Source organism: Candoia aspera, chromosome 11 (assembly GCF_035149785.1).
Source record: "Candoia aspera isolate rCanAsp1 chromosome 11, rCanAsp1.hap2, whole genome shotgun sequence".
NCBI lineage: Eukaryota > Metazoa > Chordata > Lepidosauria > Squamata > Boidae > Candoia > Candoia aspera.
This window is the reverse complement of record NC_086163.1, coordinates 13,831,655-13,902,328: the sequence shown is the minus strand read 5'-3', so window position 1 is coordinate 13,902,328 and position 70,674 is coordinate 13,831,655. Positions and strand designations below refer to the sequence as shown.

At 42.0% G+C, this 70,674-nt stretch overlaps 4 protein-coding genes across 5 annotated transcripts; 1 reads left to right on the top strand and 3 right to left on the bottom strand.

Annotated features, from left to right (window-relative positions):
* Window positions 1-241: 241 nt before the first annotated feature.
* Window positions 242-9,086, bottom strand: LOC134504157 (C-signal-like). Its single transcript, XM_063313216.1, has 6 exons — window positions 8,885-9,086; window positions 7,430-7,481; window positions 3,682-3,869; window positions 3,004-3,162; window positions 1,393-1,503; window positions 242-570 (listed from the first exon to the last, which is right to left on the bottom strand). The coding sequence occupies exons 1-6, from the start codon at window positions 9,029-9,031 to the stop codon at window positions 451-453; spliced, it is 777 nt and encodes a 258-aa protein (XP_063169286.1). The 5' UTR covers window positions 9,032-9,086; the 3' UTR covers window positions 242-450.
* A 3,809-nt stretch (window positions 9,087-12,895) lies between these two features.
* Window positions 12,896-29,194, bottom strand: LOC134504153 (C-signal-like). 2 transcript variants are annotated; one of them, XR_010068631.1, is made up of 8 exons: window positions 29,030-29,194; window positions 24,596-28,948; window positions 23,601-23,652; window positions 20,951-21,138; window positions 20,127-20,285; window positions 17,084-17,194; window positions 14,654-15,303; window positions 12,896-13,830 (listed from the first exon to the last, which is right to left on the bottom strand). XR_010068631.1 is itself a non-coding variant. In XM_063313211.1 (7 exons), exons 2-7 carry the CDS (start codon window positions 24,740-24,742, stop codon window positions 15,184-15,186), a joined length of 777 nt encoding a protein of 258 aa, XP_063169281.1. In that variant the 5' UTR covers window positions 24,743-28,948; window positions 29,030-29,194; the 3' UTR covers window positions 12,896-15,183. The 2 variants fall into 2 exon arrangements, 1 of the variants encoding a protein (XP_063169281.1); XM_063313211.1 differs by having other exon boundaries at window positions 12,896-15,303.
* Window positions 29,195-29,211: 17 nt separating this feature from the next.
* On the bottom strand, window positions 29,212-36,325 carry LOC134504154 (C-signal-like). Its single transcript, XM_063313213.1, has 6 exons — window positions 36,063-36,325; window positions 34,225-34,276; window positions 33,656-33,846; window positions 33,043-33,201; window positions 30,995-31,105; window positions 29,212-29,695 (listed from the first exon to the last, which is right to left on the bottom strand). The coding sequence occupies exons 1-6, from the start codon at window positions 36,207-36,209 to the stop codon at window positions 29,582-29,584; spliced, it is 774 nt and encodes a 257-aa protein (XP_063169283.1). The 5' UTR covers window positions 36,210-36,325; the 3' UTR covers window positions 29,212-29,581.
* Window positions 36,326-45,661: 9,336 nt separating this feature from the next.
* On the top strand, window positions 45,662-55,353 carry LOC134504155 (C-signal-like). The gene is made up of 6 exons (XM_063313214.1): window positions 45,662-45,823; window positions 49,571-49,622; window positions 50,282-50,469; window positions 52,496-52,654; window positions 53,145-53,255; window positions 54,885-55,353. Exons 1-6 carry the CDS (start codon window positions 45,677-45,679, stop codon window positions 54,996-54,998), a joined length of 771 nt encoding a protein of 256 aa, XP_063169284.1. The 5' UTR covers window positions 45,662-45,676; the 3' UTR covers window positions 54,999-55,353.
* The last annotated feature ends 15,321 nt before the right edge of the window (window positions 55,354-70,674 follow it).

The following is a 70,674-nucleotide window of genomic DNA, read 5'->3' as shown; positions in this document are numbered from 1 at the left end:
TACATTGGAAGTATAAAAAGTTCCAGGTGACCTTTTTGCAACAGAACCTGCAGTCCAAGTCAAGACCCACTTCCCCAGATGTGGAGTTGGAGAAAAGGAGGTCACCTACTTGGGCTAAAGTGTATGGTTTAGATTCTAGAGATCTGGAAAAAAAATTCTCTTCGGCTTGCAAGACAGTATAGAAAGAAACGATTGTGTTGCAGAATGTTGCCAGTGGCACCCAGACGTATCCTGAGTGCCACTGGCACCATTCTGCATCCAAACAGACCTGCAGCCTGAAAGAGCCTGGCTGAGCAAGATTTTATAGGTATCATATAGAGCAGCTGAAGCAAGTGAGAGTTGGAGCACATTGCAGCAGAACAGGATATATGTAGCACTGAAGATAGAAAGCTGCATTGCCTTTGATGAGAACGTTGTCCTGCAGTGCAGAGAAGCAGACCCTTGGTTGTCTTACCAGGGAACGAGATTCCCTTCCCAGTTGACAAACGTGCCATCATTTTTCTCAGAGAGACGGGCAAGTGTGTGCAGGATGGCTTGCAAACTCTGCTCTATTGTCAGTGGGGGTGTTCCCTGGAAAAAGAATAGGCAAGGGATGAAGGAAGTTCATAGTGAAAAAAGTCTAAAAACTAAGGTAACATCAACTAGGTTTTAGAAAGGAGAGTCCTGTTCATTAGCTTTTGAGAATGACCACCAGCATATTAACAGTTATGCTTACATGTCACCCTCATAACCCTAACCTTAACCAATCTTGACCCGATTGACCCAATTTAAGGGAAATGCCCACTGCATCATAAAGAACCACTTGGAGTTTACAGAATCCAAGAGGCTCAGTTTCACATGACTAGTTTTTGGTTCAGTGTGTTCCACAAACACAATCCTTAGGTTTCTACCCACTTCATGAGAGACATCCTATATATTCTTTGTACTTTTTACAATATAAAAAAATCAGTCCAATAGCAGCTAACATAAGAAAATAAATTCACAGATAGAGATGTAGAGAAGTTGTTGATCCAAGAATGTAACATTCTGGTGATCTCAGGAATGTTCAGATTCCTTCAGGTCCATACTGAACCTTCTCTGAGATTGGTCAATCTGGCTGTTTCTGGAAGTAAATCTTCCAAACTGGAAGTGTTTCATGGTATTTGGTACATATTTAGACAAAGCCTGGTTTAGGACCAGACTGTTCCAAGAAAAACTCAAACTACATCTGCTGGAATTGTTCAGAGAAATTACTTCTAGAAACTGCTGGACCATCTTTGGAATGGCATGATGCAGAAGATTCAGCATGGTCTGGAGTTCTTTGGAACATTCCATTCCTAATCTACCAAATTTTGTCTGACCTAATTTTTTGTCTGCTGTATAAAATTTGTTTTTGTTCTCCAATTCACTTACCATTTTACTTCCCATGTCAGTCTGCACCCATCCAGGATGCAATGCAATGCACAGGATCTCATCTTTGGCAAGATGCAAGGACTGGCATCGAGTGAGCATATTCAGAGCAGACTGTGAGGGAGACAGGGAAGGGGAAGATAAATAAAAGGTTCATCTGAGTGCTCTAAGATGCCAGCCCATTCAAAGGTGGCTTCTGTAGCTAAAAGGCTGCCTTGGGCAATATGTTACCCAAGGCCTGCAGAAGACCAGAACATTCATGGGTTGTATTGGTAAAAATGTCCTATCATTTCCTCCTGCTCTGTTCTTCCAGGTATGTCTCACTTCCTCCCCTCCCCTAATCCTATTGGTTGTGATTCAGTGTTGACAGAAAGAAAAAAAAATCTGTTCAAAATCTACTAAGTGCATGTTCTCTGCCCTTATTTGAAGGAGCATGTTCTGGTGGGAAAGCTCATGGCTACCCTAAAGGTCATATTTGATAGCACATCTGGAGGTACTCTCATGCCCAAATGCTTGCCTGTCTCTAATGGAGTCTGAAGAGGTATCGCAAATGACCAGACCATCTGCTCCTTGGCAGATGGAAGGAAGGAAGGAAGGAAGGAAGGAAGGAAGGAAGGAAGGAAGGAAGGAAGGAAGGAAATTAAATGTTCTTATTTTTGATTGAAGGCAGCATCTATTGATAGAAATTTTCAAATATTTTGCTTTTACCTTGACATCTTAGAAAATATTCAAAGTATCTACTAATCTCTGTCACTGGATTTGTTACCCAATTTTCACCGTTCTGAAGGAGGGAAACCATCATAAGCCATAATAATGATTTTTCTCTTTTTTATTTCCTGGTTTGGAGATGTGTTCATTTGGCCTGGGGGATGAATTATGATCCAGTGATATCCTTTAAGAAGCAAGGGACTGGGTATCACTTCTTTCTTGTTGGAAAAATTTCTAGCTGGTTTACATCCAGTCTTCTCTTCCACACATACACCAACTGTATTTTCTCTTTCACATGGACATAACAGGTTAAGTGACTGGGGAGTGGAAAGAAGATGGCATGGAAGTGCCCCATAAAGATGATTTGCTTACAATGTATTTAGTAAATGGCCTCTTAGATCCCTTCCAACTTCATGAATGATTGGCATCACAAAAGGAGTCTTCACTTTGGGTGCAGGTGAGGCCAGCATCTATTTCTGATGGGTTGAGGTTTATTAGCCCTCTCTGGGTGGTTATGATGTTGATGAGCAGAAATCCAGAGGCTAGATTTTGTGGACTTCAACTCCCAGACTGCTGGCTGGGGAATTCTGGGGGTTGAAGTCCAGACATCTGTGGACAAGCTGCCAAGGTTGAGAAACATTGCTGTAGGGTGAAACTCAATAGACACGGTATTGAATTTATAGCAACACTAATAAAAAAGCAAATCCTCCTGGTTTCAATGGCTTGTCCCAATCTTATTCAGCAGTAAGTCATCAACTCATTAATTCTGGGCAAAGAGGTTTCTGATGGAACAACATTGACCAGTTATGGTGGGAAGGTGGATATAAAATTCAGATTTGCTCTTCTCATACTTATGATAACAGCAAAACCAATCCTTCCATTCTTTGATCATGGGTTCATCTGTACCTTACTACAACGATAAGCAATCACGTGGCCCCGCTGCCATTCAAGGACATTTGTGATGGAGCCTGCTTCACTGGAAATGTTGATGATGGCTGCTTTGCTGCAGCTCATGCCTTTCTGGGAACTTTCTTGAGACGCTTTCCTCAGCAAGGGTAGGAACGCCTGGAGGATGAAAGGAAAAAATGAAGGGCGCCCTAACCTACTGAGAGGAGGTCTGGGACATCTCCCAATCAATATAAGTTCCCAGTGAAAAGGCCCCAAAGAGTTCCCAACTGCTTACCAGGAAATGTCAGAATTCTGCTGTAGTCTAGTCAGAAGGAACCCACTTACATCCCTGTTTAAATCAACACAATTTTCCCATCCTTTTTATATGCACAATTTATCATAGTCTGTGCAGCTACCAAGCAACATTTTTATTCATGTCTTGCTATCCCATTTTTAAAGAATTCAAGCTGCTCAGGATTCATTCTTACAACCACAAATCTGCGAGGTAGGTGCTTGGACTAAGAGGGAGGGAATGGACAAAAGTGTCTCAGGGAGTTCTCTGGGGAAAGTTCAGCACCAGCCTGGAGTTCTTTAGACCAAAAAAATCCTAACAAGCCAACATCTGTTCTGTGGAACTCTTGCATTCAAATAGCTATTCTTTCTACACAAAGAAGAAAGACCACAAACTATCCTTACCTGGGTAACAATCATGGGCCCAATCACATTGATTTTGTAGGTCTCGGACATGCTCTCTGGAGTTTCAGTCTCCAAGCTGGTCATATTTACAATCCCTGCATTATTAATCAGCAGGTTCAATCCAGCCCCTTTCAGGTATTCTGTAACTCTGGCTGCAGCAGCCTTAACACTGGATGGATCAGATGTGTCTACAGCAGAAAAAACAAAGGTATATTATTCCATATCTGGCTTTGCATACCACACCATTGTCCAACAAATTTACCAGTATTTTGTTGATATTGCTTCTCCTTCTCCTTCTCCTTCTCCTGGTCTACTGATGGTTTTGAAATATGCAGGGCTTCTTCATGAAGCCAATAAAGACAAGACAGTATCTGAGTTCATACCTTTTATTAAACTATGGATGGGATGAAGCATTGCATGAAGCCATGATTTACTTAAGCCATTTTTTTTTTTTTTGGAGGGGAGCAAACTTAACCTGATGAGATTCCTCTGACACAGAAAACAATAGTAGGGTTGATTGGGTTTCTGTCTGTGTGCCTGAATCTATTAATGTTTGTACAGCTTAGCATATCATGTAAACCCATCAAATTGTGGTTAGCCAATAAATCATTATTTTTTAAATTTTTAATCGTAAATTTTATTAAGTTTCAAGAAAAGAATAAACTACAAAAAATGAAAAACTACAAAGAAAGAAAAAAACTAAAAAAGTGCAGAAACACAAGAAAAAAATCTGTAGGGTTGATTGGGTTTCTGTTTTGTGTGCCTGAATCTATTAATGTCTGTACAGCTTAGCATATCATGCAAACCCATCAAATTGTGGTTAGCTAATAAATCGTTATTAAACAAGCATGCCTTATTGCGGTATGAGAACCAGACCAATTGCTAACCAAAGGCTGTAGAAAGTGACGAAATACCTGTGGAATGGTTTAAAAGTCTGCAGGATGATGCTATTAAAATCCTGTTCCCAGCCTGTAAATAGGCATGGAAAATGCAGCATGAGCAAGAGGACTGGAAAAGATTAATTTTTATTTCAGTGTGAAAAAGCCAGACCTAAAGGACGCTCAGCCTACCAAACCATGCATTTATCTCATGTGCTAGTAAAATAATCCTCAAGCTTCTACAGTCCGGACTTCAACAATATAGGACTGGAATTCCTGGTAGCGCAAGCCGATCAGAGACACCAGAAATCACACTGCTCATGTCCAACGATAACGGAAAAGGCAAGAAAATCCAAAAAGGGTATTTATTTGTGCTTTCTTGATTATCCTGTGACTTTGGACTATGGACCACAATATGCTATGCACAGACTTAAAAACATTACTTGACCAGACCACTGCATTCACCTGCTGAAGGTATCCGATCCCCCCATCACAAGATTCACAGAACCCCTTATCGGAGCATCTTCCATCATTTCCTTATCAATGGTGTAGACTCTCTGTCGCTGGGTGGGAGGGCGTGTGAAGTCGGAGTGTGATTTGTATTATTATGGCTACACATTTATGATGGCAGACATCAAGGCCAATTGGCTGAGATACACCAGAAAGACCACCTGGATGGGGAGGGGGTGACATACTTTTGTGGGAAAGGGAACCAGTTAAGGGAATGTGGTTTTAAATGTAAGTTTGAGCGGGCACTCTCCCTTCGCAGCTTTACCTTTGTGCAGGTCATTTCGCTTCATTAAAACCGTTAATGGATTCTGGCCTCCTGACTGTGATTGTGTGAAAGCTTGAATGAACTGGTGCTGACAAAAGGATTCGTATGCTGAACTGGACTGCTCTGAGGATATGTACTGTCTTAAATGCAAAACATATCATGGGAAATGCTGGACTAGAAGCAAGAGGAATTGGAATTAAAATTGCTGGAAGAGACATCAGCAATCTCAGATATGCTGCTGAGACTACTCTGATGTCTGGAAGTAAGGAAGACTTTGGGAATCCCCTCTCGAAGGTAATTCAAACCTGTTTCCTGCTCAGTATTAAGAAAACCCTAAGATTGTGTCAAGGGGCAATGCTAACTCAGTCCAGATAGGTGAAGAAGTCACTTTATCTTCCTGGGCACAAAAATCCACAGAGATGCTGACTGTAGCTATGACTATAAAGAGATGTCTGCTGCTCTGGGGAAGACTATGACAGACCTTGGCAAAATATTAACGTGGAAAGACATTACACTGACGACAACACTGTCTTTCCAGCAATCACGCAGGTGTGTTGGTGAGAATATTGTTGAGAGCACCTTGCCTGAACTCCAAGAAGTATATGTCTTTTAATACAAGATTAGTTTAAACCATGCTCACTGGATGTACAGGTAGTCCTCACTTAACAACCATTTGTTTAGTGACAATTCAGACATACAATGGAGCTGAAAAAACTGACTTACAACCAGTTCTCACGCTTATGACTGTTGCAGTGTCTCCGTTGTCATGTGATCGTGATTTGGGCGCTTGGCAACCGGTTTACATTTATGACTGTTGCAGCATTCCGTGGTCACATGATCGCCATTTTGACCTTCCTGGCTGGCTTCTGGCAAGCAAAATCAATTGGGAACTGCATGATTTGCTTAATGACTATGTGGTTCACTTAATGCCGGCAGTGAGTTGCTTAACAACTGGCCCAAAAAAGCTTGTAAAATCAGGTTAGATTTGCTTAATGACCGCTTTGCTTAGCAACTGAAATTCCAGTCTTAATTGTGGTCATTAAGCGAGGACTACCTATACTAATCAAGAAGCTAAAGCTTAAGCATGTAGGACACATAATGCAAAGGGAAGAGTCTTTGAGGAAAATCCCAAAGCTTGGAATAATCAAAAGGCAATGGAAAAGAGAGATCAACAGAAGACAAGGAAGCTAGATGCTATCACTGATGTCACAAGGAGGACCTGACATGAAATAGGTGATACCCTGTCCATTGGACAATAGAAATAATGAAAGCTGTGCTGTAAACTCAGAGTCAGAGTTTAATGTAAATGTATACATATATCTGTTGCAAAGAAAGTAAGGAGTCATTCTTTTTCTGTATTTCTTTTTCTTTCTTTTTCTGCATTTTTGACTTTGTTCCGTTTTTTCCCACACTGTTCTTTTTTACATTCTGCCTTAATTATTACTTCTTGTTAGCTTTTACCTTTTTATCTTGAAAATAGAATAAAGTTGAATAATAATAATAGTAATAGTAATAGTAATAGTAATAAAAAGAAATAGGTGATACGCCAATGATGTTCAGCCAGTTAGGTGAGTCAATGTGACTGAATGACTGAAAAACAAGAGTTCTGAGCACATTGCATTAGTAACCAAGAGCTGCATACAATATCCTCTCTAAGCCAAACGCTGATTGGTACAGCCAGACAGATCCTCATTCTCATTAGTTATGCAAACTACCAAACTCACATGGAAACTTTGGGTAGGGATGGCTCCCAATAACACTCCAAGCTTTGCTGCCAACTTGTAACTTTGAGACAGGCAGTGAGAGAGAAGTCACAAGAAATCATCAGACTTACTGCTTGGATATTAACCTTCCAATGCATCTGCCTAGCAGAATGTTCCTTTGTTTGGTAGCAGATCCAACTGTTTCTGGAATCCATTTTTGCAATTCTGTCAAAACTGCCTTAATTGTCAATTATAGTGCAAGGCAATGTTTGCCTGCTCCAACATGCATGCATGGAATTAACGCCTCGCTGGCACAATCTACTATGGTGCTGAATTTCAGCTCTTTTCCCTCCCAGCAAAAGAAGAACCAAAGGGCTTTTCAGGACACATACCCAGTGAGAGGATCACAATTTGTGGGTGTTCAGCAGCCAAATTCTTCAGGTCCTGAAAGAAAGGAAATCCACAAACTTAGTGCCTTCCCCCTTACAGCTAACCATGGCAAAATATGTTTCCACTACATCTTTTTTCGTGTCTTACTACATCTTTTCCATGTGCAAAATCTGGAGGAAGTCACTGGGCACAGAGGAAATTACTGGAAGCAGCGGCATTAGAGTCAGGAAAGGAGTGGGCAATTAGAGAGCAAATTTCATACCAGAACAGTTTTCTATCCCCTTTAGGGATTTTATCTTGTAATACTGAAGATGCTTATGCAACCCAATGATACCATGAGCTATACCGTTTGAGGATACACTCCAAAAAGAGGACTGTGCTAAAGAATACTGAGACTAGCAAACAATTTAGCTGAAGAAAATATCATGAGGAATGCTAGACCAGGCTAGAAGAAATAGAAAATACTGGGAGAAACATCAGTAATTTCATGCTTTGCCTGCTGGAAGCAAGGAAGACTTAAGGAATAAAGCTGGTCTAATGCTCAGAACATTTAAAGGCTTTTTTTTTTTACTTTTATTCTTGTGACTGATTTTTCTCTCCACGGGGAGTCCTAGCACAGTTGTGAAAAACTTTGATTAATCAAATCTGGAATATTTCTCCATTGGACACAGACCTGTCTTAAAACACCTCTTACCCAGATGTATGGAAAGTATTATTCTAAAGTCAATAAACATTGATGATGCCTTGGATAAGGATCAACAGTGTTTCTCCTCTACCTTTTTAAATATATATTTCAACCAGAGTAGCCTTTCTAATCCTGTGACAAAGTGATTACTTAACTTGGATTCTTCATATCTCGGGGTTTTAAAATAGGTAACCTTTGTATGGTTGTGTGGCGCAGAGTGGTAGGAGGCAGTATTGCAACGGAAAACTCTCCCAATGACCCAAGTTCGATCCCAGTGGAAGCTGGATTCTCGGGTGGCCGGCTCAGCTCAACTCAGCCTTCCATCCTTCTGAGGTTGGTGAAATGAGCGCCCAGCTTGCTGGGCAAGTGGACGACTGGGGAAGGCAATGGCAAACCACCCCACTCTATAGTCTGCCAAGAAAACGTCATGAGAGCGACGTCCCCCCAGAGGGTCAGACATGACTCGGTGCTTGCACAGGGGACCTTTCACCTTTCACCTTTCAACCTTTGTAATGATCTTCCAGTTAACTGATTGGAGAAATTAGCCTCAACACTATTCATCTCTCCCTAATTCTGCAAAGAAAAGCATCATGAAAATATTTCAAATATAACTAATTTTCATTTAATAATCTTTTCTTTTCTTTTGTTTCAATCTCCATCATGCCTCACCCAGTCATGCCTCCATCATGACCACCTAGGACACACGCTAACTGCCATTCGGGAAAACGTCCTTGTTCTCCCCACAGAGGGCTGAAGGAACCCCAGGCCTTACCTGGGCACGGGGTCCAGCTGGGTCCCGGCAAGTGGCAAAGATCCATTGTGGGGGGTTGCTCTTCCCCACCAGCTGCCTGACCAGCTCCAAGCCAAGTCCCCGGTTGGACCCGGTCACCAGAATGCTGCGTGGATTCAGTCGTTCCATCTCTCTTGACAGCCAAGACTAACTAACACACTGCTTTGTGCACTTTCTTAAATCTTGTTACAACTCAGTCCTTCCACCCACGTTATGTAAGTTGGTTGGCTCCTGCACCAGAAAGCAAATAATACTCTGAAGAGAGTAAGAAAGGAGGGATTTGGCAAAGACCCAAAAGATTTTGTCAGATCTTGCTGCAGGGATTTTTTTTCCCCTAAGCAGCTGTTTCTCTTTTTCTATTTTCAGGCTAAATCCTTTTTTATTTAAAGAATGTCTCCCCTGTTTTTTGCCATGAAGAAAAGCTTTCAAACCAATTAACAAGTCCATCAAACCAGTTCTACCCTGAAAATCTGAAATTTCAATGCTTTATGGATTAAAGTAATACTTACCCTCAGATACAGATGGGTAGGTTGGAAGGTATGTATGAAAAGCCTCTTTTTTTGCCATGAAAGGCTTGTGAAATGGACTTCTACTTCAGTGAAGGAAGACATATCCTGCCTTCCTACCAAAAAGAGGGGGTGCCTGGTCAAGTGAGAAAAGATCCAATAGAGCTATTTCCTAATATTACCCTTCCCCTCAAATCTTGTATCGATCAGTTGCAGTAGAAAGGAGCTCAGGAATTGAGACCAAACAACTAACTCCCAGCTCAGCTAACTCCATGGAGTGTCCCAATTTCTCATCTCTCTTCTCTTTCTCCAGGACTCTGACGGAATAGCTGGAACCAGATGAGGATTGATAAAGGGTAGGACTTCTATGGACCATTGACACTCAAATTTGATTTGACCCTTAGCAGAAGAATTGGTACCAAAGCTTGGCAGCAGAAAACCAAGCGTATCTGGCTTGCTTGTGATTTCAGCAGCAAATAAGTCTCAGCCAATAAACTAATCAACAAATCTGAATTTAAACCCTTGTGCAAAGTTTGAAAATTGTATTTCATATTCTGTACTCTTCATGTATTAAATTTCCATTGTTGTTCCATTGGAGAAGGATGATTAAGATACAAAAAGGACATAGTAGAAAGAAAGCACTGAAAAAAAAGTTCTCATTACCCAACATTAAATTTAGTTATTGGTTTATATGAAATATTTATGTGCCACTTGTCATTTCTAAGCAGGATATAAAATTTAAATGTATTGGATTACAATAAAATACAAGATAATAAAACAGACTATACAACAGGAATCAAAATTAATTTGGCTGCTCTATCTGGGGCTCTTAAATGTAACCTTTATTATGAGTGAATTTAGCAGGTGGCCAAATTAGTTCCAAGGAGCAATAACGCTGTAACTTGTATCAAAATCCTAACTTGTTTTTTTACTAGAATGTCAACTTTGATACACCCTCACTGAATTGAACAAAATTCCCTTATTTGCTAACCACACCCTTTGGCAGAGAAAGTTATCCAGGAATGCCACTATTATTTACTTGTATGATATTTCTTTCTATGGTATTTCTATGGTATTATTTTCTTTCTATGGTATTTCAGACAAGCTTTTTCTCATCCCTTAGGGTGGAATTCTACTGCTGGAGCCAACCCCCAAGAACTTGCCAGAGTCATGGCAACATCATGTCTTCAGTCCTATTCTAGAAGATGGCCCTGGGAGAGACCACAAAGTTCTCAAACAGTACTCTCAATCCTGTCTATGCATTAAGAGCAGGTATAGACACGTAGCCCTAAAACCAATTATGTCTTCATATTTGCCAGGGCACACCTGCTATTGTTAGTATTGTGTAAGCTGTTAGCAACAAAACTCGAAACAAATTAGACTCCAACAGTCTTTGAGTTTAGAAATAGAAAAAGACTTTATTTCGCTCTCTCTCTGAGCTTCTACGGTTTGCAAAGCGTGGTGGACTTTCCAGGAGCACGATGCAATGTGTCCAAAAGAAACGCCACACCATACAATATTTCAAGTTTATTTTTATACATTTTCCTGTCCCGTCGCTCCTCTTTATCCGTTTCCCCGTTTGCTGGGTACTCTCAGACTTACAATCTTCCGGCCGCCTTTGTTTTAAACCATTATCATATTAGGTGATGTGTTTAGCCGTTGCCCTGATAAGTTTAGCCATTACCAGATGATGAGTTTAGCCATTGCCATGATAAGTGATGAGTTTAGCCCTTGTCATTTGATGAGTTTTCCCCACTATCTCCTCCTGACTTCATGTCGGTTTAAGTATTTAACATGGCGTTGCTTTTGCTCATTAGCTTGAACTTATTTACACATGTTGTGCCTTGTGAATGGGTACTCCAAGCTATTTGAAAGTTCTACTGGCATCTTGTAAGCTTCTGTGCTTGTTCCTACTAGCAGATTAGAGTTGATAGCTTCTCCTGGGTACCAGAATAGCCATGCCATGGTTGAGAGGTTTCTCCACTTGGCTCTGATTCTTTGGAATCAGTCCCCACCTGAATTATGTTTCTAGTCCAATCTCTAAAAAACACTAAAAATCTCCTTTGGGGAGGTTCCTGTGAAGATGTTAACCTTAAAAAAACTTTTTAATATGCAGCTGTTATTATTGTGTAGCCTTCCTTGGAATTCTCTCAAGCATATAGAGAAAGAGCTAGAAAAGCTGTCAAAACAGGCACAGCGCTTTATCTTTAGAAAACTACAATATCTGGATTCTTTTAGGTTAGAATAAAGGATGGTGAAGGAAGGCTCGCTGAAGTGTACAATGTTACAAATGTTATATGGATAATGGAAAATGAATTATTGTTCTGATGCAAAACTAGTGTTTAGATTATTCAACAAAGCTGAGTGGCTAGAGATTTAGGATGGACTAAAAAGTATTTTACAGCCCTATAACAATAAACATCAGTTGCCTTTGGATGAGCTACTGCTGACGGCTTTAAAGAGGGACTCACAAATTAAACTGGTGACTTGTGTTTTATAGTAGGATTTGCTAGTGCCTTTTCAGTTTGGCAGGATTTTGTCTTGTGCAGCAGAACAATAAACAGGAGAGCTTGATCTTCCAGTCTCTGCGTGGTTCTTCGCTCTAAATCCTGACACGTTGGTCCTCGAGAACATCAAGAAGGGGAAACATATCTTCTCATGAAGAGACTAAAGATGCAGTTGAGGCACGAACTTGATCAGCGTGAGTGTAGCCCTGAACGAGGGAGTGATGCAATGTAGCTACGTCATCTGATGAAACTCCGTGATGCATGAACTTCAGACTCAGCAGTTTGGCCAATGCATCTGGGAAAGGACAGTTGATTGAAGCTGGTTCACTTAGAGAAGAAAGGACAGTGTACAATTCTTCACTTCCAACAGTGTAGCTCATGTAATCATTGGAATGTGTAAGCCCTTCCACTACCTGAAGGTAATGATCTGTGAAGGGTAGAAGAACCCATACTTGATCCGTAAGACAATTTTCACACTGAATGTAGGTATGTATGAATATACATGTGCAGTAAGAAGTAATATAAACCCAATCACTCCAAAGGGCTTAAATACAAAAGAACAGTTATTTGATGGATAAAACAACAGCTCTGTTCATTGAAAGATTTAAACAGTGGTGGAGCTGGTTTAATTCATTAGCAAAAATGAATAACAAAAGCATTGAAAGGAGTTGCAAAACTGTATCGGAACCCTTTGAGGGAGACATTGATCCTGCCAGGGAAATGACTGAAGTCAAGAATTTCTTTCAATTATGTAATAAAAATGCATTGGCATACATTCAATTGAAGTGTAACATTCAAGATTTATATCCAATCTTGTAGGAATGTAGTGTATACTTCACAATCTTCTCACTGACTCTGGTGGGAGACCAGGCATCATTTTGAAAATGGAAAATTATAAAGAAGTCATCTATGCTTTTCCATATCACAAGAATGCTTACTTGATTAGCTTTGATCTCAGATAAAAATATAATTGAAAAGAGTTAGATTATGCTGACTTTTATCAAAAAAGTATCAAAACATTTCATTTCAGTAAACTGAATTACTGTTTTGGCTTCTCTAATGACCTCAGAGAAAGATATAAGAAGACAGTATAAAGTCTTCATCATAAAGATACATGATCAAGAAGAGAACTTTTTATTGTTTCCTTTTATTTATGTGATGAATTGAGAAAAGTTAAAAAAAGAATCAGATTCATCAGAACTCATAAGCTGCTCATAGTATATAAATCTCTTTTCATGGGGAACGCCAATGATTCCTCTGCCCAGCATTTCAAAACTTTAAAGCCACTACTGGTTTTTTCCTTCCTTGGCCAATGATTCTTAATTAATTGACAGTTTATCATTAACAAAAGAGAGATCTTTAATCATTTTTATTTTAATTAATGCAGTATAATCTTAACAAAATAGAACAATATACTGGAAGTATGAAACATTCCAGATGACAACCATCTATAGTCTGTTGCTGCCCATTATTTTTTCACTAACAAAGTTGTTCATCTTACGGTATTGTTAAGTGAGGAATTCTAGAAAACTCAACACCTCATCCAGGTTTGGTTGTCATTTTGTCTGGAACTATTCAAGAAATCATCCAAACAAGGGTTTGGATTTTTTTTCTTTTCTTTTTCATGGGATAACACCACTCTCTTTGAGTTTTCAAAAGAAAAATTATTATATTTTAAGAAAGGTAAATGCAAAAAGATTTGTGTTAGGTTATAGCTGCTCTAAGATAAAGTGTTTTTTGCAGAAAGAAAAAGAATTGATTAAATACAATTGCCAATAGAGTATTAGATGGCATTTCTGTACCAAAAGAAAAAGCCTTTAAGGAACTAATTGTTTATGTTACATTAAAGGTATATTATATTGCATTCAAAACTGATACAAAAATGGCTGTGTTTTTAAGGGTTTCTTGAACAAAGCTTTTGCTTTTTTTGCTTGGTGTAACCAATGGTCTGGTTGCTGTGTACTATACTTGATACTCTTCTTTATGAAAGAGCAAAAAGAAGCAACTTCATAGAATCTGCATTAATGTAAATGAATAACAAAGACACGTGTATGTGTAATTAGAGTGGGACGCGGTGGCGCTGCGGGTTAAACTGCTGAGCTGCTGAGCTTGCCGAGCGGAAGGTCGGCGGTTCGAATCCGCGTGACGGGGTGAGCTCCCGTTGCTAGTCCCAGCTCCTGCCAACCTAGCAGTTCGAAAACATGCAAATGTGAGTAGATTAATAGGTACCGCTTCGGCGGGCAGGTAACGGTGTTCCGTGTAGTCATGCTGGCCACATGACCATGGAAGTGTCTACGGACAAACGCCGGCTCTTCGGCTTTGAAACGGAGATGAGCACCGCCCCCTAGAGCCGGACATGACTGGACTTAATGTCAAGGGAAACCTTTACCTTTACCTATGTGTAATTAACGTCATAGAAATGTATAAAGTAAGTAAAAGGGTAAGTATTTGTTGTTTAGATGTTCTCCTTTTGTACATACTAAGTAGAAATTAGTACATTTCAAGAAAGTCAGATAGAAAAAGATTTGTGTTGGATCTTAGTTGCCCTAAGAGTATTTTGCAGAAAGAAAAAGAATTGGTTAGATAAAATTGCCTATTAAAAAGAGTATTTGATGGCTATTGTATACAAAAATAAGCATTTTTACAGCCAATTTTTTAGGTTACATTAAAGATCTATGAAATTTGTGACAGATGCAGAACTGAAGCAAAAATGGCTGTATAGGATTTTTTGAACAAACTTTTTTGCTTTTTCATTTGACCGAGCAGACCAGTGTGACAGCAAAGATGGCATTTGCATGGACCAGAGGTGAACCCATGCCAGCCTGTATCCCTGGCAGCTCACACCAACCATTTCCCTTTTTCTGATTAGTCTCTCTGCTCTAGGGCTTCACTCTGCCATGGGTACCCTTTCCAAAACATCCCTCCCATTTGAAATTGAGTCACAGGAGTCTCCCATCTCTATAGTTTAAATTCTAGAGATCTGGGGGAAAAAATTCTCTTCAGTTTGCAAGACAGCGTGGGAAGCAATGGATGCTTTGCCATATGCTGCCAGTGACACCTAGAAGTATCCGAAGGGATCACTGAGACCTGCAGCCTGAAACAGCCTGGCTGAGCAAGGTGTTATAGGCCTCAGACAGAGCAGCTGAAGCAAGCCAGAGTTGGAGCACATGCAGCAGAGCAGGGTATATTTAGCACTGAAAATAGGAAGCTGCGCTGTCATTGATGAGAACATCGTCCTGCAGTGCAGAGAAGCAAACCCTTGGTTGCCTCACCAGGGAAGGTGATTCCCTTCCCAGTTAACAAATGTGCCTTGATCTTTCTCAGAGAGGCGGGCAAGTGTGTGCAGGATGGCTCGCAAACTCTGCTCCATTGTCAGTGGGGGTGTTCCCTGGAAAAAGAATAGGCAAGGGATGAAGGAAGTTCATAGTGAAAAAAGTCTAAAAGCCTAGGTAACATCAACTAAGTCCGTAACAGCCGAGGACACCAGAATCAGAGAATCATTCTTGATTGAGATTCTACCCAGATTCTGTTTTCCAGCAGGTGATGGGAAGCCAACTTTTAGAAGGAAATCCAGGAAGGTTCCACGAAAATTCAAACCACCTAGTTTAATACAGTATATATCAAACTTATATTTGTAAGAAAAACATCATAAAAAATGAAATTATATCAAAGGGCAAGTCTTGCTGAAGAAGAAACAGGAGAGGTTTTGGAAAGGAAAATTCTGTTAACTTTTGAGAATGACCACCAGCACTTTAACAGTCTTGCCTGCATGTCATGTCCTTAGTTAACAGAACCACTCTTGATTCTGTTGACTTAATTTGGGACATTTACAGATTATATCACAAAGACTCACTGTGGGTGAATTTGCCCAAGCCAGAGGCTAAATTGCACTTGATTATGTTGTACCAACCACAGTCATTGAGATTTTGTGGTGATTTCCCTCCCAAGTACTAATCAAGTCAAACCCAGTTTAGTGTATTTTGAGATCAGCCAAGACTAGGGGACACGGTGGCGCTGCGGGTTAAACCGCTGAGCTGTTGATCGGAGGGTCGGCAGTTCGAGACCACGCAGCGGGATGAGCTCCCGTTGTTAATCCCAGCTCCTGCTCACCTAGCAGTTCGAAAACATGCAAATGTGAGTAGATCAATAGGTACCGCTTCGGCGGGAAGGTAACGGCGTTCCGTGAGTCATGCTGGCCACATGACCCGGAAGTGTCCCTAGGGACAACGCCGGCTCTAAGGCTTAGAAACGGAGATGAGCACCGCCCCCTAGAGTCGGACACGACTGGACTTTACGTCAAGGGAAACCTTTACCTTTACCTTTACAAGACTAGGGAGATGCTGCCCTGACTATTTCTGACATACCAAAACTTTAATTAATTCCTTTTTCATTTCAGAAGGACTTATAATACATTATAATGCTGGAAAAACACAAGTATTGTGGCAGTTTAAAGCTTGGTGACCATTCAAAACGTTGCAATAACTGTTGCACAGGTTCCATGCAGACAACTTCTAGGACTACAGATTAGAAATAATAATGTGGGAATCAAGTCATTTTATTCTTAAAAGTGCTAAAGAAGTAGTAGAAAAACATAAAGGAGGGTGACAAATGGAAAATGATGCCATCTGGATCTTCTATACGTTCAGTATGGAAACTGCACAATGAAATCTTTGTCTAGAAGCAGATTTAGTCTCCATAATGCAGCAAACCTCTTTATTATTTTTATTGTACTGATCTTTACTCCAATGTTACCTGAAATTTACTGGTAGGGATGTGCAGAATTTGTTGATCTGGGAATGGAACATTCTGGAGAACTCTGGAATGTTCAGTTTCCTTTTGGACCATGACATTACAGGGGTGGTTTGGCTCTTTCAGGAAATAAATTTTCCAAATTTCAAATGGTTCAAGGTGTTCCACACATAGTGTTCAAATGGAACAGGCCTCTTTGGAGTCTGGAGTACCCCCAGAAACCCTGGGAATGCTTCCAGGTCAGGGAATTTATTTCCAGAAACCACCAAACAGCCCGCAGGAGAAGTAGCAGGTATTGCATAGTCTAGAGGGGACAAAAAGTTCTAAAGTTCTTCAGAATGTTCCACTTCTAGTCCAACTAATCTTGCTGTATTTTCTGGATGCTGTATGAAGCTTGTTTTTTTTTCCAGTTTGCTTACCAGTTCATTTCCCATATCAGTCTGTACCCATCCAGGATGCAATGTAATGCACAAGATCTCATCTTTGGCAAAGTGCAGGGACTGGCATCGAGTGAGCATATTCAGAGCAGACTGTGAGGGAGACAGGGAAGGGGAAGATAAATAAAAGGTTCATCTGAGTGCTCTAAGATGCCAGCCTGTTCAAAAGTGGCTCTTGTAGTGGAAAGGCTGGCTTAGGCAATATGTTGAACACCCTGCCGCTCCAGGCCTGCAGAAGACCAGAACATTCATGTGTTGTCTTGGTAAGGATGTGCTGTCATCTCCTCCTACTCTGTTCTTCCAGGTTTGTCTCGCTTACTCCTCTCCTCCATTCCTCTAGGTTGTGATTCAATGTTGATTGACAGAAGGAGGAGAATGTCTGTTCAGAACCTTAATTGAACCTACTAAGTACATGTTCTCTGCCCTTATTTGGTGACGGTTTTCTGGAGGGAAAGCTAATGACTCTCCCCAAGCTCATATTTGATAGCACATCTGGTAGTATCTTCAGCACCCCCAAATGCCTGCCTGTTGGCATCCCAGTTGACCATCCCCTCTTTGGCAGTTGGGAAGGAAGGAAGGAAGGAAGGAAGGAAGGAAGGAAGGAAGGAAGGAAGGAAGGAAGGAAGGTTACATTTTAATACCTTTTGTTGTAAGCTGTGACAATTTATATAAAATTTCAAGGATTTTGTTTTTACCTTGACAGCTTAAGAAAACATTCCCACTATCTACTAATACTATTAATGTGTTTGTTATGGTGCTTTACAGGTAACTAGTGTGCCTTAAATTCCTGCCAAGTTTAAGGCACTCATTGCTATATTTGTTACACTATTTTCACCATTCTTAAGAAGGAAAACCATATAAACCATCATAATGATTTATGCCTTTTTATTTCCTGCTTTGGAATGTAACTTTGTGGGATTTTAGAGAGGTGTGTGTGTGGGCCGGGGCATGAACTCTCTTTCTATGACCTGACTTTAGAAATGACAAATTGGGTATTGCTTGGTTCTTGCTGGAAGCATGTGTAGTTAGATTGCATTCAGTCTTTCCCTCCACACACACACTCAAACCTGTCAAAGGAAAAACTCAAAGTTGCTAATGTGAGTTTTCCTTCCTTATGGTTTTCTATCCCATGGGACTTTAAGGGATCAGAGGGCCACACCTGTACTGCAGAGAGAAGAAAGAGAGGCCGTGAAGGCACAGGGTGTGGGTGTTGATGGAAGAGAGAAAGGGAACTGAGCTGAAGGAGATGCCACCTGCGCATGGAGCAGGCGAAACTGAACCTCAACAGTCTGATGGAGCGAGCAATGAGACTCTGAAGCTGACACAGCTGGCGTGAGAAGTAGCAGAGCCTAACAGGTTCACAAGCCTTCCAAAGACACTGACCAGCTACAGCCAACCGGCAGTGAGTAATTGCTTTCCCCCTCCCTTCCACTGACTGATAAGGGCTGAGAAGCAACTTAGTAAAAGGAAAAATTATCAGGCAACTCCAACCTGCCAAAGAACCTACTAAAATACCAGGGGAGAGGGGAGAGAAAAATGTAGGGCCAAGTGTACGCTAAAAGAACATTAAGCCTTGGATAAAAAGAACGGGATTCTCAGTCCCCAAAAGAAAGGGCCAGGGAAAGAATTGTGCTACTGCTATGTTTGCAGCTAGGAAAGGAAAAGCAAAGTGGCCTTCTGGTCTGTGGTTTCACCCATAGCTTAAGTGTAGCCCTGCCGCATTTGGTGTCAGATGTGGGATGGTACCATATCAGGCTAAAATAACATGAATGAAATGAAGGACAGACTTGATGACTAGGAAGGAGGAGCCTGGACCTAAAAGGACCAGAGCACTCCACAATATTATAAAGTACAGGAGGGTTTCTCAATCTTGGCAACTTTAAGATGCGTGGACTTCAACTCCTGCCAGCTGGGGAATTCTGGGGTTGAAGTCCACACGTCTTAAAGTTGCCAAGGTTGAGAAACACTGCTCTACAGACACCTATAGTGTCTTTCATCTCTCTGCTTCCAAGTGACCCTTTGCAGGTTATTGAGTTTCTGCTACAACTAGTCGCGGGAAACCAGTAATTAGATTTCTTCCAATCTGCTTAGCGGCAGAGCACTGGTTGAAGAGCCCATAGGTGTTTCCATGGGGAGTCTTTGCATCAGAGGAGAATCAGCACTGGACTTGCCTACACTTCATTGAGCTGAGTCAGTTCCCTGCCGATTAGTTATGGTCTACTGGGGAGTGGAAAAGATGTTGACATGGAAGCGCCTGTCACTGCTTGATTGCTTAGAACAAATGGCATCAGGAAATGAGTTCTCGATCAGTAACTTAATCAAATCAAATCTTTATTATGATCATAGACCAGCGTATGGGTATAGGTAGTCCTTGACTTACGACCATTTGTTTAGTGACTGTTTGAAGTTATGACGGTGCTGAAAAAAGTGACTTACAATCAGTCCTCACACTTTTGACCATTGCAGCATCCCTGTGGTCACATGATCAAAATTCAGGCACTTGGCAACCAGCATGTATTTACGACAGTTGCAGCGTCCCAGGGTCATGTGATTGCCATTTGTGACCTTCCCAGCTAGCTTCCGACAAGCAAAATTAATGGGGGAGGCCAGATTCACTTAACAACCACATGATTCACTTAACAACTGTGGTGATTTGCTTAATGACTGTGACAAAAAAGGTCATAAAATTGGGGATGACTCACTTAATGACCACCTTGCTTAGCAACAGGAGTTCCAGTCCCAGTTGTGGTCATAAGTTGAGGACTACCTGTAACTTATTTCTCAGGAGGGGCCCACCATTTCTACACAACAGGAACCATCTCTCGCTCTGAAAAATGGCATGTTGACCAATAACTTGTATATTATAAACTTAGGTGAGTAGGCACCCAGAGGCTTGGTTTTCACAGATTTTACCCATGGATCTGATAGGCATTTAGGATGAAACTAATTGAATGTGAAACTGAAATTCTTATTGTAAGACTAATTGTAACAAACCCCCTTCACCTTTCCATCAGCTTGTCCATACCTTGCTGCAACGATAAGAGATCAGCTCACTAAGATTCCAGGCAAAGACATTCGTGATGGAGCCACACTCGCTAGTTACGTTGATGATGGCAGCTTTGCTGCAGCTCATGCCTTTCTGGGGACTTTCTTGAGACGCTTTCCTCAGCAAGGGTAGGAATGTCTGGAGAAGGGAAGGAAAAAAACGAAGGGCACCCGCCCCCTCTGCAAAGAGGGCCTGGGACCTCTCTTAACCAACACAAAGGTCCAAAAGAATCTGGCAGTTGCTCACCAAGAAATGTCAGGAGTTGCCGTAGCCTGATCAAACAGACCCCACTCACATCCCTGTTTCAACCAACATGATCTTTTTGTCCTCACTGTACCCATAGGTTATCAAATGTCTCTTGCTTGTGCAAAGGGGCAATTTTTTATGTGTTTATATCCCATTTTTAGGGGCTTGTGGTTTAGCCTTATAACCTCTCAAACGTGTGAGGTAGGTTCTTGGGCTGAGAGGGAGGGAGTGGCCCAGTCACTCAGGGAGTTCAGTGGACAAAATCCAGCATCAACATAGAGTTTCTTAGTCCAGAAAAAAATCCAAACTAGCCAACATCTGTTCTGCAGAACCCTTCCATCCAAATACAGCAGACTCTCAGTTAACCAGCACCCATGGGGATTGGCAGATGCCAGATAAATGTACTTTCTGGTTGCTTGAGAGTTACTATTAAACCCTAATGCCCACTAGATGGCAGCAGAGAGATACAGATTTTTTCCCCAGTTGCTTGAGTTCGGGTTAACTGAGTCTACTGTAGGCTAATTTTCCCACATAAAGGGACCATACAGTACCCTTACCTGACTGACTATCATGGGCCCAATGACGTTGGTTTTGTACACCTCAGACATGTTCTCTGGCGTTTCCGTCTCTATGGTACTCAATTTTAGAATCCCGGCATTGTTAATCAGCAGGTTCAACCCAGCCCCTTTTAGATGTTCTGTAACTTTGGCTGCAGCAGCCTGAACGCTGGATGGGTCACAAGTGTCTACAGCAAGGAAAATAAAGGCACATTATTCCGTATCCGACTTTGTACACCACACAATGTTTCAACCCTCTGAATTGAACAGTATTTTGTTGATTTTTTTTTTAAGGTGAGATTGGTCTCAATACTGCAAAGAAATGCGGTCAATTGATAATTTTTGAAATGTTCGTTGATGGGAACCCAGTAAGGAATTTAAGAAGCTGAGAGGAAACATTGCATGAAGTAAACATTAAGTAAACTTAAGTAAATGTAAGCTTAAGTAAACATTACTTAAGCCATGCGTTGTTGAGAAACGGACCCTGAAGTGGTTCACAGATGATCTGGTTTAAGTTAGAGTGCTGTGCAAGTCTGATGTCATGAATACTGATGGCGAGCAGGAGGGGGCCCCTATCCAGGCGGGAAAACGCATGTGTAGTACTGAGGAGTTAAGCAGCCATTCAAAGAGACACAGATCAGACCCGCCTTAACTTTTGGGGTTTATCTGTCTGGGTTTTTCCCACGCTTCTTCAGTTTGTTAGGATTTTCTGTCTAATGTAGCAGTAATAAAACACTAGAGACCTATTCCTTGTCTCAGCATGGTTCCTGGCTGTTAGGACATCTGTGTCCATAAATGTTTATAATCCCTGATTTACAACTTAGCATATCATGCAGACCATCGAGGTCATGTAAAAGGTTACCTACCTTATTCTTATTACCATTACCATTACCATTACCGTTACCATTACCATTACCATCATTATCATTATCATTATCATTATCATTATCATTATCATTACCTACCTTATCATTACCATTACCATTATCATTATCATTACCTACCTTAACATTATCATATCATACCTACCTTATCATATCACTATCAGCACTTACTATTATGTCTGATCTTTTTCTCCTTTCTTCAATTTTAACGTTACATCCCTTTGTTAACACAGGCAGGGCCGCAACTAGAGGGTGGCAACTGGGCCATGTGCCCCAGGCGCCGCACTGGGCGGGCACCAAAACGCGCGCTGGGGGGCACCAAAATGGGCACAGAATCCATATTTGCCCTGTGTGACACAGACCCTAGTTGCGGACCTGAACACAGGCATATGCATACTATGTCTTTTGTTGGTTTGATGTAATGAAATAACTTTAAAAAGGCATTTAAAAGATTAGAAAGATATGGCGCCTATTTGCTCTTTATTTATTTATTTGTTGGTTTGTTAAATTTCTCTGCCACCCATCTTGTGTACAATGACTCTGGGTGGCTTACAAATAATAAAAATTGTGGCAATTCAATATAAATACATAATACTATAAATGCAAGTACAAAATATAAAATATAAAATTCCAGATGGGAAGATCTTAACCTTGGTACCCTCATGGGGCCAACCACCCCCATGAATAGCTGTCCCCTCTCCCATCCCAGGCCAGGTGGCATAGCAATGTTTTTACTCCCTTCTGAAAGGCCAGGAGAGTGGGGGTGTCCTAACAGTCAGAAATCACGCTGAGACAAGGAATAGGTCTCTAGTGTTTTATTACTGCTACATTAGACAGAAAATCCTAACAAACTGAAGAAGCGTGGGAAAAACCCAGACAGATAAACCCCAAAAGTTAAGGCGGGCCTGATCTGTGTCTCTTTGAATGGCTGCTTAATTCCTCAGTACTACACATGCGTTTTCCCCCCTGGATAGAGGCCCCTTCTTGCTCGCCATCTGTACTCATGACAGGGGGCCTGTCTTACCCCCGGGAGTAGCTTGTTTCAAAGGGCAGGTGCTACTGCAGAGAAGGCCCTCTTTCTGGACCCTGCCAATCAGCAATCCCTCATGGACAGGGTCCGTAACATGCACTCTCTGCCTGACCAGGTGGGACGGGTCGATGTAACAGGGGTGAGGCAGTCCCTCAGGTAGCTTGGCTCCATGCCATGTAGGGCTTTAAAGGTGATAACCAACACTTGAATTGGACCTGGAAGCAAACTGGCACCCAATGCAGCTCGTGCAGCAATGGTGTTATATGTGCCCTCCTTGGGGCTCCCAAAACTGCTTGCATGGCTGCATTTTGCACCAGCTGTAGCTTCCAGATACTCTTCAAGGGTAGCCCCATGTAAAGCACATTGCAGTAGTCTATGCAGGAGATGACCAGGGCATGAGTGACCGTTTGAAGGGACACCCGATCCAGGAGAGGGCGTAGCTGGCGTAGCTGGCAAAAAATTATGTTTATCCAATGTTGGAATGTGCTGAGTTCATACTTGGATATTAAACTTCCAATGCATCTGCCTAGCAGAATATTTGTTTCATTGTTTGTTAGCAGATCCAGCTGTTTTTGAAATCCATTTCTGGATTTCTGCCTAAACAGCAAATTATAATGCAATCTTTGTTTGTCTACTCCAATTAGTATATATCAATGGCTAGTTAGCATAATCTAATCTGGGGTTGAATTTCAGCTCTTCACCCTCCCAATTCATGAAGAAAGAATGGGACACATACCCAGTGGAACTATCACAATTTGCTGGTGTTGGTCAGCCAAATTCTTCAGGTCCTGAAAGACAGAAAAATGCTTAGACTTACTATACTGCCTTCCCCACTTAACCATGGTATTAACATACTCTGAAAAAAAAAATTTCAGTGTTGCCTCCATGACATTGCCTTCATCTCATTCCCAGATACTGATGAGACAATTGTTAGGTGTACCTGTACTAAAAACAGTATTTTCTCTCCTACCAGTCCTGTCCTAAAAAAAATCCTCTTATCCAAATTTTCGACTAAGTGCTGTCCTTAAGCTGTCCTCTCCAAGAACAGAGCAGCTACCCTTTTGACAAGTTGCAATGATCTTTCAATTTTGCAATATATTTTAATGATAACAGCACTTATAAACCTGCGACAAAGTGATTCTTGTCACTTTGTCTTTTTTTATTAAAACTTTATCAGATTTTTGAACATATAAATAAAATCTTAAAAGCATGAAACAAAAAAAAATCTACAAAGAAACAAAAAGGAAACTAAAAAGTGAAATGACAAAGGAAACTACTACAGAATGACTTCCGATGTTCGACAACAAAGATATACATAAATCAATATACATTTCTTACTATGTTTAAACTATGATAAACATTACTTCTATAAAGCATTTCGACTCTCAATACAGCATTGTCACTTCGTCTTTGAAGTGATCTCGTTCCTTCTTTATATTCCGAACCTTGAAAATACTTAATGTTTTTAATGGTCTTCCAATCAATTGATTGGGAAAATTTGCTGCACCGCTATTCGTCTCTCCCTAATTCTGCAAAGAAAAGCATCATGAAAATATTTCAAATATAACTAATTTTCATTTAATAAACTTGTTTTCTCTTGTTTTGTTTTAATCTCCATCATGCCTCACCCAGTCATGCCTCCACCATGACCACCTAGGACACACGCTAACTGCCATTTGGGAAAACGTCCTTGTTCTCCCCACAGAGAGCTGAAGGAACCCCAGGCCTTACCTGGGCACGGGGTCCAGCTGGGTCCCGGCAAGTGGCAAAGATCCACTGTGGGGGGTTGCTCTTCCCCACCAGCTGCCTGACCAGCTCCAAGCCAAGTCCCCGGTTGGACCCGGTCACCAGAACACTGCGTGGATTCAGTTGTTCCATCTCTCTTGACAGCTCAGACCTAACTAACACACTGCTTTGTGCTCTTCCCAGTTAAATCCCATCCAGTCCCAGCTGGCCCCCAATCCCTCCACCCAGGGTTGTGTAAGTTACTTGGCTCCACTGTCCAGTTCTTTGGACAAGAGTGGGAAAGAAAGGGATCAGCTTCCACCTAGAGGCTCAGGTCATGTTCTAATGCTTTTTGGGGGGGGGGTCATTTTTGGCATTATCAGATCAGAATGTTCACTCTAAAAAATATTTGCTCTGCTTCCTGCCATGAAAAAAAAGCTTACAAACAACTTAGCAAATCCATTAAAAAAAAAACAATACAGGTCCTGTTTGAAAATCTCAGGGAATGAAACTATTGATTGAAGGACTATTTAACCACCCAGAGTCGTTTGTCAAGATGGGCAGTGAAGAAATGTGATAAATAAATAATAATTACCTTGCTTTCTCCATAAAAGGCTGCATTCAATAGTTCAAGTTTAGTGAAATAAGACACTTCCTGTTTCACAGTAAAAATGTAGAATGCGTGGTTTCTTAACGTTGCATGTCTGTCTATCTGACTGTGTCTGCCTGCCTGCTATTTGAATAAAAAAGAGTTTGGGAGTTCAGACCATGGGTTGTTGACTGCTCGGCTAACTCTGTGGAGTATCCTTCTTTCTGGTGTTTTTTCTCTCTCTGCAGGACTCCCATGGAACAGCCGCAGCCAGATGTGAATTAATTAGGACATCCATGGCCCAATTACACAAACACTTGGTAGCACGATTTCACTCTGAAATTGGTGGTGTGGTTTCACACTGGAATTCAGAAGAGGAATTTAGTACAAAACCTTGGCATCAAACAACCAATTTAGTAGATTTGAACACTTGTATAATATTTTATAAAGTGTAAAATATTGTATTTGATTTATTATTCATTGATTTGATTTTTACTTTGTCTTTCCATCTGGCAAGGATGATCAAGACACAAAAATAATACAAAAAGTAAAACAGGGAAAAAGTAGAGTGGATGTATTGCTTTATGTATTATGAGAAGCCTTCATAATATGTTATACTATCTATCTGGCAAAGATTCGTTTTGGGAATTGCTCTTCCCAGCCAATTGCTGGACTAGCACTGTAGTGATAAGACACTCATGAATCTCCAACTTCTTAAGGATAGCACTCAGAAAAAAAGCATCTTGGATTACCCACTCCTGACTGTGACTACTCATCAATAAATATATTATTCAGTTGTTTATTTACAATATTTATACTTTGTCTCTCAATTCAAAGCAGTGCACAGAATTAAAATACACTTGATTACAGTAAAATACAATATAATAAACACAATACATCAGTGACCATAATTAATTTGGCTGCTCGTCATAAACTTTCAAATCTCAAAATTAATAGAAGCATTTTTAGCATCTGCCTAAATCATAGCAAGTCATGAAAAATAACATCACTATCAAAACCATAATCTGTATCTCTGATGTCAAAAATGGATTCTTCACATAGTCGTATAAACAGTCCAACTATTTAACAATGTTTGCCATACCCTTGGAGAGATAAAGTTGTCCAAGAATGCCATTAGGAATCCATCATGCTTCAGAGGTATTTTGAAACGTGCGGCGACAGGCTATTGGAGCTAGCAAAAATCTGAATGACCATGGATGATGTGATAGCAGGAACGAGGACCTCCAACAAGCCATTCAGGTCAGTGTCTATAAACTAAATAGTCTGTAAACTCAATTTTTCTGGGAGGTGGGGAGTCACATTGAATAAGGAGAAATTATGTCAAGACAGTGTATTGAAAGTACTCTGCACTGGCCATTTTATAGACCTCTAAAGGCTGAAGACAAATCCAAAAAAGTACTGATGTGACATTTGCCAAGAGGCCAAAATGTCCAGGTAGTTTATCTGGAAAACAGATACAGCTCTCCTGTTCATCAAAGGATTGCTACCAAAAGGATGAAAAAAGCCCCAGCCTTGTAAACTCTGAGGTAAATTGGATCCTAATGAGATTTATGTAACCTAATCCTTTGTTCCTTTTAATCTGGTTAGGCTACACTCTATGGGTGTAGTCAGCTGTCAAGAGCTTGACATGTAAGCTTAGATCTGTGGTCTTAACAGTTTTGAACATGAATGTATTTATGGACGCCTTCCATCTCCTTGCCCCACCTGAGTGGCAGTTTTGGACTTGTCTTGTCAATAGTATGAAGCATTTTTTGATCAGGGAAGCTATTCATACCAGTCACTTTGCAAGAGAACTTATATCGGCTGACCATATCTGGGCTGCAAAAGACTACATGACCACTAGGTGGTGGCAGAGAAAATTGTTCAGAATCTCTTTGCTGCCTTCCGGTGGTTGTCTAGATTTTTGCAGCCCAGATATGGTCAGCCTACTTTATAACATGCTCTTAACCTTCCAGATGTGCCCAACAGCCCAAACACAATGAGTATGCCCATCTTAGTGTTTCTGGCAATAGCACCAAAAATATGACAATATATATTCTACTTTGTTCCTATGTAAGCTCAAATTCTAGCAGGCAGTGCAGAAAAGAACATAACTGATTTGTGATTAACATATTGAAGTGTCCAATTAAAGTCAGGAAACAAATCCTGAGGCTATTCCACAAAGTAATTTAGCCCAGCACACTGACATCTGTATCAAACAAGACACTTGGTCATCCCCCTGGGGGATATATTTTCCTGATACTATTTTCCTAAATATTTTATTTATTTGTTTGTTTTTAGCTAAGCTGGCTTTATGACAGTTCTTTTGACTAGTTAAACCTCCATGCACTTTCCACTGATGTGCTTCAATCTTTTCCTTAAAGGTCTGCCTTATTATTTTTTCAAAAAATCTACAGTATCTGACTTTCTCACACAAACAGTGCTGTCAACAGTGTGACATAACATTAAAATATTTAGAAAGGAAATGAAAAAGGGAAGGAGAAAAATGCCTGGAAATTCATATCATGCGCAACTTTGAAAAGGTGTTTTTTCATGATGTAAACATCTTGCTTACGATATAAACATTTTTCCCCCTCAGGAAAAAAAAATGCAGCTCATTCAAGCATTGACAAGTGACATGTTAGAGCTGCCATATATAAGTTGCAAAAATATGGGCTGATCTGTCCATTACTGTACAATAAATGGGATGTATTGTGCTCGGCCTTGTGATGTTAGAGCATTCATTGGTGTAAGGGGAGTGAAAGGCCAGCTGTGTGGATAGACGGAGAGGTAGTGTCCATGAGAGGGGCTGGTTCCCTGGACTTCTTGGAATACTACATAGGAATGCAATGCTCCTGGGATGCAGGGGGATGCATTAAATAGAAAGGCACATGTTCCCCCTCAACCACACAGGTTAAAAGGGTTAAGAGAAAGCCAAGTGCTGTGCTTGAGATGGTTCCGTGCAAGTAAGAGAAGAGAACACAGGTCTGTGAGCTGTAACCAAGGCTTCTGAAGTTGCACAATATGCATTTCATAACCAAAGTGAAAAAGATAAGTTGCCTGAAAGCAGAATAGATATTGCACATTGTCTGGGGGCCATGCCTTGTGTTTATAGAAGTGGCCTGGGCTTTGTCAGTGCTTCACATCAAACTTTGCCGTTTTAAAGGTATATCTAAGATGGTCTCATAGAAAATTTGGAGATGTCAGCCTGTTCACAAGTTGGTATAAAAATGCGAAAGATTCTAGATTATTTTTTTCACATTCCCCTCCTCCATGTATGTCTCACAGTCACATGGTATTATGCTGTCTTCCTTTCTTAGGACAGTTGTCAGTTTTTTACTCAGGATGTATAGCTGATTGTTTAGTTTCTTATTTCACTGAAAGAACTCTTTGACAGGTAAAACCTTTCTTGCCCCAAGCTCAAATTTGTAAAGGCAATCTCCGTGTGAAAGAACACTTTATGCAACTGTAAATAAACCCTGTGATTTTTTTCCCTTCTAAAGATCACTCAGTCCATTGCACCTGAAGCTTCTGAATTCCCTGAAAAGGTAAAAGGTCCCCTGTGCAATCACCTTTGGGGGGATGCCACTTCTGTGACGTTTTCTTGGCAGACTATAGAGTGGGGTGGTTTGCCATTGCCTTCTCCAGTTGTCACCTTCCCCAGCAAGCTGGGTGCTCATTTTACTGACCTCGGGACCCTGCCCAAAAAGATTAACAATAATTGTAAGTACATTTCATGGAAAAGAATGAATTACTTTTGGGGAGGTACCCTGACTTGGTATTGACTGGGTCAATACCCAAATGTCCAAAGGGTCAGACATAACTCGGTGCTTGCACAGGGGACCTTTCACCCTGACTTGGTGTCCTTTGAGTAACAACCCCCATTGTCCTCATCCAGCCTAATTGTGGTGGGTGGACTTGAAAGGAGTTGTAGCCCAACACCAACATCCTGAACATCAACACCAGTGTGTGACAGCATTATCGGAAGTATTCTTAAGATCTTACAATCAATGGGCAATCAGCATACCTGATAGCTTTTTATTGGTTGTTAACAGTTGTATCTGCCACTGAGCATCTACATCTGCTTCAGACATCCTCTCCCCCTCAATATCCTGGAATATTTCACAGATGTGCTTTGTGCCTTTCTGCAATATGGACTGATTCATGAAAGACTTGATTGGTGAATGCCCCAAAGCCTTCCACCATTCCAATTGAAAATATCAAATAAATGAGATGATTCAGGTCTGGTGAATTTAGCAACCAGGGCAACTAGAAAGAAAAGGAACTAGCCAGGACAATTTGGGGGGAAAGGTCAATGCAATTAACAAATAACACAAGGCAGATATTTACATTGCCCCAAGAAAGAGGTTTCTCCAGCACGTCAAACAACAGGACTGAAGTTTTTACCAGGGAAGGATTTTCCCCTCCCAATTCAGAAAACTGCCAGAGTCTTTCTCAGAAAGATGAGCCAGAAGGTTTAGGACTGCTTGTACACTTGAATCCACTGTAATTTCAGCCTAGAGAAATGAGAATATTATTTACACTGAATAAAAACAGAGACTGGTGGCCTCAACATCTATAAAAAAAAAACATAACCCATAAAAAGTTGTGTTTTTATGGTTTTTAATTGTGTTTTTATGGTTTTTAATTCTGTAAACTGCCCAGAGTCACCGTGTTGAGTTGGGCAGCCTTATAAATCTGTTTAATAAATAAAATAATCTTTAGCAACATCATTTATTATCATCATCAACAACAACAACCTAACACTTCCTCAACTCCTAATTTTCAGATTGCTGGACTTACCCTGAAACTGATGGTAATATAACAACCATCAGCTACAGCCAACATGAAATATAAACCAGGACATCTGGGAAACACCAAGTTGGGGAAACATGGTATAATTATAATTTAACATAAGTTAACTACTATAAGAATAAGGCCAATCTTGGGTACTGTGTTGAAGGAAGGCTGAACTGTAGCACAAGGATTCTCACTATTGTTATACATATAAAGGCTCCTCTTTCCATATTTGGACATCTGATGGAGAAGCCAAAATAGGAGCTTTAAGGCTGAAACTACAGAACTTCCAGTTCATGTGTTCAAGTTTGTCCCATCCTGAACACCTGCAGAAGACTAAGGTGTGGCACGAAGCATGGGGGCTACTGGACTTAAAATCAAATCCATGGGCACAAGATCTTCAGCAGCAGTCACCCATAGTGGACAAGAACAGAGTGTCCATGCCCAAAGCAATATTTATTCATTCATTCATTCATTCATTCATTCATTCATTCGATTTCTATGGCCCCCCCATCTCAGCAAGTGACTTTGGGTGGCTTACAATAGAAACCATAAAAGAGTTAAAATAATTACAAATAAAACAATTAATTACTCATAGAAAATACATCATAAAATACAAATATAAAATATAATAAAAGCACTAAAAATGTAAGTATAAAATTAACACCCAAGATGTTAGAATGTTAAAAAATTTCCCGGCCATGTTATGGTGCCAGCCACCCCACGACAAACTATCACCCCTTCCACCGCAAGCAAGGTGGCACAGCCATGTCTTGAGCCCCTTACACAAGGCCAGGCGGGTGGGGGCTTGCCTTATCTCTGGGGGTAGCGTTACTACTTCTAAAGTTTCCAGGCCATCCAGCTATAGTTCCACCCAAGTTAAAATTTATAAATGAGTTAAACTGGCCTAATTCTGTGTTGCATTTGGGCCAGTTTATCTTATCTGCTCTGGGTCTCAGTCAGAAGCTCCAGATATCCCTTCCAATGTTACGAATGAGTTTTAAGGACAAAAGACCTACCGTACTGCCTCCCATCTCTGTCTGCACCCATCCAGGATGCAGCGCGACACACAGAATCTCATCTTCACTAAATCCCAAGGATTGGCACCGTGTCAGCATATTCAGAGCAGCCTAGAAGGGTGACATGCCAGAAGCAGGGAAGGGCATCAAGCAGGCTCCATGAGCAGGGGGGAATGCATTTTATCATCTGAATGCCAGCAAAAACCTTGTATTCCATTCCATGTCAGAATGGGATTTGACTTTGGATGGACGGAGGGAGGGAGGGAAGGAAGGGAAGGGACAGTACACATCTTGTGCTAGTTAAACATTTCACTGCTGTGCCTTAGAAAAGAGTAGGAAGGGTAAGCCTGTTAAGAAAGTGATATTGTGAAAGTTGAATATGAAGAAGGGGCCTATAATTTACCCTCAACCTGATTATCACCAGGTACGGGCTGAAAAGTTGGCAGGAGCCCTTATTCCCTCCTTCTCTGATGGCAGAACCGCCATTATTCAGTCTCTGACCGGCTACTCTTCCAACTGCCCTTGAAATGTCATCCTCAGGGCCGGGTTCCTCAAAGCAACGCCCTGACAGACAGTGATGTGGCTGTCCATGCAAGCAGAAGGCAGATCCAGCCTTCCCTTTTGAATGGCACGTGCTGGTTACATTTGTACACATCTTTCACCAGGTTGAACAGGCAGCAGCTGCATTCTCACAACCCGCTCCATTTGATTTTGGTTAACCTTGATTCTTTGTTGTGCCTTTGTGATTCCCAGGCATCCAAGCCATTTGATTGGTTTATAATTTCTAAAGCCCTAAAAAAGGGACATGTGGTATGATTATTGCCATAGAATGATGCGTCAGAGTAGGGATCTATTCTGGAGAGCTGCAAACCTTTTGTTGGGAGAGCCAAGGATGGGGCTTGGTTCCCATTTGCCATCCATCCCAGTCTGCCATTGGAAATAGCTGCTTTATTTCACTAATGGTAGAACATATGTGCACACCTACATCCACATTGCCCTTCTCCATTTCAGCCTTTGGGAATAAGGAAGGTCAAGTTTCCTTCAGGCCAAGCTCAGCTCCTTTCCATGTAAATTGTCTTGGCAATAATACAGAAATGGCTTGCTCTTGCCTTCTTCCAGGATTTTTTAAAACTTTCCAATCTAGTCCATCTAAGTTCTAACCAGGTTTGATCCTCCTCAGCTTTTGGAGTTCAGCCAAAGTGGCCAGGTGCTAGAGGTAAGAACCTGGAACTGTCTGGCTACTGTTCCCTTGCAGAGAAACGTCAACAGAGTGGAGGTGCATTGCAAACATTCAAAATTCCCTGAAGAGGAAAGGATGCTGTGTTATGGAAGGCACGCACTCCAAGAACTCACTTTGTCTGATGCATTTTACCCCTGTGGCTGTCACCCACCTTTTATCTTCAGATCTTCAGTGTTTCAGACCATGAATGATTGGACTGTGCTGGAAGTACATGGGAAAGGTATACCATTTTCTGAGCAGCTCTTAATTTCCTACTCTTATTTTTGTTCCTTTTTTTTTTTTTTACTAATTTATGTGAACTAAGGAACAGGCAGTAGTGACTCCACAAACAAGATTAAGACATCAAATAGGGAAGCAATAAGTATTACTTTGACGGAATCATCCCTGGATTTTCTTTTTGATTCTTCTTGGCAAAGGAATGTTGGATTCTTCAGGGTTCAAAAATATACCTCTGAATTGCTTCTCGTTTGTCAAGATGTGCTAATGCACCCTTTACACCATGACCATTTTCTAAAAACAGGATCAGCATCCTCAGGGGAATCTAAACTACGGGTAGTCCTTGTTTAGCAACTGCCTCGTTTAGCTACAACAAGTAACTTATGACCATTCCTCGCATTTACGACCCTCACAGATCTGTAAAGCAAAGGAAAGCTGAAGTAAGATCATAGGCACAGTTGGAGTTTCACTTAGTGGCCACTTCGCTTAATGACCAAGCTGCTGGTCCCAGTTCTGATTGGTAAACAAGGACTACCTGTACAGAGTTATTCTAATTATCCCCCACCCTTTGCATCAGTAGTATATCCACTACCTTGCTGCAGCGGTAAGAAAGAACCTGTCCAAGCTCCCACAAATAAAGATCTGTGATGGAGCCTGCATAACTGGATATGTTGACAATGGCGGCTTTGCTGCAACTCATCCCTTTCTTGGAACTTTCCTGAGATGCCTTCCTCAGCAATGGTAGGAATGCCTAGAAAAGACAGGAAGAACTTAGGGCAACCACATATTCATAGGCTAGGAAGCCAGTGACCCTCCAATTGTTGCTAAATGACAATCCCTAGCATCTATCAGCATTAGGAATTGTTGCTGTGCAATATCTGCAGGACCACGGGTTCATCCAAGGTACTCTCTGGCCATCTCTTCCCATTGCAATATCTATGGTCTAAAGTAAACCAGAGTCCAGCAATTACAACAGGTCTGCTGATTTTTTTTTCATTTGACAGTTTCAAGAGGGACAACTCCACAAGCATAGAATCTGTATCTATGGAAATTTTGCCTCTTTGGAAGTTCTTGGGAAAGGCAAGCTGTTATTCTACCACCAGAAAGCACTGTTAACCAATGACTTATCTGCTGAATGTTAAGAACTTGGCAGTAGGAAGAAATGGTTCTAAGAGGAGAGGAGGATCAGAGGATGCTTCCACTACCTGGCTAATCATCATGGGCCCAATCACATTGGTTTTGTAAATCTCAGCCATGTCTTCAGGTACTTCAATTTCTTGTCTTTTATTGTACTTGGCAATTCCTGCATTGTTGATCAGCAGATTCAACCCAGTTCCACTCAGCTGCTCCGTAACTGTTGTTACAGCAGACCTGATACTGGATGGATCAGTAATGTCTGCAGGAACAAAGGGAAGGTATTAATGGTGATGAGTCACTTCTAGCCAGGATTCTGTTTCTCATAGCTTCCCAGTCAAGGATGAAAAACCAATTTAAACTGGAGAAGGATATCCTTTTCACCAATACAGCTCTTATTAACAGTACATACTGGTGATTCCCAAGTATGAGGAAGCACTGAGGCCTGCTCCATGTCCTGCTATATAGTAGGAGAAATATGGGATCAGTTTCCAGGCTGAAATGCTTCATTCCTACCAGTTCAAACAAATGTACAAAATCCATCTGTGGAAACTGAACTCAATGGTAGAAATAAGATTTGCATGGGTATTGATAGGGTAATGACTTCTTTCCCATGATATTGTCAGGATCAGTCACCTACTCAATGGGATGATCACAATTTCCTGGTGTTGAGCAGCCAAGTTCTTCAAATCCTGAAAGATACAAAAACCCAGAGATTTAGGAAGGTCATGTAGCAAATGGGCTTATTCTCACATCCCACTAACCTTGGCATTCAGATATGTCACTAACCATTTTTAAAAGTCTCACTCATCCTCAGCCCACTGCAGAGGCCGTCTCAATCTGTTTTTAGCTGCCCCAGTTTTGAAGTAGCATTCCCCAATACACGTCTTGCCATATTTGCAATCTTCAACAGCTCCTCAACGAGGATGATGACGATGACGATGATGACAACGATGACACAGCCCTGGGAAAGGATTTGCCCAGCATCCTATTGTCCCCTTCATGCTGCAGTGTGTGTCCCAATCTCTACCAGGGCCTTGGCACTATTCCCCGTAGCCGTTTTGTCTTGGATTACAGGAGAGATCAGTCATTTGGCTCTTGAAGAGGAACCTGCCATGCAGTGCCTGACCTGCACTTTTGAAGTGCATGCCAAGTCTCACTCTTTTGAAAGGGCACTGGTTTAGCAGCCTTTGAGGGAGAGTTTAGCCACTTTCCTCTTCTAGCCTGAATAACAGATTACAGATGCAGTGAAAGGGTGTGGGGTGAAGCAAAACAGAGGGACCCCAATGCTCCTTATAATCTCCTCACTGCACAAGCAACCTGTTATGTGAATTACTTCTAAGCGTGGGTATACTGGTCTTCTGGAAGACTGGTAAACTTGTGTCTAGAAATAGTTTGGCTGATGAGTCCGTGGGATGGAAGAGGGGTCCAAGATGAAGCGGGAGGGCAATTTAATGAAGATTAAAAACAAAATAAAATGAAGACACGTTTTGAAAAGTATATATAATTGGGGTGGGGGAGAATCCTAACACTTTTTTAAAAAGGGAAGATTCCGTGTAATATTAATATATTACTAGCTTAATCATTTACTAACTCAATCATTCAGCATATTATGAAATCTACACCAGATAGACACATCCTGTTCTCTCTTCTTATTTCTACAGTCTAAAGACATTTTAAAAATCAACAGAGAACACATCTCTTGAATCTATTCTTTGACATGTGGATATTTTTTTCACTTTGCATAAGTGATCATAACGAAGATTTTATGATGGTAGTTGTTGAAGATGTAAATGTGATGCTGAACTACAGTAAAAAAAAAAGGGGGGGGGGAATTTGTCATTTGATGAAGAGCTCTGGCTCCACTGAAGACCCAGGGATCAGCTAAGAGAATCACTCTGCATGATTCTCTTAGCTGATCCCTGGGTCTTCAGTGCAGCCAGAGTTCTTCATCAAATGACAAATTCCCCCCCCCCTTTTTTTTTACTGTAGTTCAGCATCACATTTACATCTTCAACAACTACCATCATAAAATCTTTGTTACGATCATAGACCAGCGCATGAAGGGTGGGATACAGTCAATATTCAACAACTATGTTTTCCCCCAAAGTTGTATTAACATACGTAATAATTTGAAACTCAAAAAGAACCTTACAGGAACATCATCAAATCATGTGAATCAAAGAGGCTTCACTTTTCTTACAATGCCAATACAAAAAAAACTCTAATGTCTGATACCCATTTCCAATTTTCTTGCACCCCTAGACACATCCAAAGTCAGGCTTAATCTTGGAAAATCAGGCAGATCAGTACTTTCTATTCAAGGCAATAAAACGCATCTGTTAAAATATGAATCCCAAGAGTTATGCCCCTATTTGGGCTTCCCCATGTACTGCTGGCCATTGATTTCAATGATAAACAATCTTCTACGATTGTGAGTGAATTGCTGTCTTGTAACAGAATGTACCTATGGCTTACCTGAGCACGTGGTCCCTCTGGATCCCGGCAGGTTGCAAAGATCCATTCTGGTGGGTTGCTTTTCCCTGCCAGCTGTTTGATGAGCCCCAAGCCAATGCCCCGATTAGACCCAGTCACCAGGACACTACGTGGATTCAGTGCTTCCATATTTACTTGCCAGTCAGCCTGAATCTAGAACAACCCAAGCAAAGTAGTTCTGGTGCTTATCTCCTTTACCTGGACTTTTATAAATTACTTACCTCCCTCTTAGTTCCAACTCCAGGTTTTGCAAACATCTAAAGCCTTATCATGCTCATGATGCAATGACGAGGAAGAGATAACAGGATCTGCTAGCATTTTCTACAGGATTGCTCAATGCTAGATGTGCCAGTCTCCCTAAGTGGGAGGGGAAGTTGGCATGATGAAGAAAATAGGAGTTTAAAGAAACAGAAGGTACGCAATACCTGGATTTAATAGGCTTCTGGGGGACCTTAGGACCATTTCAGGTTTCCTCCTACAGGCTTGCAGAGTTCCTGACTGAGCAACAAAATCCAGGGCCTCTACTTTCAACTTTGATAAATAAAATCGACAAAAAAGGAAAGAAAAAATTGGGGACAAAAAGGAAGAGAAACAAAGCAAATGCAAGCAACTATTCTTCAGCATGACACCTAGCTAAAGAATAAACCATGGTTACAAACCACAACACTGGGCTCACAAAAAAGAACTAAGCAAAAAGTAAACCAACCACATTATGATATAGTGCACTGCATTACACCCAAGGGATATTTTATTTACCAAGGGATAGGCCCCACTAAACTCAGGGTGGGGAGGTCTTAAACAAGAGAGACTGTCATTCAGTGGTGCAATATTTTTTCTGTGTACAGGATATCTCCCAGGTTCAGATGCTGCTGCCATCAATTAGAGCTAGAGGAACTTTCACAGAATGGTAGCTGCCCAGTCATTGAGAGTCTGGTGGCATATAAGTTGAATATATCACCATCACCACCACCATCATCACCACCACCATCACATCATCACCACATCACCATCATCACCACCACCACCATCATCACCACCACCACCATCCCTAGCAACTTTCACTGTTTGTCCACCTCCCCTTCTGTCCATCTCAATCATAGATAGAACTTTTCAATAGTTGCCTTTGGATGTGATTGCTGTGGCCATAGCAGACAAGGTCTGAATGTACACAGTAGGAATGGAGAATTAAACCCAGATTGAGCCGGGTCAGGATAAACTAATTTCTTCATTGCCAAGCAATGAATCCCCTTGGCCCCTGCTTCTTCCACTGTTAGAGGAAAAGTAAAAATCCCATGGGCCATTTTTAAAGTGCAGTCATTACCAGCAAATTTATTAAAACAACAGCATTCCTGCAATTATACCAAACGAATAAGCAACTCAATACAGCTGATATTACAAATGATGATGAATCATTTGCAAATAAATCAATTGATAACTTTTATAAACTGTTCATCTTAGTTCAATTTGGGGGGAGGGTGCCTTTGAGCAGCATAAAGTTACAGCAAAACATGCTGAACATTACTAACCGCTAGAAACACTATTTCATTATACATTATTTATTATACATTTCTTTAAAAATAAGTATAATATTATATAATAGTAACATCACACAAATAAATAAACGGTGCTTTCAATTTGGCTGTCATATTATTCCTGGTATTTTTCTTCCATTTGTTTGTATGTACGGTTCTTTCGCTATGCTTTTAAACATTCTGTAGTTTTGATCTTGTTTTTCTCCTGATTCATTCAGCAATCTTATGAAAGCAATTATGTGCTGGGGAGAATGAGAGACCTTTCTTCAGCTTCCTTAATTGCAATAAAACAAGCTGGAAAGTCCAGACTAAAGGATGTGAAAAGCATTGAGCGTGGCAGGTGGAGCTTGGCTCCGGAAACCTAGAAATAGAAGAGAATCTCTGTGGTTCAGGGTTGAACTGTGATGTCCTTGATGCTCTCTGAGCTTGGTGGTTTGCTTGCAGACATTTCATTACCCAGCTAGGTAACATCATCAGAATATGTAAGCAGAGCATTACATGGCAAGGTATTTCATGCACAAATTTTGTTGTTGTTTATTCGTTTAGTCGCTTCCGACTCTTCGTGACTTCATGGACCAGCCCACGCCAGAGCTTCCTGTCGGTCGTCAACACCCCCAGCTCCCCCAGGGACGAGTCCGTCACCTCTAGAATATCATCCATCCATCTTGCCCTTGGTCGGCCCCTCTTCCTTTTGCCTTCCACTCTCCCTAGCATCAGCATCTTCTCCAGGGTGTCCTGTCTTCTCATTATGTGGCCAAAGTATTTCAGTTTTGCCTTTAATATCATTCCCTCAAGTGAGCAGTCTGGCTTGATTTCCTGGAGGATGGACTGGTTGGATCTTCTTGCAGTCCAAGGCACTCTCAGAATTTTCCTCCAACACCACAGTTCCAAAGCATCGATCTTCCTTCGCTCAGCCTTCCTTATGGTCCAGCTCTCGCAGCCATATGTTACTACAGGGAACACCATTGCTTTAACTATGCGGGCCTTTGTGGTCAGTGTGATGTCTCTGCTCTTAACTATTTTATCGAGATTTGTCATTGCTCTTCTCCCAAGGATTAAGCGTCTTCTGATTTCCTGACTGCAGTCAGCATATGCAGTGATCTTCGCACCTAGAAATACAAAGTCTTTCACTGCTTCTACATTTTCTCCCTCTATTTGCCAGTTATCAATCAAGCTGGTTGCCATAATCTTGGTTTTTTTGAGGTTTAGCTGCAAGCCAGCTTTTGCACTTTCTTCTTTCACCTTCATCATAAGGCTCCTCAGTTCCTCTTCACTTTCAGCCATCAAAGTGGTATCATCTGCATATCTGAGATTGTTAATGTTTCTTCCAGCGATTTTAACTCCAGCCTTGGATTCCTCAAGGCCAGCTCGTCGCATGATGTGTTCTGCATACAAGTTGAATAGGTAGGGTGAGAGTATACAGCCCTGCCGTACTCCTTTCCATGCACAAATTAATTGAAGACAAAGAGGAATGGCCATTCATTCAAGCCAGATAATGCAAAGCTATGATGATGATGATGATGATGAAGAAGAAGAAGAAGAAGAAGAAGAAGAAGAAGAAGAAGAAGAAGAAGAAGAAGAAGAAGAAGAAGAAGAAGAAGATTATAAGGGAGTCTTTCTCAACCTCAGCAACTTTAAGATGAGTGGCTTCAACTCCCAGAATTCCCCAGCCAGCAATGCTAGCTAGGGAATTCTGGGAATTGGAGTCCACCCATCTTTAAAGTTGCTGAGGTTGAAAAGTTATAAGCCATTGAGAGTCATTTGACAGCAGGTAACAAATTTCATAAATAAATACACATAATAATAGTAAAGGCAAAGGTTTCCCTCGACGTTAAGTCCAGTCGTGTCCGACTCTAGGGGGCGGTGCTCATCTCCGTTTCTAAGCCTTGGAGCCGGCGTTGTCATAGACACTTCCGGGTCATGTGGCCGGCATGACTCACGGAACGCCGTTACCTTCCCGCCGAAGCGGTACCTATTGATCTACTCACATTTGCATGTTTTCGAACTGCTAGGTGAGCAGGAGCTGGGATGAGCAACGGGAGCTCACCCCGCCGCGCGGTTTCGAACCACCGACCTTCCGATCGGCAGCTCAGCGGTTTAACCCGCAGCGCCACCGCGTCCCTACACATAATAATACTTCCCCAATAACTTCTGTTCCCAGCCTAGGGCGGCCATAGGACAGAGACAGAAAAATCAGGTTGGTGGCTGTGTTGTGTTGCGTGTATAAAAAGGAACAGACTTTGATCATGTAGTTGCAGCCACCATCTTGACTTTCTTGCCCACTCCTCCCATTCCATTGCTTCTGCTTCAAACAGATGATGGGGCTAAGTAAGTTTCCAGACTAGTTTTGACATTCTTCCCCTTGAGGAGCATCTGTATATTACTTGGACTTGAATCTGTATATAAATCTATATAATCTGTATCTATGTACTATAGATAAATTTAATAAAATAAATTCAATAAATAAATACATCTCAGAATTGAGCCTTCTCTCCTCTGCCCCTTTGCCACCTAATACTTTACAATGACTTTTATGTTCCCAATTGAGCATCCTTCCCCAACCTGGTACCCTCCAGATAGGTTAGAAAACAACTTGGATTCTCCTTGGCATGGGCCATCATTTGCATTGCTAATCCTAAATCTATTTGCATTTGCATTGCTAACCCTAAAATGCTGCAAGGAGGCATGGGATGCCCATCCACTCTCCATAACACACCCAGAAAGTTGCACAAATCCACAACTACATAGCTCACTTTCTCTTGCCCTCTTCTAAATATCTGTTTTCCTCCCTTTCACAGCTTCCCTTCACAACAAGACAACATGCCCTTTGCTGTGAATCCAGGATAGACCTGTTTCTCTGTCTTGTAGTTCAGCTCTGAATTATTGCCAAGGACAGAGGGTACAGTAAGTTGACCCCAAAGCTAATTGTGTCAATTTGTACAAGCCTGGAAATCAGGTAGGATTAGGCTAGTGTAGACTGGGGCCAAATGAATATGTAACCTTGCTACACAACACCCTTTGCCTTAGATACGGGACTGGACCTTGAACACACTGTCACTTGTTTTTCTGGCTGGATGTTAACTCAAGAGTTTCTTTTCATTTGTGTGGGACCTAGAACAGGTTCTTACATAAAGTGCAATACACTGAATCCCCAAAGCAGTCCCCCCAACCCACAATTAAAGCTAAAATAATAAATACCTTTTTAAAACTTATTAAAATCTCACTGTTTTGCAAGATAGTGTACAACTAGTGTGCTGCTTTCTAGACTGGGGCTACATGGTTCCACTTTAACAAGAAGGCCATGCACTGATGACATTACCTAGTTGGGTAATGAAGCGTCTGCAAGCAAGCAACCAAGTTCAGAGAGCACCAGGGACTCCACAAAGTTAGACATGCCTCCATGAACACTTAGATCTCACAAGGATCATGTTGCCTGTTGCCCGGGCTCCATCATGAATTCTCAAAGAGCTAATGGCAACTTCTTCTAGTTTTTTTCATCCTAAACTTAACTATTATTTCTTTAGATATGAGCCTTGAGCTCCACTGGACAATGCCCAGGTACTAAAACAACAACATGAAAACAGCACCTACACAAATTCTCATCAGATTTTGGCACACTTCCAGATCTTTAAGGACTCCAAGATATCCCCCAAGATTGTGGTATTCTGCTTTAAGTTGATGGTATAATTATGCAAGAGCTTGCAAGATATTACATGATATTACCCCCATCTTGCAAAACAGTGAGATTTTAATAAGTTTTAAAAAGGTATTTATTATTTTAGCTTTAATTGTGGGTTGGGGGGACTGCTTTGGGGATTCAGTGTATTGCACTTTATGTAAGAACCTGTTCTAGGTCCCACACAAATGAAAAGAAACTCTTGAGTTAACATCCAGCCAGAAAAACAAGTGACAGTGTGTTCAAGGTCCAGTCCCGTATCTAAGGCAAAGGGTGTTGTGTAGCAAGGTTACATATTCATTTGGCCCCAGTCTACACTAGCCTAATCCTACCTGATTTCCAGGCTTGTACAAATTGACACAATTAGCTTTGGGGTCAACTTACTGTACCCTCTGTCCTTGGCAATAATTCAGAGCTGAACTACAAGACAGAGAAACAGGTCTATCCTGGATTCACAGCAAAGGGCATGTTGTCTTGTTGTGAAGGGAAGCTGTGAAAGGGAGGAAAACAGATATTTAGAAGAGGGCAAGAGAAAGTGAGCTATGTAGTTGTGGATTTGTGCAACTTTCTGGGTGTGTTATGGAGAGTGGATGGGCATCCCATGCCTCCTTGCAGCATTTTAGGGTTAGCAATGCAAATGCAAATAGATTTAGGATTAGCAATGCAAATGATGGCCCATGCCAAGGAGAATCCAAGTTGTTTTCTAACCTATCTGGAGGGTACCAGGTTGGGGAAGGATGCTCAATTGGGAACATAAAAGTCATTGTAAAGTATTAGGTGGCAAAGGGGCAGAGGAGAGAAGGCTCAATTCTGAGATGTATTTATTTATTGAATTTATTTTATTAAATTTATCTATAGTACATAGATACAGATTATATAGATTTATATACAGATTCAAGTCCAAGTAATATACAGATGCTCCTCAAGGGGAAGAATGTCAAAACTAGTCTGGAAACTTACTTAGCCCCATCATCTGTTTGAAGCAGAAGCAATGGAATGGGAGGAGTGGGCAAGAAAGTCAAGATGGTGGCTGCAACTACATGATCAAAGTCTGTTCCTTTTTATACACGCAACACAACACAGCCACCAACCTGATTTTTCTGTCTCTGTCCTATGGCCGCCCTAGGCTGGGAACAGAAGTTATTGGGGAAGTATTATTATGTGTAGGGACGCGGTGGCGCTGCGGGTTAAACCGCTGAGCTGCCGATCGGAAGGTCGGTGGTTCGAAACCGCGCGGCGGGGTGAGCTCCCGTTGCTCATCCCAGCTCCTGCTCACCTAGCAGTTCGAAAACATGCAAATGTGAGTAGATCAATAGGTACCGCTTCGGCGGGAAGGTAACGGCGTTCCGTGAGTCATGCCGGCCACATGACCCGGAAGTGTCTATGACAACGCCGGCTCCAAGGCTTAGAAACGGAGATGAGCACCGCCCCCTAGAGTCGGACACGACTGGACTTAACGTCGAGGGAAACCTTTGCCTTTACTATTATTATGTGTATTTATTTATGAAATTTGTTACCTGCTGTCAAATGACTCTCAATGGCTTATAACTTTTCAACCTCAGCAACTTTAAAGATGGGTGGACTCCAATTCCCAGAATTCCCTAGCTAGCATTGCTGGCTGGGGAATTCTGGGAGTTGAAGCCACTCATCTTAAAGTTGCTGAGGTTGAGAAAGACTCCCTTATAATCTTCTTCTTCTTCTTCTTCTTCTTCTTCTTCTTCTTCTTCTTCTTCTTCTTCTTCTTCTTCTTCTTCTTCTTCTTCTTCATCATCATCATCATCATCATCATCATCATAGCTTTGCATTCTCTGGCTTGAATGAATGGCCATTCCTCTTTGTCTTCAATTAATTTGTGCATGAAATACCTTGCCATGTAATGCTCTGCTTACATATTCTTTTTCTTTAAAAAAAATGCCTTTGTTTAATAAAGCAAAAGGAAAAGAAGGGGAAAAAACAGAACAATAGCCAAAGGAGAAAAGCAAGGAAAAAAAGCAACAAAACAAGGTCACACGTGCCTATATATTTTTGTGTGTGTATATATATATGGGCTTTGTATAAGTGCACGTATGTACAGTTGTCATCGAAATTATTCAACCCCCATTGCAAATCAGGTTGATTGTCAAAATGTACAGACTTTCAGCTGTTTGCAATGAATAAATCAAACAAAAGCAATTGAAATAGCTCAACACAACAAATGCTTCAAGTGGTATCCCCAAAGTCGACTGAAAATGCAACTTATAACGACTTCTCCAGTCTCAGAATTATTCAACCCCTTCATGGCAAGCATCTTTAGTACTTTTGCTGTTATGTCCTGCTGCAAACAAGATGCATAGCCAGACACCAGCTTCTGGCAGCATTCCAGAGGAATCATAGCCCATCCCTCTTGAGCAATGGCCTCCAGTACAGTAATATTCTTGGGTTTGCGTGCTGCAATTGGCTTCTTCAAATCCCACCAGAGATTTTCTATGGGGTTCAAGTCAGGTGACTGTGATGGCCACTGTAGAATCTTCTAGGACTTCTTCTGCATCCAAGCCTTAGTGGAATTTGAGGTATGCTTGGGATCATTGTCCTGTTGGAAGGGCCAATGTCACCCAAGCTTCAGCTTCCTTACAGACGGCATGACATTTTCTCCCAGGATTTCCTGATACTTCACTGAATCCATCTTGCCGTCCACACGCTGCAGGTTTCCAGTGCCAGAGGATGCAAAGCAGGCCCAGAGCATCACCAAGCCACCACCATGCTTAACTGTAGGCAGAGTGTTCTTTTCAGCGTATGCTTCATTCTTCTTCCTCCAGACATACCACTGATCCATCGGGCCAAAAAGTTCCAGTTTTGTTTCATGGCTCCATAGAACAGAATCCCAAAACTTCTGTGGCTTATTTATATGATTTTGAGCATATTGGAGCAGACTTTTCTTGTGCTTTGGGTCAGTAGTGGTGTACCTCTTGGAGTTCTGGCATGGGAACCTTCTGTGTTTAGTACGCGCCTTACTGCACTCACTGAAACCTCGGTGCCTGCTGCCACCAAGTCTTCCTGCAGGTCTTTTGCAGTCACTCCAGGGTTTCTCTCCACCTGCCTTCTCAGAAATCTGGTTGCAGCCATTGACAGCTTCCTTTTTCTGCCCCGTCCAGGTAGTGTCACCACTGTTCCTTTAACTTTGAACTTGCAAACTATGTTTCCAATGGTGTCTCTAGGAACATTCAGTGTCTTCACTATCTTTTTGTATCCTGTTCCTTTTTTGTGAAGGGCGATGATCTCTTCTCTTACCTTTCTGGACCATTCTTTTGACTTAGCCATACTGTATTTCTAACATGCAGTCAAACGTGACACTCAAAAACCCCTAGCCAGTTCCGGTATTTCATGTGTTCCAGCTCAAGCACACCTGGTGCAACTAATGAAGCCCTTGATTAATTGCATCAGGCAGGGCCGCAACTAGGGGGTGCAAGCGGGGCATGTGCCCCAGGCACCACACTGGAGGGCACCAAAATGAGCATTGTGGGGTGTGCCAAAAATCAGCACAGAATCTGTATTTGCCCCAGGTGACACAGACCCTAGCTGCGGGCCTGGCATCAGGTGTGCTTGAGACAACACCTGTTTTGCATACTGTATGTGTGCTATTGTGACCGATTCTATTCAGGGGGCTGAATAATTCTGAGACTGGAGAAGTCATCATAAGTTGCATTTTCAGTTGACTTTGGGGACACCACTTGAAGCATTCGTTGTGTTGAGCTATTTCAAATTGCTTTTGATTTGTTTGCTGCAAACAGCTAAGTCTGTACATTTTGACAATCAACCTGATTTGCAATGGGGGTTGAATAATTTCAGTTACAACTGTAGATAACATTTTACACAAGTTTCCATTAAGAATGACCATTTGTCCCTGATCCTTCCTATCTCCCCTACATGGACAGCAGTTCTGCTTGTGCTGACACCCATGGATTTTAATATCTCTTGGCTGCTATTTGTATTTAATTTCTGTTGTACTGTTTAATTGTTTGGCCGTTTTTATAACTGCCAGCCCCAAGTCATCGGTTTGAGATGGGCAGCTACATTCAGTGAATGAATGAATGAATCAACCAACCAACCAACCAACCAATCCCTAGTAGCATCAAACCCTCCATCCAGTGAGGAACTGGGACCACCCATTTCTCTTTCCAGGGCTGGCTGCTCCCTTCAACACACGCAAGACGCGCAGAATCCATGGACTCGCCAGCCTCAATTTCCCGGGATCGCGTCTGGAAAAGCGCACAGCCGCTCGCCCTTCCCGTCAGCCGCGCTTCGCAGAAGGGAAAGTCTGACCGCCCCGCGCAGCCGCAAACGGGCGGCGTGGCCAGGCCCGGAGTGGATAAAGGGAAGGCGAGCGGCCGCCGCTCAGTCCCGTCTCGGCCATGGCGGGGCTGGGGGCGCGCAGCGTCCTCGTGACCGGGGCTAACTGTGGCATCGGCCTGGAGTTAGTGCGGCAGCTCGCGGCCAAGCCTGACCCGCTGCAGTGGATCTTCGCCTGCAGCCGGGAGCCGGGCGGGCAGCGCGGGCAGGTGCGCGCACGGGTAGTTCGTCCGAACGTCTGAACGCCTGCTTTGCAACCTGTTCCCTTCTCCTTTGCGTGCATCCTCGCGTAGCGCTCCTGGGAGCACTAGAGCTGCGCTTGGCTCTGCGTTTTATCCGTCGGTTTGGCAAGGATAGCAATAACCGCGAGATGGGGGAAGCCAGCTTTCTTTCTTTCCTTTATTTGGGAGGTGGTGGGTTTAAAAATAGCCTGCTGTGTAAAATCCTGGTTTCTTTAACCCTAGTTTAGCAAATAAACTACAACTCAGGGGGCTGGGGTTAAAGGCAAGTGTGCAGAAAGACGTGGATGGAGCCAGAGCTGGATGGTGGGTGGGCTTGAATATATACAAAGCCCATACACACACCCCTATATAAGCATGTATGACCTTGTTTTGTTGCTTTTTCCTCTTGCCTTATTTCTTTTGTTAATGTTTTCTTTTGTTAATATTTTTCCCTTCTCCTTTTGCTTTATTAAAGAACTAAAGGCATTTTTTTAAACAAGAATATCTAAGCAGAGCATTACATGGCAAGGTATTTCTTGCACGAACTCATTGATTACAAAGAGGAATGGCCAGTCAGCCAGAGAATGCAAGGCTAAAATTGAGACTTTTAAAAAAAAAAAAATTAATCCACTCAATCATGTAGGTTGCCTGGCCAAGTCCCTGCGGTTTTCTTGGCAAGGTTTTTCAGAAGTGGTTTGCCCTTGCCTGATTCCTAGGGCTAAGAGAGTGGGACTGGCCCAAGGTCACCCAACTGGCATTGTGCCAAAGTGGGACTAGAACTCACAGCCTCCCAGTTTCTAGCCTGGTGCCTTCACCACTACACCAACCTGGCTCTCAGAGGCCGTATTATGCAAGTACTAACAGAAGAAGGTTGGGGATCATCTGCACTTGCCAAGATGCATACATGCCTGTGATGGAATGGAGGAGGACCATCTCTGAACCTGGGATGGTGTGATTGCATGCTGAAACAAAGTTGATCTTAATTAATTAAATAATGTGAGCTGTACAAGAAGGCGCAATTTATGGAAACTTTCAGATATGAAATTATAAAACGGTAACAATTAAAAACCTCAGAATTTTTGAGAGGCCCCAGGCTGTAGTTTGCTTAGCTTCTGCCTAAATTTAGCTCCTGATGAAGCAAGGAACCATATGGGCTTCTTGCCTGGAACATAGTTCAAGGAGCGTTCCTAATAAAATCTTGGAAAGCTAGAGAATTGCCTCTGGGTTGACTTTATTGTTCCTTGGACTTTGCTCAAGATTGCTTTCCTCCTACCCATTTGTTTTTTGGAAGCAATCTCTATTGTTCTAAGTTTCTTGGACAGGTAAAAAAAAAAAAAGTAAAGTCAATAAACAGCCCAGGGCTAGGTTTCCTTGTAAGAACTTAAGGAGAAGCAGGTCTTGGGTTTTTCCTGTGAGCTTAGCAAGTCTTTATAATACCTGGGAAAGTATTAAGTTGGTTTTTGATTCAGCCTGTTGAATCAGCAAAACTTACATGGAAGCCATTAAAATCAGCGTCTCTCTTCCAAACAGGCTCAGATTATACAGGGTTGAATGCTGGGTGTTCTGTTTCTTGCCAGACTTGCTTGGAGTACTTTTAGTCAAATTTTGTGAAGAGGCACATATTAGATGCAGATGTGCACATATATGCATCTAATATGCACATATTAGATCTGTCTGTCTTCAGTTTCTGTGCCTTTGCATTAGCCTTCCCCAACCTGAGAGCCCTCCAGATACTTGGACTTCAACTCCCAGAATTCTAAAATGTAGCCAGGCCGGCTAGAAGATTGGGGCAACCGAAGTCTAGAAGACTAATGTAGCTCTTAAGAAACTATTCCTTTTTCATTGTAACAGTCTCTTCTAAAACAAGTTTACCCTCCCAATTAAAAAAAACAACCCCTTCAAACATAATTTAAAACCTAATATACTAACAAGCACTACTAGAGCTTTATAGAAATAATGCTTACTATAATACGAATTGGAGTAAGAGATTGATATTGATTTATGTATACCTTTGTGATAGAAAGTTGGAAGTCACTTTGCAGTAGTTTGTGTTTTTTTCACGCCTTTTCAGTTTTGTTTTGTTTTTTCTTTGTAGGCTTCTTCGTTTCAATTTTTTTAGTTTTTATATCTTGAAAAAAATAATAAAGCTCTTACATATATAAAAAAATAAACTATTCCTTTCTGCTTATCCATGGAGATCTAGAGAGATTACAGATTCCTTCTGCCTTCTGTCTGTGCCCTTAAGAGGCTTGAGGGAATGAACAACAGCAAATACTCTATATTTCTAAATAAACTAAATGATGAATATGTCATCTGATTTTCTTCAATCTGGGTGCCCTCCAGATATGTGGACCAACCCCTGGAGTTCTCAGCAACGGCCATGTCGACTGTAGGTCCCTGGGAGTTGAAGTTTGCACATCTGGAAAGCTGAACTATTCCATCTGAGAATAGTTTCTCAAGAAAGAATCCCATTTTGTCGATGTCACTCGCTGTTAGTCAGAAAACTCTTTCACTTGTTTTTCCTGCTTATAGAAGTAGCATCTTCCTTTTCCTTCACAGCAGCCCCATGATCACCCTTGCAATTCTGAAAGACATTATACTCCTTGGCTTAGGGGAGCTATGTCTGCCCTAAAATAATCATAACAATAATTGGACAGGTAGGAATAGGTTTTGGAGGAAATATGGTTTCAGGGTGATGGATTGGCGCAGGAATCGTGTGTTTAAATGCAACACTCTTCATGCTGATGGGAGATAACATCCTTTTAGATCTTTATTGCCTTTCAACATGAAAATTATTGCTGTTTCTATAAAGCAAGCAAATGAATCAATGTTGGGAAGGAACAAAAAAAGGACAATATATATCTGCGCTTGTTGTAGTTCTGTCTTTGGTTATCTAGCGGAGAAGCCATTCTCTGGTACAAAAATCTGCCTCCCTGTGGTCTTTTTATGTATCTACTGAATAACTTTCCTTAGTTTCTTCCCAAGCTGACTGGTATTTACAAAGTCAACAGAAGTGGAACATCAACAGCTCCCATTATTATTTCTTAAATATTTATCATTCATCTATAATAATTTGAATGCATTGCCCATTGAGGTACTTTTTGTTCAAAGAAAGAGCTGTGTGAGGAATCCTGGTACTCAGATTTTCCTCATAAAAATAGTACTGTTTTTAGCAAGGATGCCCAATGAAGCTTTTGCATCCAACATCGTTGAGCTAATTTTGCTTGGAAACGTACTTGTCTTTCAGCGAGATGGAAGAATTAAGATATTTGATTTGATAATGAAGCAGTTTCACCTCTGATTTAAAATTTGCTCTGATGGCATGACACCTTCACCAAAGATATAGGCCAAAAATACATTTTCCATTTCTGCCTCTTTAAAAGATTGCAGACCCATTTCACATGCTGAGGGTCCAAGATATGGCTTCTCCTGTCTGCAACTCTAGGGGCCAGTACTGACAATAATGGGCCAGAAGGATTAAAAGTCTGATTGCATATGAAGTAGCTTCTTGTCTTCTGAATTCTTATTGATTCTACTCAGAAAGGCAAACACTGCTTTAATCCATCCACTTGAAGTGAATGGCATTTTAAAGTGCTTAACTATGGCTGGGTGGTACTCATTAATTTGTTTTTGAGTCACCTGATAAAGTTACGTGAATTTGATGGCTTGGCAACTCCGGTACCAATCCAGGAATTATCTATCTATTGTTGTTTATTCTTGTCTCTGTCTTTTCAGGTGTTGAGAAAACTGGCCTTGAGTCACTCAAATCTCATAGTGGTAAAGCTAGGTATGCCCCTTTTTGCTCTTCTATGCTCTGCGTGCCCACCAGTTGACCTACAGATTTTATTTTTTTAATTATTTGTATATTTTCTCTAAGTAATGTTCTAGAAAGAATGAAGGTGGGTTGAATAGTAGCTAATCATCCCTCTCCCTTTTCTCACTCACTTTAAATACTGATAGCCACGGTTTCTCTTTCCTCTCTAGTTCCAGTATCTATTATATATCAGATTTATAAATGTATGTATGTACGATAGCTATATGTATGTATATGATGTGATCTATCCTGGTAATGAAACAGCTGCAAGAAAACAACTACACTCAGCAAACACTCAGTTCAACCCTGAGCTACATATATTCTCTACTATTGAAATGTATAAATTTTTAAATAAAAAAGGCTGTTCAAAATAAATGTTTCCCCAAAGTGGCTTACAAAAGATTTTGATAGTATAATTTCCCCAGACCCATGGGGAAAAAAGAATAACGCATAGGGTTGTTATAAGAATATGCCCATGGAAAAGCTTAAGCTTTTTAGGAAAAAGGGGGGAATAAAAATACAATAAATAAAATTTAGTCTTTAAAGAAGATGCATGCATGATGCTCAAAAGTGCTCAGTGAAGTTCAAGCCTAATTGCTCACACAACTTTTGTATGTCTCTCTTCCTTCTAGAAGCTACAAATCTTGCCAGCATTAAGGAAGCTGCAGCTTTGGTTGAAACCCATCTAAAAGGTGCAGGGCTTAACGTGTTGATAAACAGTGCTGCCATTCTAACCGAGACCACTCTTGAAACCACACGTCCTGAAGACATGATAAGTGGGTACACAACTAATGTGGTTGGGCCACTGATGGTGAGCCAGGTATGACTGTGCTGAGTGTGGATGCTAGAGCCCAAATGGTGCACTTCGTCGAATACCTGAAGTCTGGTCCTCTGTTGTCAAGTGTGTTTGTTTCTACATGCTTGTACAAGCAGACACACGTACAGGTATTGAGAAAAAAACCTGTCTATAGCTGGGTTAGATGTCAAGGAAAAGTCACTTGAAATACCTTTAGTGAAGGGCAGTTTTCAGGTCAGAATGGAATTTGGGAGGGATATGTAAGGGTTTGGCCACTGGTTTCTGAACATTAAAGATGTGATGCTTCATTGCAAGGGAGTGTATCCATTGTATAAAAATGGATACGCTGCCCCTCTTGTGGCGGACCTTGTCGTCGCAGTCCCAGAAATGATGAAGTGGCTATTTCAACAATCGCAGTTAGAAATGAACCTCAAGCGAGTGTCATTCCTCAGTCTGGTAAGATGATCTCTCTTCTCCAGACTCCATAGTTGTAGTTCAACTTGCACTTCAGCCTACCTTAGCTGGTTTAGAAAGCTAAGATGAGTCAGGTCTGATTAACACCTGGATGGGAGACAACCCAGAAAGGCCAGGGCTATAGACTAGATTGACAAGTTGTAAAAAAACATCCTAGAAAAATGCATAATGCCAAGAAAGGTGACTTTACTTTTTATACAATGGATACGCTTCCCTGCAATGAAGCATCGTTTGGAATAACATTATTCTGGTGTCAGATACAGGTGCCTGAATTAATGGAGAGGAAAGGGTGTGGGGGATGCCTACAGCCAACTCCAGAGCTTAATCCATTAGCTTTTTTAAAGACCCAGAGCCTTGACAACGGTAGCAAAGAGGACTTCAGAGGATGTAGCCTCTCAAGATGCCATCAGCTTCTTCTGCTCCTCAGCTGGCCATTCCTTGTCCATCAATGCTTGAGGATTCAGCATCAGGATCCTTGCAAGGGGTGGAGAGGTGCTGCAAAGGGGAAGATTTATTTATTTACTATTTATTATTTAAATTTATATCACTGCCCATCTCCCCCAACGGTTGATGGATGATGGTTGTGTGGAAGTGCCTCAGTTTTAACTCGGGCAAACTGGCTGGCCTGAGCTACTCTGTGCAGCTTACAGCTAAAATAATAATAAACATCAAATCCAGCGCCTCTGGTCCCTGAATCACAGTAGCTACTCTCATTTCAGCTTTGGGGGTTGTGTGAAGCCATTCTGTGTGTTTGGTTATGGCTCAGTTGCTGATGCAGACCCAGCAAATTGAACTCATTAAGTTAACTATGGGAAAGGATATAGTGAGAGCACAGCTTTGCTATATAGTGACAGTGTCAGAATTGTTGCAAGGCCAACCAGAAGTTCAGTTAAGTGGCTTTGGGCCCGGAATTGGGTTATATCACATGGAAGCAGAAAGTCAGATAAGAACCTAAGAGGGTGCTAAACCCCTGTGACTGTTGCTTTACAGGAACCAAAATTTCAACTATGCTGCCAAAGTTGAACACGTAAATACGTTTTCTTGGATTCTGAGGAAGGATGAAAATGTAACTGAGAAATATTTGACTGTAGACCAGCATTTCTCAACCTTGGTGGCTTGAAGATCTGTGGACTTCAACTCCCAGAATTCCCCAACCAGCCATGCTGGCTGGGGAATTCTGGGAGTTGAAGTCCACACATCTTCAAGCCGTCAAGGTTGAGAAATGCTGCTATAGACTGTTACATGAGAAAACACACACTGTTGGGATTGAAGCAAAGTGACACCAAACAGGTATGTTGTTGGAGGAGAGCCATGTTGGTCTGTGGTGGCAAAAAATCAGGAGTCTGCTATCACCTCTTCCAACTTACACATTTTATTAAAGGATGTAAGCTTTCACAACCTGCAGCTCACGTCATCAGATGAATGTACGCCATGCTTGTGATAAAGTGAGGTGCAAGTCACAAAAGCTTATGCGTTTTAATAAAATTCGTGAATTGGAAAAGGCGCTACTAGGCTCCATCAGGTGGGTACAGGGACCATTCCTAGGTTGCTAATAGAAACTCTCTCTCTGTTGCAGGCTTTCCTGCCTCTGTTAAGGAGGGCAGCCCAAGCAAGTGGACAGAAAGGGCTCAGCTGCAACAAGGCCGCCATCATCAACATTTCCTCAGCTTTGGGCTCTGTAGAATTGGCCCACAAAAATTACAGCAAGCCTATGATCCCGTATCGTTGCAGCAAGGTGGGTGCCGTTGTGTACCACCCAAAGAGTTCTGTGCTTTTCTAAAGCATGGAGAGACTGTATCATGGACCATTTTGTTTTTCAGATGTGACTTCCACACAATAGTAGGCCAGGGGCCCTAGCTACTTAAAAAAAAAAATTTAAAAGGGAAGCTGGCATGCTGCAGAGACAGAGATGAGTGGGATCATCTTCTCCAGTTTTTCTCCTAGGGAATAGCTCCTGTTTTGAGAGAGGGCCCACAACTTCCTTTAAAAATCCCACTTGCATCTACCAGCCCAGAAATGGTTGCCTCCCTCTGGCTTCACTTTGCTTGGTAAATAGAGTTCAAAGTCAACAGGGAGCTGCGATTTACAACTGCCCCCATTGGGTGTACAACTGGATAGCCAATAGTAACTTTTCCTTTGCATGATGTGTTAAAATAGCTGGTGTTCCAGGCCAGTGGAAGCAGATAATTACCTCTCCTTCTGACCACAGGACTGTCTCTCCACAGGCAGCTGTCAATATGTTGACAAAATGTCAGGCTCTGAGTTATGAAGAAGAAGGGATCTTGTGCACTGTGGTTCATCCTGGTTGGGTGAAGACTGACATGGGGACCCAACAGGTGGGTGCCATTGGGGCAGCTTCTTAAGAGAACAAATATGTGCTTCTCCCAAAGCTCTGGGGAAGGGGATCTCCTGCTTTTTTCCTCCCAGGTGTCCTACTTTCAAGAGGCAGTTCTGCAAGTAAAGTTCAGGGAACTTTGTAAACCATTCTCCTTGGAAACAGAACTAGTGAGAGATGGGCAAAGATAAATGAGATTTATTATGGTTTTACAGCCTGACCCATATACTTATTGACATGTTTATGCAAAGCCCTGGGCTGTCAATCATCTCTCTCCTTTCTTCACACACATTCCTATATCCACAAGCATTCTGCGGGAAGCAGCTTCTGCAAGGGGAATTAGAAAGGGGACCGAGACCAGGAGATTGGCAGGTGTAAGCATGGAGCCTAATTGTAGAGTATAGCAAAGGCCACATCTATCCAAAACCACTGACTCCTTTATCGAACCTTCTCCTTATCGTTCTCCCCTTTTCTCTTTGGGATCAGCATTCCTTTGGGGAGAACTATAGCAGAGAGAGTTCGCTTGCTGCATCAGAGAGGGGAATTTAAATGGTTTGCTGTGGGAGAAGCGGAGTGGAATAAATAGAATATGGGTAGGCCAGACAGGACAATAGCAGCAGCTGGATCCCCATCCCCGCTGTGGATGGCTGGAGATCGAACGGTTCTTGCCCACAGTGAGGAGCTTGAGTGTATTTTGCCATATAAACTGACTACTTGTGGCCCCCATTAACCATGGGACATGCACTACAGACTATTGCTAGGGCATCTTAGGTGGAACTTAGAGAAGATTGGGCAAAACTTTCAGGCCCAGAGTGTTCTAACCCTCAAATGGGCTGTTCTGACTTTGGACCGATCCTGGAACATCTGGGCTTTGTTGGGCATGTTCTGTGGTAGAGGACCGCTTGTGAGCTGGGCAGTCCAAGCAAGCAAAGAATAGGTTCCATAAGCAGCAGTTAAACATCACTAGTGCTGTAAAAGGAAAACATGGTCCATTAAGACCAGTGTTTCTCAATCTTAGCAACTTTAAGATGTGTGGACCTCAACTGCCAGAATTCCCCAGCCAGCATGGCTAGCTGGGGAATTGTGGGAGTTGAAGTCCACATATCTTAAAGCCACCAAGGTTGAGAAACACTGATCTATAGTCAAATATTTTTCAATTACATTTTCATCCTTCCTCAGAATCCAAGAAAACGTATTTATGTGTTCCTCAACTTTGGCAGCATAGTTGAAATTTTGGTTCCTGTAAAGCAATAGTCACGGGGGTTTAGCACCCTCTTCAGTTCTTATCTGACTTTCTGCTTCCATGTGATACAGCCCAATTCTGGGCCCAAAATCACCTAACTGAATTTCTGGTTGAATTCTGGGAGTTGACGGCCACATACCTTTAAGTTGCCACGGTTGAGAAACACTGATCAAGACAAATGATTTACAGCGAAGGTTATGCCCTGAGGATCAGGTTTAATCAGCCTGGCTTACGGAGTTAATTCGGAGCTGTAGGGATCCAAGTCGAACTAGAAGATGGGCCTCTTTTTAATTTTGAAGATGCAGCAACCAGCAGGTAAGAATAGAACTTTATCAACCTAGAGAGAAGTCCACTTTGTTGTCCCCCCCTCCTGCTTATCTCTCGCAGGCTGACCTGACAGTAGAAGAGAGCGTGCAGGGCATTCTCCAGGTATTCTCCAAGCTCAATGATGAGCACAGTGGAGCGTTTGTGAACTGGAAGGGGAAGCAGCTCCCTTGGTGAAAGTCTGGGACTTCAATTGTTGGCCAAAAGATCCAGGTCAAGTTGCAGCAGAAATTCTGTCCCAGAAGACGATGCCATCTCAAAACCAGCAACCTGGAGGTTTGCACCTTCCTTATCTCTTAAATCCACCGTTGACTGAAAAAGCTTGCTAGGCTCCCAAATGATTCTATTTCCTTTCCTGGAAGGTTTATGAAGTTTTCTCACTCCAACTGGGACATTTGCTTGAGGGTAGCAGTAAGCTGCGAAATTCCTCATTGCTGACTTAAGCTTTGCGTTAAGTCTACAGATCTGACTTTGTACTGTACTATACTGAATCTAGTTAAATTTAAAATAAAGCTCTATCTGATTGTTTTTATGGGTGGTTCTTTTAATGGTTTCTAGCCCTGAAGAGGTTAAAAAATACGCACATTCAGGCTGGCTTTATGTGGTTTGCTTGATTTGGGGTTTGCATGCAAACAAGCCTATTGGGTTTGGTTTGTAAACCATGGTAAACTAAAATCATGGCTTGAACCACCTCTATCTGTCAGTATTTTACTGCCCTCCTGCCCTTGAATTCCCAGCATCCTTCACTATATGGACATGCTGGCTAGTATTGGACAGCCACGATTCTGTCCTGGGTAAGGTTTTAAACTGGATTTTGCAGAACAGCCACACGGTGGCCCCAAAAACACTCTTCTTAAATCCAGAGAAGAAAATACTCTACATGGATGGGGGAATTATGGTGAAGAAATTTTCCAGATGGAGTTTCCTGTCTGTTTCCTAATGGAAGAGGAAGTCTGTAGCTTAGACTGGGCAGATTGAGGGACAAGGTGAGGTCCAGCATTTTCCATTAAGGGCTGGGTTCAGATGTCGCAGGAAATCGGAGGTGGACCACTTCTAAGAGAGATTGGGGGATGGCACATTTTTGGAGGGGCTGAAGATGAGAATGAGACTGGGTGATTAACTGTTCCTACACTCACGCCTAGCAACACACACACACACACACACACACGCCTAGCAGTCTGAAGGTGCAGTGCCAAAATTTAGTGGTGTGAAGCTTTGCAGGATGGGGGTTTTTTTCCGACTTAGAAATGGCAGTGGTTTGCCTCCCAGTCCCAACTAATTGGAAGGGAACAGAAATCTTTAGTGGCATGATTTGGGATGTTTGGGAGCTCGTATGACCTGCAAACTGCCCATCCCTGTGCTAAATTGCAATGTGGTTTTTCTGGTATTAGCTTACTGAGCTGAGCCAATTATAGCTTATAAATAACAGTTAATTCAGTGTATGCAACCCGCCAGTTGTGGCTCAGTTAAGCAGCCAGAGATGTGTATTAAGCTAATGTGATCCAATGCAGCACCCACAGATTCGCAGGCTGCTCCCATCTTTTGCCTCCCTGTTCCAACATGGCAACCTTTGTGCTTTGGACTGTGCTTTGTGCTTGAGTTTTTTTTCACAGGGCAGCTTTGCAGAGAAATGCTGGCTCTCCAGGTCTTGTGAATCTTTCCGCTGTTCATCAACCTCTGCCTGAGTAGCTGTTAAGGGTGATGGGAGTTGCAGTCCCACTGCACCCTCTCCCTGCTTCTGCTATCTCATCAATCGCAAGCAGAGGAGAACCCATCTGCAGCCAGAGTTACGTCCAAATGTAACAGCTGAGACATGAAGAACTGACTGGCAGCAAAGAGCCCTTTGAGATGGACTTTCCACCTTGCCCGTCAAGAACAAATTCTTCCATGGTGATTGCATTTTTCTTGCTGTTTCTTGTCATGTGGGATTTCCCCGTTTCAAGCAGCTCAGCCACCTGTGCAATCAAGCCCAGCTTCCATTGTTGCTGCTGGATCTTAATCTTAGGGAAAGGAAGGAAACATCTGCATTGTTTCTAGAAGAGGGAGCGGGTTTCCTGCTGGCTTCACGGCAGATGTGTTCATCCTCAGTGCCTCTGGGAGGAAAGGGGGGGAAAAGCAAAGGGAAAAACTTACTTTCTTTGCTTGCATAGGATTCTCTTTCTTTCCCGAACTTTCTTTGGGTGAAGGGTCAGAAAGAACTGTCTGATTAGGGTCCACATTGCCATGGTTCAGGATAGTATTAAAGTATCCTTTTGGAGGATCTGAAATGAACTGTTTCTGGCAAAAAACCAGGAGGCTGGTTGCACCTTTTCTGACTAACAAATTTCATGAAAAGGCACAAGCTTTTGTGAGCTGCAACTTATTTAATCAGGTGCATCGCATGGTTTGTTTTTTGCCACCATAGACTAACTCAGCTCTTCTCCTAAAACTGGCTCTGGGCTGCTTTGCCAAAATCCTGTGGTTTTGATCCATGATTGGAGATAGATTGGGCTCCAGTGGGTTTTCAGGACTGGCTGCTGAACCTTTTTCTTTGCCCCTGGATATGAGATGCAAGCAGACAGTGGTAACGTCTCCCCATGGCCTCCTTTTAATGATTTCCATTTTAAGAACTAATTTTGAACTAGCTAAAATACCTGACCCCCTCCCTCCACTCCCCCCCCCACTTGCTTCTGTCCCTCCCTCCATTTTGTACCCTCTTGCTTGATCAAAGGTTTTTGAGAAGGTGAATGGGAAAAGCAGAATAAACTGTCATATCTTACAGGAAATGAACCAACATATCACAAGGAGGACAGGCTCTTTCATGTCGAAGGATATCCAGAAGAGAAGTGAATATTCAGAAATGGGGTTGACTGTAAACGTGATTAAATTCTATGAGTTAAGTTAATCTAAATTTCTCTCTCTCTCTGTCTCTCCCCCTCCCTCCCTCCCTTTTGATTTCTATTATTTTATTGCTTGTTGATATGGTCACATGATTAATCAATAAAACTATTCTAATCTAAATCTTGTTCTCTTATGGATGGTCCTAAGAAAGCAGGTAGCCAACTCTGCATTTTGGATTTATTTTTCATGAACCAAGATGGAGGAAACCCTGCCATCTGCTGGAGCTAAAATATCTATTGGTTTGCAGGAGCCAACATCATAATCTTTTGCAATTGCTTAGTCTCTCCTGGCACATTGTTTCATCTTGGTTACTCTAATGCTATTCTCAAACATCCCATGTTTATAATAGAATAAGCGCATAATGACTACTTTGCCTGCTAAAATGATTTTATGTTTATAGGGCAGCCACCAGGCAGGAGATGAAGCTGCTTCCCCATCACTGAATAGCTGCTGCTGTTATTTTATTTTGTTTTTTCTAGCTTGCTTGAATTTGAATGGAACCACTACGTAGATAACCCTATTGTGCCAGCTCAACCTGTGTGGTTAGTTTATTATTTGGTGTGATGTGTAAATCCAGAAAACCTGTTTATGTAGTCATGAATAAGTTAAGAACAAGTAAACATGTTGCACAAACACAATCAACAAGTTAAAAAATTATAAACAGTTCTGCAACATACAGTTTCCAGAGAAAGAAAATAAAAGGAGGTGAGAAGAACCATAAAGAGCCTTCAGCAATGTTCAATAAGAGGTCCACATTATGGACACTGCTATGCCACCTCAGTACCGTGCCAGTTCCCTGCCCCCCCCCCAGGCCAGATGGCATAACCAGATTTTGAAGGACTTCTGGAAATTCAACAGGGATAGAGCCAGCCTCGCTTTGGGGGGCAGAGGGGAGAATGTTCCATAAGGTGGGCACCACGGCATAGAAAGCCCACCTCCTGGGACCTGCCAAGTGTGGCTCCCTAGCAGTCAGGACCGGTAGCGTGCCTCTCCTGCCAGATCTGATGGAATGGGCAGTTACAACTGGGGAGAGGCGATCCCTCAAATAAGCTGGCCCTTTAAAGGACTTTAAAGGTCAAAACCAGCACCTTGAATTGGACCCAGAAGCAGACTGGCAACCAATGCAATTTGCGGAGCAGAGGTATAGCAGGTGCTGTTCTAGAGGCACGCGTGGCTGCCTGTGCTGCTGCATTTTGCACCAGCTGAAGCTTCTGGATATTCTTCAAGGGCAGAACACATTACAGTAGTCCAATCAGGTGGTGACTAGGGCATGAGTGACCGTGAGCAGAGCCCCCTAATCTAGGGACAGGCACAACTGGCGTACAATATGAAGCTGTGCAAAGGTCCTCCTAGCCATGACTGCCACCTGCTCTTTCAGCAGGAGTTGTGAGTCCAGGAGGACCCCCAGGTTGCACACACGGTCTGTTTGGGGCAGTGCAACCCCATCCAGCACCAAAGATAGCATCATCCTAGAACCAGCAGGCCCCCAAACCCAAAGCCACTCAGTCTTGCTGGGGTTCAGCTGAAGTCTATTGCTCCCCATCCAGACCCTCGCAGCCTCCAGGCACCAGGATAAGACGTCCACGGCATTGCTTAATTTGTTGGAGCAGAGATGCGTATGATGATGCCTCAGCCCATGGCTACAGATGAGCTCACCCAGCAGCCTCACATAGATGTTGAATAGGAGCAGAGGGAGCACCAAACCCTGTGGCACCCCACATAGTAGGGGCTGGGGGTGGGATCTCTGCTCCCCAATCATCACCAACTGGAATCAACCCCAGAGAAAGGAGATGAACCAGCACAACCCAGTGCCACCCACCCCCAATCCTCTGAGCTTATCCAGAAGGATACCATGGTTGATGGTATCGAAAGCCACAGAGACGTCAAGTAGGGCAAGGATGGATGCACAACCTCTATCCTGCCCTCAGCAGAGATCATCGAGAAGCACAGCCAGTGCTGTTTCCATCCCATACCTGGGCCTGAATCCTGACTGAAAGGGATCCAGATAATCTGCTTCATCCAAGGTCCTCTGAAGCTGTTGTGCAACCACCTTCCCCAAAGAGGGGAGGTTAGATACTGGAGGTCATCATCTTCCTCTCCAGGACTGGCAGAAGGGAAGGCAAAATGGCCTGCCACACTATTGTTATCCCCCCCGCCCACCTAGCCACCACCAGCATCTCCAGAGTCCCTATATCCTGGTTGGCCTCTGAAATGGAAAGCTGCCAGGGCTCTCCATGAAACCCTGGTAGAAATAGTCAGGAGAGTTGATGCTGTCGATATGTTGATGAGTCCAAATGTGTCAATCCTCTCCATCCAATGCTAAGGAAGCGATTCAAGTTTTTCTATGAATGTTGATCTATGGAGTCATTTGTTGGTCTGCCTCAGGCACCAAATTACTGCTGTAGGACCATAGCTTGTCCTGGCAGTTGACTAATAGTCGTACATTCCAGGTGTTGCTTCTCCCTTCCTAATCTGCTTGTTGTCTTCTTCTAATTGTCTAAAAGACCTTCTAATGCCTATATCAACAGTCGGATAATTCTTTTTCCTCTTCTTTAACCTCCATCATTCATTCATTCATTCATTCATTCATTCATTCATTCATTCATTCATTCATTCATTCAATTTGTATAGCTGCCCATTTTAAACCAGAGCAGCGAGGCCCTTCCACATATCAAAATACAATCTCCATCCTTACACACACTTTCCCTTCCTTTATGGTCATGTTTTCATAATTGGTATGGGTTGATTGTATTGTATGTGCTCTGATCACAATGTATATAATATATTTATACTTAACATTATTTTAAAAATGGGGCCTACAAGCAAATTTCAACCCAGCCATTCTAGGTCTAGGCATGCTTTGGAAAATAATCCAGAAGTATTTTGGATCTCATTCCAGCAGAGCATCTCATTGCTCTTCATAGTTGCAAATGCTATGAGGTTGGTAGAACTATTAAGTCAACAAATAGAAGCCTAAAAAAGGAGGTAGCTGCTTTAATGAACTGCAGTAATGCTGTGAGGTACCTGGTGCTTTTACCTAATCATTTTTGAAGTATACACAGCTCTAGTCCAGTAAGTCCATTAAACAAATACATTCTTTGTGGGGAGGAGACAGGGCAAAAAAAAAAGTATGAATAATGCAAGAGGTTTTTTTTTTCAGGATATAATGGTGCAATGTCATTTTTCATTGTTGTGCAATGGAATAAGGGCATAAATAATCCTACAGGACTGTAGTACAATGTGGCATTTTTATGCATGCTCTTACCAGGAAATGCCCCTTTGATTTTTCACGTGACTGAAACTGAAATTCTTCAGTGGAAGGGGGAGCGTCCAAGTACAGGAGGCAGATCGGCAGCGTCCAGAGTGAAAGGAAATTCTTTGAGCCTGCCCTGTTTTAATCAGAGGGAAAGGAATGCATCGTTAACACATCGAGACCAGAAAAGAAGAGCTACATGCTGGGCAGCCAAGGTGGCCAGTCAAGGCCTGACTGAACTCAAGATTAAACTGGATTTGCAGCCTCTGGACTGAATCTCTGGGATTGGTGAGTGCTTGATTTAAGGGTACCTCTGGGAAGACCAAACCAAATCTCTGAAATGCTGGATTATAGAGGGGAGAACCTGGGTGCCCAATGGACTTCCATCCAGGGCTTGTGGAAGAAGACTGGCATGGGGCAGGAAGACTGGGAGAAGCTGGAGAGATGCTCCACTGCCCAGGTTTATGTTACTGGAACATACTGCACAGTTGCCCCTCTAGTGAGGCGCACAGACTGGGCATTTCTTAATCTGAAGTTTTGCTTGTCAGACCTGGCCCATGTTTCCCTTGTAAAGCAGCTTTTGCTTATCTTCTAGAGGCCACCCAACACGCCCAGGGGCTATGAAATGGGGGCCCTAGTCCCAACAGATCTGGAAGACCATCACATTGGGGAAAGCTGCCTTTATTACTCTAAACTGTCTGTAGGGATCAGTGCACCTGAGAACAGTATCCATTTGTGAAACCCAGGATCCATTTGTTCTCCTCCCTTATCTTTTGGTGTACGTTGAGTTTCTCTTTTTTTGGCTGGGAGTTATCCATCTTTTGGACCTAAGTATCCATTGGCTAGCACTGTGCTGTTTGACTGACTTCAGACTGAAATGTTGCAATTGATCAGATACACAGTCAACATTATGAGCTTGAACCATAGGATTTGGAGCAAGTGGGACCTGCTGTGCTTGGCTTTAAAAAAAGAGTTAGTAAATTATGATGGGCAGAACTAGAATCCTGGATTGCAAGAAAACAAGGTTGGTACACTGAAGAAATTTTTTATCAGTATGGCTGATAAAAGACAACCTGGAGGATCTCAGGTTGTGGAACAGAATAGAATGAGGTTCATATAGAACATAGTAAGCTATAACATAGGCTGTTTAGTTTGGCTTAATGTGTTGCATCAAGCAAACCCATCCAATTGTAGCTAATACAGTAAAGCCAAATCAGGGCTTTCCAAACGGAGTTTAACATGTATGAGCATCAGTAAAAATGTACTGTAGAATAATGGGTTCCTCTTGGCTTCCTAATAATAATGCAAATCTCCCAACTATAATTTATATATAATTTATAATTTATATTTATTTATATTGTATTTTATATTTGTAACTTGTTTTTATTTTTATGGGATTTTAACATTTATTGTTATTGTATTAATTTTATTGTAAACCGCCCAGAGTCCCTCTTTTGAGGGAGATGGGCTGTAACAAAATTTGAATAATAAATAAATAAATAAATAAAGGCTTCTTTCTTAGGAGACCCTGAGATCAGTGCAGGGACATTTCTGAAAACATCCAGTGATCCAGACAAGTTCTCCATGTCTCTTTTATATTGCAGTTCATCCTCTTGAGCAAAGTTGTGTTAATTCAACACTGCTGTGATGGAATTAATGGACTCAGTGGCAACTTAGATGGAAGTCTCCCCAATTTTATCCCCCAGACCAACATCCCTGAGGAATAGTTCCACTTTAAAATGTGGGACACCAACCCTGCAGTGTCTGAAGATCCCTCTTGCTCATTCTGCTGAGAGCCTTGGACTTCTTGTGGTTGGGGTCCCACCATTCAGAGGTGGATTGCTTTCCAAGCAGCTTTTCTGGGAAAGCAAGCCAGTGTGTGTGAACCTGCGTCCATCTGGCATCCTGTGTTACACAGCATCTGTGTATGGAAAGACTGTGGGGGGTTGGATAGAGAAGAGATGGTTGCCATGGCAGAGACAGGCCTTGGGGAGAGCTGGCCTTGTTTGGAAGGAAGCACATCTTGATTTCTGCAGCCATTGCAGGTTGAAAGCCTGCCAAGGAGACCAAATGTGAAAGGCAGATAATGCAAGAGGCTTCCTCTTGGTCTGGCCTGGGTCAGCCTGCCTTATCCCCAGCATGGATCCCACGTGGGCCCCTCCTTGTGGGCTGTTTTATTATTGTTAGCTCAAAGGAAGTGGCTCAGCAAATAACAAATTCCTCATTCTTTCAGAAATTAACTCTGCCCTGCCCAGCTGCCTGGAGGAGACTGGATGCCTCTGAGCCCGATCCTTCTACAGCTGACACGTCCAGAATAACAATTGGCAGATTCCACAGACAAACATCTAGGGAATGGCAGCTAAGAGGCTACAAAGTCTTGGCTGTTGTAACCTCAGTTGGAAATAGCATCGCCTATACACCCAAAGCAATTTGACTTCAGAGTGAGCAGCCCTCATGCGCAAAAAACGTAGCCACAGAGAGTCCCACCCACTTCTCTTGCCAGCCAGATGATCACTGGGTACCAATGGCCAGTGGGGATCAAGTTGCTGACTAATCTGTGGCTCAGAGAGCATTTTGCCCCAGGCCATGTGCAGAGAAACACTCCCTCATTGGGGCTCACTGACACATCCTCTCTTCCTGTCAGAGCAAGTTGTGCAAGGGTGCTACTGGGGCACATGTGATATATTTTTACTGTTTCCATTTCTTTTTGAGTTTTCCTTGTTTTTCTGCAGCCTGGGGGGCTGGGGAGGGGAGGGACATTGGGTTAGCTAAACAAGTGCAAATAAATGTATAACATTATCAATTCTGGCCTAGATGTTATGCCTTCTGGTATGTGATGCTTTGCCCATTAATCTGGAAAGTAGAGGACAGTGTGGAATGGACAATCAGAGACATCTTAGTAATAAATAAAATCAATCAATCAAAGCATGTATTTATAAATAACATAAAATAAATAGAACAGTTTACTAACTGGTGACTGCCGTAAGAACAGGAGAAGGGTTTTCATGGATTTGGATACACTGCAGCACTTCAGGGCAAATTCTAGACTGGTTGTTAAATACTAAAATAAAGGTGGACACGAAGATCTTTGAGTGTTCAGAGTAGCTTCTGAATCCCATTCTTGCTATCCCACCCACCCCTTGAGCCCTTTGGCAAATATTGGTGGTGCAATAGCTCAAAAATAGCCAGGCAGTAGGAAATACACAATGACTTAAATTAGGCATTAAAAGCAGTTAACTCCCCAGACAGAAAATCCCAGCTTTTCTCCTATATATGATATAGTCACATCCATTTGGCATCACTGGAAAGGCCTTTCCCCCCACCAATGGTTAACAGTAGCCATCAGAAGGTAGCCAGGTCCCTATTCACAAAAAGATATAATATTTACTGCATCCCCATAAGGGATGTCGAAATTATTATTATCCTCCTAATTGCTCAGGGAGGAAAGGAGAAAAATAAACTTTCTGGGGATATGGGGCAAAGACAAGATTCAAGGTGGAGGCATGACACCAAATGGACCAACTATAACTAGGAAAATACAATTTGGTTGATCTTGCCTCCTTTACCACTCTCTGGTAACTGTGGTGGGATCCATCCTACTTAAGATGTTTGTGAACACACCTTCTCCCAGAATCAAAATATCTGCCTGCACTTCATGCTTCCAAACTCGCTTAGTCTTCTGAAGACTTCTTTCCTGTAGAAAAATTATCTCTGAATAGAACTTAGTTCTGGTTGCTAAGATGCATCTCTCTAGTAAGATGTACAGATGCTACCAAATATGTATTACTATTCAAAAGATTATTAAAGTAAATGTTCAAAAAAACCCAAACCAGAACTGTTTCTTCTAGGGTTGATGGAAAAGGAGCTAGAGAAACAACATGGAATTTTGCTGTTATACATGATTACAGCTGCAAGACTTCTATATGCAAAATGATGGAAAGATTCACAAATACTACGGTTGAAGATTGGATTGTTAAATTAATGGACTTGGCTCAAATGGCTAAATTAACAGCACTAATAAGAGAACACTCTGTTTCTGGATTTATATCTACTCGGCAACCACTTTTAGAGTACTTGCTTGTAATAGAAAATAATGAAGTTTTGACTTTGGGTTTTAGTGATTAAATGGTCTGTTTAAATAGAAATAATGTTATGATAGTTTAATCAATGGTAAGAGACTAGATTTCTAAATTTATCTATATCTGTATTGGAGAAAGTTGGAAGTCACTTTCTGTTTCTGTTTTCTCTCTACTGACACCTTTATAGTTTTTTCTTTTTTCTTTAGGTCTGTTTTCTATCTATTCTATACTTCCTTTTTTGTATCTTAATTATACTTTGAAAAAAAAAGATGTACAGATGCTTATCCAGGGGCCAAGAGCCAGAAATTAGAATGTCCAGTGTTTTTGATCATGGCTTCCAACATGGCAAAATTAACATCAGTGAAGAAAAACCACCTCGAAAAAAGGGAAAGTGCAAAGTAGCAAGCCAAGGAGTCAGTACAAAAATATACCTAGATCTAAGTCCCCCAAAGCTTTCTGTCATTACAGGGGAGAAAAAAAGTTTTCAGAGCCCATTTAAGCATGGGAAGACCACTATGGTGCCATAACTGAAAAGGTTCTAACTAAGAAAAGGTTCTAACTCTTTCTTTCCAGATGGTACTTACTTGGATTAGATGAAATAGCTTATTTGCTCTCTAAGCATCTTTCTGTAATGGTTACTGCATTCTCTGCTGGTAACAGAACACCACTTTCTGAGTCATAACATTTGTCTTTGGCAATTTTATGTCTCTTGATGGACTGCTAAATAGATCTGCTTAGTAATAGATATTTGGCCTAAATCTAACTGCAGGACTTGTTTTTCTACCATAAGAGTTTGCATCACAGGAAATATTCATTGCTACAAGAAAATAATGGGATGGTTTGTATCAATCACATTTTGTTGTTTATTTGTTCAGTCATTTCCAACTCTTCGTGACCTCATGGACCAGCCCACGCCAGAGCTTCCTGTCGGTCACCACCCCCAGCTCCCCCAGGGATGAGTCCGTCACCTCTAGAATATCATCCATCCACCTTGCCCTTGGTCGGCCCCTCTTCCTTTTGCCCTCCACTCTCCCTAGCATCAGCATCTTCTCCAGGGTGTCCTGTCTTCTCATTGTGTGGCCAAAGTATTTCAGTTTTGCCTTTAATATCATTCCCTCAAGTGAGCGGTCTGGCTTTATTTCCTGGAGGATGGACTGGTTTGATCTTCTTGCAGTCCAAGGCACTCAGAATTTTCCTCCAACACCACAGTTCAGAAGCATCGATCTTCCTTCTCTCAGCCTCCCTTATGGTCCAGCTCTCGCAGCCATATGTTACTAATCAATCACATGAGATCAATTAATTGTACAATTCTAGAGATTTGAGGAACTGTAGACACATTTAAGATTCTTCTAACTTCTTAAACTCTAGCAGGTTTATCAAAACACATCTTTTTATACACCAGAGTCCATTTTTATCAAATGCAACATGCTTTTTCTTTATTTAAAAAAAATATTGGTCTCAGTATAAGTAATACTGCTAGAAATCAGCAGATGGCAGCAGCTTCAAGACAAACAGAGAGTTTGCTCATTTCCTGATTGTGTTTTCCTTTTTCTTTTCTTTGTCTACAAAAGCTTATGCTAGATCTTTTTTCCACCTTAGTGGAGTCACAGATATTTTTGTCAGTTTTGCTGAAGAGCCCAACTTCACAGCCTTGCTGGAAACTCTTGTTCCAGTCTCTGCCTCATCCAGATATATGCTGCATTTGTGGAGCATGCTATCCCGTGGTTTGTTAGCCTGTGGTTTATTGAATTAACTCAGTTGCCTCCAGCTTGCTGATTCGCAAATTGGCTAACCCTATTTTAGCTTAATATTTTGCATAAGCGTAACTTATAGCTATACTTACTTAGCATGGAAAAAGAGGGCATGGAAAGGCAGTTTCAAAGTTGTCTTCAGCAGGGATTGGGGTCACAGCTTTCCTTGCCCATAAAAATCCTGTATGGTGGGGTCATTTTCCCATGCCAGTACTTTGTCCTCCATAGTTCTAGCTGTAGCAGCAACCATGATATGTATGACCCTGACTATCCTTTCAAAGTCCTTCTGATGGCCTGGAATGATGCTACCTTGTCTGTTCTAGGGCATTGTGGGAAATTCAAAATGGCACAGGGTTTCCTAGAGATTGCAATGAGAAAAGCCTTCATTTGGGAAAATACATATTGCAGGCCTGCAATAAGTCAAAGGCAGTGGGAATAACCAACCAATCAAGACAGAACACACTTTAACCCAGTCACTGATTTAACTTGTTGCCTAGGTTTGCACAATGCATTGAACCATAAATTAATCAGATGTCCTGGATTCATGCAACATGCTTAGTCGGAACAAACTAGCCAATATTAGTACTAATCCAGATTAGTGCATCATGCAAGTGCAGCCATTATGTTTGTAAAAGACCTAGTTAAGCAAGGACTCTAAACAGCCATGGGGACAAGGAAGGATGGAGTTTAGCCTCACAGTTCTGTGGAACTCTTTTCTTCCTATAACTAAAGTAAAAGCTATGGCCAGAACAATATGTAAAATGTGAAGGATCATCCCCAGGCACATTGAATTGGGCCAATCTTAACCTCCAGAAAAGTCAATCCTGTCTCTGCTCTCTCCTTGATGCACAGTGCAAGCATCTTCAGGTACTTAAATATTGCAGTTGTATGATCTATTGAATCATCGGTACACACCTGGAAACACAGTGGCTGGGTTCACATATGGTACTGCTCTGTAGTGTGTGTTCGGTTTGGGGCATGGCATGTCGTTCGAACCCCGTCAGAGTAGAGTGTAAACCATGTACACAGCAGAACAGTGAGCCTAACCACTGATGGATTGTTCAAAAGGTCATACATATACCAAACCTGGCTTAGCATGTTGCAGGAGTGTCCTTCAGATCCCATTCATTGCTGTCTGAAGTTATCCATCCCCTTTTGCAGATAAGGCCTTTGTGTGTGCCAAGGGCAGGATATAAATAAAACTGTGTTCCAGAAGGAAGTCTGTCTCTATCAGGAAAGAAAGAAAATGAGCATGTGATTATATAAGTCACTGGATGATAAACTGGCTTTGGAAAAGTACTTTTATCAGAGTGATTGCAAACAGAAGGAAGGGACCAGAGTCACCGGCAGGCTAAAAGTAACATCCAGCTTGTAACTGCACAATATGGAACTTACGTTAATAATATGGAGATATCTCTGTGGCTGTGGTTGCATATCACACTTCCCTATAGTTAACTGAATCACAGTTTATTCAACACAATTTTATGTATTCATACAATATGCTAAAGCAGCGTTTCTCTACCCTGGCCACTTTAAGATGGCTGGACTTCAACTCCCAGAATTCCCCAGCCTGCTGGCTAGGGAATTCTGGGAGTTGAGGTCCACCTGTCTTAAAGTGGCCAGAGTTGAGAAACACTCTGCTAAAGTATAAGCTAACCATGTAGGCTTAGGCCAGCTAATGTATTAAGATAACAGAGAGCTGGCTCATTTGTGGTTGTGTTGTGTGAACCCCTAAAGTTGGGATGAGTGAACAATGCATCTTCAGAAATGAAACTGACGATGAAAATGTGAGAACCAGAATGTCAATGTCTTTTGGTAGTGTTAAAACTCACCCAGGCCACCCCAGAAGGGGAGCCTTACACAGTTGTCATTTGTATGTTTTCCAACATAGCTCCTTTTCAGTTAGCGCCACCCCAGATTGTCACAAAGTGTTTCTTGCAAACTGGAGAGCAAACAAACAATACTGACCTTGGGTAATACTTGAGTTTGCACTGGTGTGTGCTTAGCAATCAAGGAAGCAAAAAAGAGAAATGGTCAGATTGATGCTGGATGGAAAATTCAACAGATCAAATGAATGGCATGAGAGTACAGACCAATCCGGTAAATCTCTTTCTGCTGAGAGTGGCTGCCATGCTGTAATGTCGCTTACTTTGTTTTGGCTTAATGTTCTGTGTGATCTCAGCCATAGTGGCTTCTGAACCATGATTTGTGGTGTTGTCCATTATGCAAAGCCAATCAACTGTGCTTAGTGCAGTATGTGAACCCTAGTTTAAATGCTAGTTTTATGTTTCTACTTTCAGCCAGTAATTAGCATAGGGCATCAATTCTTACCTGTGTCTCATTGAAACACAAAATTACATAACAATGAAAATGAAAAGAACACCACCACCACCTGCACTGGTCATTTGGAAAGTCCAAATCCATTATAGAGGCAGCGTCCCTCTTTCTTTTCTTTTTCCTTAGCCCTTCCCAAGGTGACAAAATATGAGTATGTTTTGTGGTTCTTAAGACACCTTTATCATGCATGGTGGCAAAGCAAAAATGAAGATGGGCTATGAAGTTGGCAGATAGCTACGGTTGGGGGTTTTGGGGGGGGTGCCTTTGAGTCAGTGCTGACTCCTGGTGACTGCCAGGACTAGTCCCTGCAGTTTTCTTGGCAAGATTTCAGAAGTGGCTTGCCATTGCCTCCTTCCTAGGGCTGAGAGAGAGGGACTGGCCCAAGGTCACCCAGCTGGCTTAGTGCTAAGATGGGACTAGAACTCACAGTCTCCTGGTTTCTAGCCTGGTGCCTTCACCACCACAGCAAACTGGCTCTCAGATAAGATGTTCATCTCCTTAATACAGGGACTGCAATATAGTGGATCCTCTGTCCTATTTTTACCCCATGTTTTATGCACCATTTTGCCTGTGTCTACAAGGTAGGGGAAGGGAAGGGAAAGGAGGAAACAAGTAGAACAGGTAATAAAGTGTGCATTGTGACATCACAAGGCAAACTTCACCACTTAGGTACATTTATTAAAAGGGCAGTGTTTACAATGAAGTCATGATGAACATTTCATCTTTTTTTTTTTTCATCATGGTAGCTAGGTATGCAGAGGCCAAAATGGATTCACTCTTTTATCACCTCAACAAGGATATCAAAATGGCAAGGATAAATATTGTATAGATTTTGTCAGGCCACCAGACCAGACTTTGCCAGAGTTCCATGTTCTTATTATCCCAATCCATTTTAAAACAACAAGATCTGGACTGGCTGCCTGCATCATGCCAAGCCAGACTGTGTTTGGTTTGGGTTGGGTTCATGCAATGTGCAAACCCAACCATTGTGGTTTGTACACCATAGATTCTTTATTGATTTGATTTGATTTGATTTGGGTGCACCAGACTCGAGACCTACTCTGGGCATCTTAAATTCATGACTTAATGTGTTGGGTAAACCCAGATAATTTTGATTTATTTAGTAAATACTTTGTATTTTACTTTGTAAATAATATTCATATGGTAGCAACAGACATGCTGTGTTTGTCAGAGCATGGTTAAGGTTGCTCAGAGTTGGTTAATGTATTTGGAGGGTTCTAGCTGGAGAAAATTGACTTAACAACAGTCAATGTGTACAATGGTAAGAGTGTTAATCTAGAACCAGGATGATCCAAGTTTAAGTCCCCACCTGGTCCATGGGTGACTTTGGGGCAATCGTTGCCTCTCCGTCCAACCTACCTCATCAGCTTGGACCGAAAGCGGGATGTTTCCCATCTTGTCCCCCTTAGAGCAAAAAGTAAAGAGTTCTTTGAACGGAGCTTGTCTTTTGGAGAGTTCATGGACTCATACAGATAATTCTCTTAGCAACAGCACAAAAGCATTTTCCTATTGCCGTCCTTTGCATTTTTGAC

Bases quoted from the DNA above. Each gene is read 5' to 3' on its own strand.
- LOC134504155 (XM_063313214.1), top strand. From the start codon at position 45,677: ATGGCGGGGCTGGGGGCGCGCAGCGTCCTCGTGACCGGGGCTAACTGT. The intron at 45,824-49,570 runs GTGCGCGCACGG...CTGTCTTTTCAG, and splicing joins CGGGCGGGCAGCGCGGGCAG to GTGTTGAGAAAACTGGCCTT. The intron at 52,655-53,144 runs GTGGGTGCCGTT...GTCTCTCCACAG, and splicing joins TCCCGTATCGTTGCAGCAAG to GCAGCTGTCAATATGTTGAC.
- LOC134504153 (XM_063313211.1), bottom strand. From the start codon at position 24,742: ATGGAACAACTGAATCCACGCAGTGTTCTGGTGACCGGGTCCAACCGG. The intron at 20,286-20,950 runs GTAAGGGTACTG...TCCCTTCTCCAG, and splicing joins GGCCCATGATAGTCAGTCAG to ACATTCCTACCCTTGCTGAG. The intron at 15,304-17,083 runs GTAAGCAAACTG...TTCTTTTTCCAG, and splicing joins CTGATATGGGAAATGAACTG to GGAACACCCCCACTGACAAT.
- LOC134504154 (XM_063313213.1), bottom strand. From the start codon at position 36,209: ATGGAAGCACTGAATCCACGTAGTGTCCTGGTGACTGGGTCTAATCGG. The intron at 33,847-34,224 runs GTAGGTGACTGA...TTGTTCCTGCAG, and splicing joins AATTGTGATCATCCCATTGA to ACATTACTGATCCATCCAGT. The intron at 31,106-33,042 runs GTAGTGGATATA...TCACCCTTCTAG, and splicing joins TTTCTTACCGCTGCAGCAAG to GCTGCTCTGAATATGCTGAC.
- LOC134504157 (XM_063313216.1), bottom strand. From the start codon at position 9,031: ATGGAACGACTGAATCCACGCAGCATTCTGGTGACCGGGTCCAACCGG. The intron at 3,870-7,429 runs GTATGTGTCCTG...TTTCTGCTGTAG, and splicing joins AATTGTGATCCTCTCACTGG to ACACATCTGATCCATCCAGT. The intron at 571-1,392 runs GTAAGTGAATTG...TTCTTTTTCCAG, and splicing joins CTGACATGGGAAGTAAAATG to GGAACACCCCCACTGACAAT.